At 43.7% G+C, this 72,089-nt stretch overlaps 1 protein-coding gene and 1 long non-coding RNA gene across 3 annotated transcripts in view; both read right to left on the bottom strand.

Annotated features, from left to right (window-relative positions):
• LOC136511391 (phosphatidylinositol 4-kinase gamma 4-like) overlaps positions 1–660 on the bottom strand; it is a 2,515-nt gene extending 1,855 nt beyond the window's left edge. The window contains exon 1 of the mRNA XM_066505464.1: positions 1–660. This exon is cut by the window's left edge and continues 1,378 nt beyond it. The gene's annotated coding sequence lies outside the window, so the exon portion shown is untranslated.
• Positions 661–26,614: 25,954 nt separating this feature from the next.
• On the bottom strand, positions 26,615–34,238 carry LOC136513425 (uncharacterized). 2 transcript variants are annotated; one of them, XR_010773364.1, is made up of 4 exons: positions 34,099–34,238; positions 33,099–33,149; positions 27,325–27,670; positions 26,615–27,064 (listed from the first exon to the last, which is right to left on the bottom strand). It is a non-coding gene; the product is annotated as an uncharacterized lncRNA (long non-coding RNA). The 2 variants fall into 2 exon arrangements; XR_010773365.1 differs by lacking the exons at positions 33,099–33,149; positions 34,099–34,238 and having other exon boundaries at positions 27,325–27,399; positions 27,518–28,325.
• Between the last annotated feature and the right edge of the window lie 37,851 nt (positions 34,239–72,089).

Genomic DNA, 72,089 nt, shown 5'->3' on the forward strand with positions numbered 1-72,089 from the left:
CGATCCTGTCGTCCCTCCGTCTCGATCTTGTACAGCACAAGGAGGGCGGTCGCGACGATCCGTCCGTGGCGCGATGGGATCGAATTGGTGGAACCCCAACAGGCGCCTTCTCCCTTGTGATGAATTGAAATGCAACGAACAAAACCTTTCTGCCGGCCGGCACCGCGCGCGCTCTCTGAAGAAAGTAACTACTTGGAATGACGTGGAGCTTCTTCCATGGCTACGATGTTTGATTTCTTTCTGCCCCGGAATGAAATAAACGCCCTAGCTCCGACCGACGATCCCCTTGCCTCGGTTGGGATGGATCGGCAGGCGCAGGACGTAGCAGTGGCAGGGATGAGGAAGAAGAAGGCAGGGCAGGCAGGCAGCAGAGGAGGCTACGGGGACGGGAAGGGACGGATGGTACTCCACATCACAAACACAATTGATCCAAGACGACGGTGTGGGCAAGGGCAACCTCACCCGGTGTCCCTGGCTCGGAGTTGGCGAGCGCAAGGGACACGCGAGGCGGGCGGACGATGGGTCCTTACCACCAAGGGGAAGAACCGAGGAGGAAGGGAGGCGCCGCAGCCGCTTATATCGATCGGCGGCCAGCCGGCCACGCACGGCAGCCTGTCGTCCCTGACTCCCTGTCGATCGCGAGCTAGTAACGGGCTAACGGCCGGCCTGGGGGCAGCCGAAATTAGGGCCTGGACTGCTGCCTGCTGTCTGTCTGTCTGTCTGTCGGCCTGGGGGGAGCCTCTGAATTGGTTTGGACGTTTGGCATGCACGCCGCGCCATGGCTGCCTCTCCCTTTTAACGTCCGGCGCGAGCCACACAGCCGCGCGCGGGCGCAGCAGTGTCCAGAGAGCCACTCTCTGTGTGAGGCCGTCCCTCCCCTGGTGCGCCGCGAATCGAGGGGCAGGGCAGAGGATGCATGGCGACACGTCAAAGCGCCCCTGCCGTGTCAGGTTGCGCGCCATGCGAGCGCGCGACGTCGCGCGCTCGCGCTGCCGTGGAAGAAAACAGCAATTCAAACGGCCAACGGGGCTCTGCTTGCTGGAGTTGGGCTGGACCTGGGCCACACATACGGGGTGATGTATATTTATTTGGTCTGTGGCCCAGGACTAGCTTCCTGTGAAAGGAACCAAAGATGGACTCTCGTTTGATGCTAACACCTTTCCCACGGTTTTGTTGCTCAAAAAAAAAACTATCTCACGGTTCATATAAAAAAAACTATCCCACGGTTTATCAAAAAAAGGTCATCCACTGCATAAATGTTTTTCCTTGCACGATACTAATAGAAAAATACATAATTTCCATTAACCTTTTATTTTAATTTTTAAATAATAAAATTCACAATAGTCCTTGAACTTGGTAATTCTAGTTTTCCAACTTAAGAAAAATATTTTTAGGTTTTCTAAACTTGACTCACGGTGTCATCTCGATCTATAACTTAGAAAATACTATTGCCGGGTCCTTATACTTGGTTCTAGGTGTCGTCATGTTAGCACATATAGGTGCAAACTCGCTCCCTGGGCTCATGTAGCAATGTGAACTGTACGTTGGCGTGGACTCGATATGTGTGGCCCACATTCAGGTTCACCTCTTCTCTACCCCTCTGGCGACGGATGAGGGTTGGGTCTTAAGCTGTCTCACAGGAGACCTATTGCGGAACCCAAATTCAAAATGGGGTCTCCAACATAATACATATAGCTTCCAACAGAGTACCTATATGAAAGACTCATTTTAGGTGCCAGGAGAGGCATAATCCAAATATGAGTATCCTCTCTCCTGGAGATCCATTTGCAGAAAGGATTATCTTTTGTGTCTTGTTGTTGGAGAAGGCCAAAAATAGGTATTGAACCATTTGTCTGTAGCGCTACGCAAAGGACGAATGAGTCTTGTATTTTGGATCACGGTTGTTAGAGAGAGTCTTAGTAGGAGCTACTACTACAAGGTGGACAGGGGCATGGAGGGAAAAGGAGAGCACGACAAAACAAGGAACGAACGAAAAAAAGAGTGCCATAATGGTTTTTATAACATTTTTTGATAACAGAGTGCCGGCCCAAACGTTGGATAACCATGGCAAGAGAGATGGTATAAAGAAAGAGGAGAGACGAAGAAGAGCATAGAACAGAAAATGGATGTAGAGTGTAGGCTCCTCACATGATGGATCTTGGATCTATGTCAAAGCACATCATGCCATGGCATTGTAGTACCTATTTGCATCCGGAATACGCAATACGCCGTCCGTCCGTATGTACTTATTTCTTTCCACACGTACCCTGTCATGCATGACCATGTACATAGGTGTATGTGTATATATGAAAAGGCTTCTTGCTTCTTGATTAGTACATGTGATCCGGCCGTTGAGTTAATTGGGCACTTCAAGTTTATCTCGAATCAAAACGCCGCATACTTCGGAGATGTATTACATGGCCATGTGCTGAATATATTTCATTTTAGATACGAACGGCATGTATATAATACTAAGTCTTGATTCCTGCTCACGCGTCCAAATCCAATACAAATCATCCTTTTCTTTGAGCTCATGTGTCCGTGTCCTATCCAGTTCCGATACGAATACTTAGAGCTGAGAGTTGGGTCATGCCATTTGAGCGCGGGTCATGACGAGCTCTTTTATCACGGCTCGAAGCACGACATGGCACAAAATATTCTAGGTTGTACCATCACGATAAGAACACGAGGGTCGTGTCGATCCTAGGATCTTGACACGTCGGGGCCATACCGTATATTTGGGCCGTGCTTGGGCCGGTACGGCATGAAAATGGCACGTAGACACATCTACAACTCTACAAGGCAATTTCCTTGCATTTACTATACTATCTCTCATCTAATTCTTAAATAGATCATGAAAATAGTTAAAACTTGCATGAAAATAGTACACATAAGATATATATTTTTTAATCACAAGCAGAAAAAAGAAAACTAATAGAGATATTTTGAGGGTCGTGATTGGGCTAGCTCGACCTGAAGGCATGCCACAGCCGTGCTTGAGCCAAAGAAAAGATTTACCGTACCGAATCAGCACGGCCCGACGTGTCCCTCATGCCTAGAGGACACGAACCAAAGCGACACAAATCACGAGAGAACCATGCCGTGCTGCCACCTTTACGAATACCGGATCTGATACGAAGTCCTCGAACCACCGCCCCACGCGCATGTCCATGTAACCAGCTGACACGTTGATAAATAACTAAAGAAAGAAAAAAAGAGGTCAGAATGAAATTGAAAATAGTTCAAGGTTCTCACTGCAAAATCATTTATTAGCTTTTTATTATTTTGTGAAATGATCAAAACCATCACTAAAAGTGATGAATACCAAAGATGTATAACTCATTAAGATCTATAACTTTTATTTTGGTTATTTTTTCATCTGATAAAGTGATAGTAAACATTGTTCACAAATCAACATGTCTCTCACATGGTTCATGAAACTAGGAGTGATATGTGAATTTATGAACAATGTTTACTAATACTTTGTCAAATAAAGAAGTGACCAAAATAAAAGTTATAGATAGTGATGAGTTCAACAACTTTTATGTTCATGACTTTTGTAGTTGAAATCATTTAAGGTTTCAAAATCTTGTTTGAAGTTGCCATTTATTAAAATTCAAAAATTAAACTATTCAAATTTTGTCAAATAAAAAGATGACCAAAATAAAAGTTGTAGATAGTGATGTGTTCAACAACTTTTATTTTGGTCATTTCTTAATTTGCCAAAGTGTTAGCAAACATTGGTCGCAAATTCATGAATCTCATATATAGTTTATGAAACTAGATGAGAGATGTGTCAATTTATGAACAATGTTTGCCATCACTTTCTCAAATGAAGAAATGATCAAAACAAAAGTTGTAGAACTTGATGAGTTCAACATATTTTATATTCATGACTTTTACATTTGAAATCATATACCCTTCCAAAATGTTGTTTGAAGTTGTCCTTTTTAAAATTCAATTTTTGAATCATTCAAAAAAGTCACATGAAAATATGACCAAAATGAAAGTTGTAGATTTTGATGAGTTCTACAACTTTGATGTTTACAATATTTTCATTTTTGATCATTTAATGTCCTAAAATACTATTCCAAGTTTTGAATTTCAATTTTTATTTTTTAAAAATATTTTCTTTATTTGTAGGGGCGGCTGACTCAGGAACCGTCCCTACAAATGTATTTGTAGGGGCGGCTGGAGTTTCAAGCCGCCCCCACAAATCAGCCGCGGTATATAAACAACACCTCGAGTGTGACCAAAAAATTCTAAGTCTTGGGCGTGTTTTTCTCCTCCACGACGCTGGCAGGCTGCCAAATTTTCCCGCGCCCGTCGCCGCTGCCTCTGTGCCCTACCTCCACCACCTTCGTGCCCTACCTCCGCCGCACCCTACCTCCCCTGATCCACCTCCAACCCCCGATCCGTCTCCTGCCCTACGCACCGCCGTTCCCCCGATGGCTAGGGTTTTCGCCGTTGTTTCCCTTCCCACGGCGGCTAGGGTTTCCCCTGTCGGTGCCCGTGCTCCCTCCCCCTGGTGGCCCTAGTGCCCTGGTGCCCATGCGCTCTCCCTCCATCGACGGCCCCGGTGCCGGTGCGCCTCGGCGTCCCTGCTCCCTTCCCGGCGACTCTGGTACCCGATGTGCGCTCTGGTGTCCGCGCTCCCTCCGCTGGCGGCCCCGGTGCTGGTGCGCCCCGGTGTCCTTGCTCCCTCCCCCGATGGCTCTGGTACCCATGCGCTCTGGTGTCCATGCTCCCTCCCCCAGGCCCTGGTGCCCGTGCGCTCTTCCTCCACCGACGGCCCCGGTGCCGGTGCGCCTCGGCGTCCCTTCTCCCTCCCCCTGCGGGCTTACCCTGGTGGCCGTGCGTCCAGCATGTGCGTGCCCTCCACCACCACCCTTTTTTGGTTTGTTCTTCTGCAAGTAAGCTCCAACTCCTTCTCCTCCATTCTTGCTCCACTATGTAGTCGATTCGTTGTAGTGGTCGAACATGGATTCATGGCGGTCTGATGTGTTGCTGTAATTTTCTGTGCTACATAGCTTCATGTGCAGCGTAGGGGATGGTCAATTTGTTTGTAGCTATGAACTATATTAAATATGCTATTAGCATTTTTTTAAATGACACGGGTTGAGTAATTGTGATGGAGATTTATGGTGTTTCTATAGGGTACTGTTAATAATGGTACATCTGAGTAATTTAGGCTAAAACTTAGGTTTAGTTCTTGGAACTTTGGTTACTTTTCATTATCATGGAAAATTGATTAATATAGATAACATTTTTAAGTGTAACTTTAGGTTAATGTTCATCATAATGGCTGAAGCAAGTGATTAATTAGCAAATCGAATCCAATGATTATTATTGCCAACAATGATAGAGAATAAAATGGATGGTTAGATATTGTATTTTGAAATTCTGATGCTTCTCCGTTTTCTAGTGTGTCTTGCGAGATAATCGACTATAGCTAGTTGTGACAAAGCTATACATAGTATATGACCAGGAACTCAGTCTATGACAAGTTGTGAGATGCTTCGTTTCCAAGGGTTGTTCTCTACAAAGCCATATGAAACACTCAAAAAATATATATTTACTTTATAATGTTATAAACTCAATTGGCTAGCTACATTACATGCCAGTTCCTTGGTGCAAGGTTTTCTCTAGTGTTACATTAAGCTTCATGAAAAAACTTATTTTTGCTACTATGCTTTTGCTCAAAGTTTGACAAATCTTTCCACAGCAATGGAATGACCCAAATAGTCTTTTAAAGTGTGAATGCTTGCAATTTATATAGCAATATAGTAACTATATTGCTGTGTTGTTACTTGCTATTAGTAGTATTTTTCTAAGGATAAATGGGTAAAGAAGTCCACTCCCTCTGTTTTAAATATATGGCACCTTTGATATTTTCAATTTGTTTGACTATTTGTCTTTTCTATACACTTTTGAGTAAAAGGACATCCAAGGTATGCTCAAAGTTATTTTGATGATAGTTTTAGCGGTATGCTTTCCACTTTAGTACTTATAAGTAAATAATTAAATAAATTTGTCGGTCAAAGTTTGAGAAAAAAAGATCAATGATACATGGAACTCTAAAAAACAATGATGCAATGAATCTTAAAACAAAAGGTGTAATCCTGAGTTGAGAGTATGATATCATCTTATTATTCTAATCTTGTTAAATGTACTAGAATGATTTATTTTCTGGCATGGAATTAACCTCTTGCTATCCTTGTCTTTAGAAGCTATTGGTTAGGACTTAAGAGAAGAGTAAAATAATAATCTAGGTACTTGATATTTCATATTTCAAACAATAAATTGAAATATCCTAATCTACTGGGCATAACCATATAGGAAGTGTTTGGGAGACTATAGAGACATTACCCCAGCCAGATGATTTATCTCTTACAAATCAGATGCATTTCATTCTAGTTGTAGTATATCTTTTGAAGAAATTGCTGCAATTTCCTTGAAAGATGATGATGTGTCAACTGCTTTAGTGAAGTCACCATGAGTAGGTTGGTTACTATTGACTATTCCCTTTTCATCATCTTGGGCAATCTCATTATCAGAGAACTTAAGGCTTTTCTTTTGGTGTATCTTGCTAATCATCAATCAAGAAAGAAATGTCTCACCTAAAAATTGTGATTGGTGTCTCCCTATGTATACATTGTTCGACCTTGCTTGTGAGCTACGACCTTTTCTTTGTTGTTGGAGTAGGACTTTAAAAGTTGAAATCCAACCATAGGTTGTATTTATCTACAAATTTGAATGCTTGAAAACATATCATTCATTTGATTTGAGCTTGCTGAAATTCATATATGTGCAGTAAATTGTGTTCTACACTGACCATAGTTTACAAGTTCAAATGAATCATCCAAGAAACTAGGATTGTTTCTTATGAGAAATATCATAACTCAACATGAAGTATATCCAAAAGGGGTTAACTCCCTTCAACGAGTTCGGCAACATAACTCCTAGTCAATGGAAGAAGCTCGTGGCTCAGAAGATTTCACTGAAGGCATTGGAGCTCAGTGCCCATAACACCGAGCTGGCGAAAAGAAACAAACACCACCATCATCTAGGCCCTGGTGGCTACTATGCCAAGGAAGAGTAGTTTAGGAAGATGGACGAAGAGGCCGCAACTTCTGGGAATATTGATGTGAAGAATTTAAAGGTACGCTCAAGGAATTGGATATATGCGAGGAGTACAAAATCATCCGGCAGTAATCTTAAGTTTGATAAGCCAAAGACCCAAGAGGCAGTATCAAGGATACTAAAATATGCTGAAGACAAGGAGAAGGGCTCATTCAATCCTTCCAGAGAGAGGGACGAGCTTAGCCTTGGCTTGGGAAAAACGAGCACATAGGCCGCACCAAGGGGCTAGGGAAAAGGATGACCTGGAAGCACTGATTCGAAGAGGACAGGCACATGTACAAGAAATATGGCAGAGACCGGGAGGCTAATCTTGAGCTCCAAGTGAAGGCTCTAGTTACGAAGGCGCTGGAGGAGCAAGGACTATCTACGGAGTCACAGACATTAATGGCGCCGCGAGGAGCATTGACATTAGTTGACAGCCCTCCGAAAGTTCCTAGAAGCCAAGGTTCCACTGCAGCCACAACCCCCATCGATCGCATATAGGAACCAACTAGTTACACCTTGGTGTTTCTAAGCGACCGATAGAACATTGTGATGGAGGTTGCAACAGGTGTGGCACATCCTCCCGGTGGCTTACACCACAATAATAAGATACCATCGGACTACACTAGGGTTGAGGTGCATACCGTGAAGCCTGAGTTCATACTGTGGAGGATAGACTACGTAACTCCTAAGGGGCTGGTGTTACTCGAAGACGTAATGGGACAGTTCATCCTCTGGCATAAATGGGACATTATATTGACTACTTCTTCGCCGCCTCCCCCTCTATCAAATTTGGAGCGGGTTGTTGAGAACAGGGAGATATTTTTACCGTCTCGTGACCACCACATTCATGAGATGACACATTCTTCCCTGCCTCCTAGCAAGCATGTGCCAATTTATGTTCTGATGAAAGATGTCTCATCGGTGCACAAGTGGTATGCCCATGACCAGTTCAAGTCTGAGAACCAAGTTAAAAAAAAGTCCCAACACGAGCTTCTAAGGAGGCCGTCACAAGCAAAGTCCACCAAACAACAAAGAAGTATCCAAATGTTGATGCTATCAAATGGTCAAAGGATTGTCCAAAAACAAATGAAAGAGGCAAGCCCTTCCTACCAAACTGGGACATCCAGTGTGGCAGAACCGCCCGAAATAACGCACTTACGGAGGCACTTGTCTTCCACTAGACACTAAGCACCCTAAGAGCGAGCTACATCGGGCAGATTCCGTCAAGCACACCCTAGGGGAGAGCCCAAATAATCCACATTTTTTCCTCAGGATCCAATAATGAGAACAAGTTTACATTAATTAGTCCATTTCATACATCCAGAGTTCTTTGAAATACATTATTACATGACCAAATTTAGAGTGTGGAAATTAAACAGCGCAATGAAAAGAAACATCTATTGATAATATACAAGGATCTGTCTATGCCCACCAGAAGAATCCTCCACACAACAGCTACTCCTCAAGCTGCACCTGCAACAAGGGTAAATAAACCCTGAGTACATAGTGTACTCGCAAGACTTATCCGACTAGCTGGAATAATTTCCCGACTCCAAGGGATATGATAAGCTTTATAGTTTACTGGGTTTCCTTTTTGTGGAAAGCAACACTAATAGTGAATCCTTATGTATGTTTATTATTAGCAGTCATTGCCTAACCATTCTATATAAGCACATGTTCTACTTTCATGCAAGAGTTGAGCAAGCAGTTCCATTTCACCACCTTTCTTCTTTCAGTTCGCCCGATTATTCGCGAATCAATGTGCCCAGCTGAGTACCCTGAAACACATGTCCTGCTTGTACCCTAGGCATAAGCAGGACCAACCTACCACTCTCTTGTCACAGGGTCTAGGTCCCCATCCAAACTTGGACTTCAAGCCCCTACTCCTGAGTCTCGGACTCAGTGCGGTGCTTAGACCTCCACCATCCCCGCCTCCAATCAATCGGTCCGGAAAGAGCCAAAACCCACGACAAGAGAGCAACAAGCCTTCCATGCGCCCATACACAAGTATGTGTTTGGGATAATAAGTCTGTGACCTTAGCATCAACACAGATATATATAAACTAATCCTACTATCGGGTAGACCACATTTTTAGGAACTCAACAGAATTTATTTTGTAATTTTTGGATACTTATATGAATTGATATTTATTTCCAAACTTCAACTTAGAATGTAAATTATAAAGCTATTTCTATCTTTTATAAAATGAAAAACGAAATCAGCCCGTGCAGCCAACGTGGGGCGCGGCCCAACTGCACGGCAATGGCCCACGATGGGGAGGCCCGTGCGCTCTAGTATTTTTGCAAAAACAACCATGAGCTACCTATGATTTCCCCCAGGGTTCGCAGCGATATTCCTACAGTCAGCGTTAAAGCAAACTAGCTCTCGGAACAATCCATCTTTACCACTGCCAGGTCCTCAAGCACCAGCGCACGCACCAGCGTGGTGGCGATGTCACTGGGTGGTCACGCTAGCCAACCTAGCCCCTCCCCGCCCCCTCTAAGGGGCCGATGCACACCTAGATGCAAACGTGAAGTGGTGGGTGGTGAAGAGATGAACAGGGACACGTTTAGGAGCTCCCTCCATGGTGGTGGACAACCTGCGATGGTGGCAACCTTGTTCAGTCGAGCTCCACCACCAGAGAAGAAATACGGACAGTGGATAAGCATTAGGGTCTCACCGTGATCCTACCCAAAGTGGTGGTGCGTTCGGAGACTGCCCTAGTCGAGCCGACCACATGCGCACGGCAAGGCGATGGTGAGATGCATAGGCACGGCCATGTCAGCGCCACGAGGGAAGTGGTGAGGGTACGGCTAAGGTGTGCACATCGAGGAGGACTGCGATGTGGGGCTGGGGGTGTAGCCAATTTGGCTCAGGATGACAGGGTGGGTAGTGCCCATGACAACGGCAGGCTTAGCCTTTAATGGTGCGACAGCAGAGACTTGGCTCCAAATTGGAGCTTGCCAAGGCGTGATTGGACACGGTGCAGGGTTGGTAGGCCAGCAGGGTCGAAGACATAGTTGGGAGCGCACCGAATTGAAGAGACATGACCCATCCATGCCGGACTGATGGTGCGGCCTGGCTGGCCTAGGCAGCAGAGAGGGAGGGAAAAAGGGGATGGGTCCGGCTGCTTGTCCAAGCTTTGGCGGGATGCGGCGGTTGCACATGTGCAAGCACTGTGAGTCAATGCAGCCAGGAGGGGGTGTCAATAGAATATCGTCGGCGACATAGAAGTTGATGTGATCGATGTGGTAGTTGCTTACCGTGTCGAACTGTACTGGTGGGTGATCTCTCCAAGTGGTTTGGATGCTCTGCCAGGTACCACACCCCATAAGGAGGAGTCTGAGGGTGTGAGATCTTACATCCTGAGGCCCAACTCCTTTAGCGCTCTGGCAAAGAGGAGATTTAGAGCGCTCCCACCGTCAACGAGCACTTTTCTGAAAAGCACCTTCTGGATGGTTGCGTCGAGGACAAGGGGGAAATGCCCTATGTAGGGGATGTCCGCCCACTGGTCAACCCTATTGAAGGTGATGGGGACCTCGAACCATGGGCGATAGCTAGGGTTGGTGGCGATGTCTTCCGTAGTGATGGCGAGCACCCGCCGTGCGGTGAGCTTCCGTTCTCTTCTGCTCTCGGTGGAGGCGAGGCCCCCAAAGATGGTGGCAACCACCTTATTATGGTCCTTGAAGGCATTGTTATTGCCCCTAGGTGGTCGGCGGCCTCCGGTTCTATCGTTGGTGTCGTCGTCTAGCTTTTTGTCCTAGAACACCTTAGCCAAGCCAAGGCAGTTTTTCATCTTATGTCTGGCGTTCTTGTGGAGAGGGCACGAGCCAACGAGGATCTTCTTGTATTGATCATCGTAGTTGCACTTGGCCTGAGGTTCATTGATGGCGGTGACGATGTGGTCTAGCCACCGCCGGCGATTTTGGCCAAACTTGGGTCCTTCAGACCGATCATGGTCGCTGTCACGATGGTAACTACGGTCGTCGTAGCGGCGGTCGTTGTGGCGTCGGTCATTGGGGTGGTCATCATAGCGGCGTGTTGGGTGATGTGTACCCGCGTCCTCATTGAAGCGCACCTCGACTTCCTCGGCATCGGCGTACTGGTTGGCGGTCGTGATCATCTCGCCAATCCCGATAGGCGGCTTGCGGTTGGACTTGGAGCGAAGCTCATGGTGGTGGAGTCCTCGGCTAAAGGCGCTGATGACATCAGCTTCCATGATATTGGGAATAGAATTCCTCATCTCAGAAAAGCGTCGGATATAGCTACAGAGGATCTCGGACGGCTTCTGGTTGATGCGGTTCAGATCATGTTTGGTGCCCGGCCGAGTACACGTAGCCATGTAATTGTTGGTGAAGACTTTTTTAGCTCTTCCCAGGATCTAATGGAGTTCAGGGCAAGGCTTGTAAACTAGCTCATGGCGGCTGTCATGAGCATGATAGGAAGATAATTCACCATAACACTGGTGTCTCCTCCGGCGGCACGGACAGCAGTGGCATAAGCCTATAGCCACTATGTTAGGTTCATCCTTCCTTTGTAGGGCTCAACCCCAGTGATTTTGAAACCACGGGGCCACTGAAGTGTTCAGAGTGCCCTTGTGAATGCTAGGGGACCCTCAGGGTTGTCAGTGCCATCATCTGTAGTGTTGTCGTCGACGAGCGGCTCGAGATCTGAGTCTGGGTTACCATACTCTTGCTCGTACTCCTGGTGATGGCATACTTTGTCTTCATGGTGACCGAAGTGGTGTTCGTTGATACGTCATCATGCATCTCGGAGATTGTTGAGGTCACTCGGACGTCCGGGTCGACCTCCTAGTCGGGTTGGTGGTGATGTTCAATGCGGTTGTCCCTAGCTCCACCCTAGAGGGGTTGCCTATCATCGCGATGCTGGTCGGTGAAGCAACTTGGGCGGTGGTCGGATCTTGTGGCGACTGATTGGTGAATCGAGGTTGTGGAGTAAGACGGTCTCTAATCCTGCCAGATCTCATTGACCTGGCAATGTGCCGCTTTAAGCATTACGCCGACCTTGGTGACCTCCGGTGTCTATGGGAGCCGAGGCGAGCTCATTGGTGGCTATGGCCAGGTTGGCGCTTGGAGTCTTGTGGAGATCATGGCCATCAACATGGAGAAACTCGTTGTCGAGGTTACACTAGAGTGGCCTTCCTTGCAAGTCAAGCTGCTACTCGGCCATCTCAAGGGTAATCTCATTTGCACAGCATTATGCATGGTTGACGTTCCGGTTCTTGCAAGCGGCGCGTTCCTCCTTGGTTTTGCCGTTCTGAGGGGGGCTGTCGACGCTAACGTTGAAGATTGCGCCGCCACAGAGCGGAGGGAGAGGAAGTTGCTCAGTTAAGGTTTTGACAAGGGTCTCCATAAAGCCCTAGGACTCGGAGTCCAGATTCTCCTCTGGGATGGTTTGGAGGGATGCTCCGGAGCGTCGGTCGACGTGGACCATGTTGACGGCCTGTGGAGGCTGGTCGGTGATCTGGTCGGTGAGTGGATGGACATCTCCCACCTGGTCGGCGAATTTGCCCCTTAGGGCGTCTTGGAAGGTGGCAATGATGTTGGTGAGCCCAAAGGGTAGAGCCACAACTCCTGGATCGGAGGGTGGTCGATGCTGGACCAGAGTGTCTAGAGCCGATTCGGCGATGGAGAGGCAATCGGTGAGCTTCTGACCAACTTGATCGATTGATGCGATCAGATTGTCGTTGTTGATCTGCCTCCTCTGGTAGCGAGGAAGCAGGCAATGAGTTGTTGATGAAGGCAACCTCGGAGGTGGTTCTAAAATCAGATCTATAGTCATAGGTGCAGGGATGATCGGTGTAGAATCGATCTGCACCGGCTCATGAAGGTCTCCGACTCCATCAGCGTTGATGATCCACGAGATCGATCCGACCGTGAAGATCTAGCTGGGCTGCAGGAGGGACGAAGAGCCTGTAGACAAAGCCATCTTGTTCGATAAGGAAACAGCACGCAAGCCCCTACCTGGCATACCAACTATCGACAGAATATCATCGACAGTCCTCCAAGGGGTATCCCACCAAGGTAGATTGATCGACAGAGAAGCGTGTGATCAAGAACAAGAAGGCAATAGAGACACACAAGTTAGATAGGTTTAGGCCGTTAGTATGACATAATACCCTACTCCTGTGGTCTATTGGTTTGTATTAGCTACCGTATAATATTGCATGAGTTTGGAGGGGGTCCCTGCCTGCCTTATATAGTCCAGGGGGCAGGGTTACAAGTCGGTTAGATCTAAGAGATAACCAGAAAGTAATAACAGATTACATGAATCTTGGGACTATACGTATCCTAACAGATCTCATAGTATCTTTAGGATTTCTTCCCGATGTCTTGCGGGAGGCGAGCAGAGTCGTGCCCTGCAAGGTTTCATCTTGTGGGTTGGGCCACCCCTAGGGGCACAGCCTATGTGGTCTACCATGGGTATCTGGAGTCATACCCCCCATAGGGGGGCATACCCACGTGCAGGCAGTGGTAGCGTAGCAAAGTGGCCGTGGGACCATTAATGGTGAAACGACACGCGTGTGACCTCGGCAAGCCCACATGCATGAAATCGTGACGACAATGACATAGAGGCGCAACCGGACGCGATGGCAGCATGCTATGGCACGGCGTTGACATTGTGATGCAGCACGATGATGGGACGGCGACAGTGACACAACGAGGCAGGCGGCAGTGGACCGGCCAGGCCATTGGGCCCGTGATGGCAGTGGCAGGCAGAGCGTCTAGGCCAATCGGCCCCCAGCGACCCGTCAAACGCGGCGGTGCGCAGCGCGGGCGTGTGCATGCTCTACTCGTGCAACACATGCCTAGGGGTGACAGTGGCGATGCAGAGCCTACGTGGTGGTGCATGTGTGCGCACGCTGGATGAGCCGGCACTATGACGCCGAGTGCCGAGGCACGGTGACCGCGCCCAATCGCTGAAACCAGCCAAGGGCATGCTGCGCATGATTTTTAAAGCATTAGAAAAATCTAACACGTTGATCTAATCGCCCAACCACCTATGCAATTCTTAAGAGGGCATATTAGGCTGCTAAAACAAGCCCTAAAATCACAGCACTCCTTAACCCAATTACTCTACAAAAATTGTCAAACACAGCTTTGTCAAACCATTTCTCAGACTTACGAAATCGACCAAGTCTTGATCGGATTCGCGTAAAATTCAATTTCGAACCTATTAGACCAGTTAGCTAGTGAATTCATTATTCGACCATAGGTATTTCATCATCATATACAAGGTTTGTACTTCTAACTTTATTAAAGTTCTATATATACATTATATAGTGTTTTTGTTCAATAAAAATTCACGAACATCCGTACTTGATAATTTCATACGTCACGAACAACCTTTCGTTATGCATTTCCGTTGGTCGTTTTAAGTTACATAAATTTATTTATGCTCTATATTACATACATTAACACATAAATATGATGCTCATATAGTGTTTTAGTAAATGAATTACAGTGTAATACCAAGGGTGTTATAAATCTACCCCCCATAAACAAAATCTCGTCCCGAGATTTCATGTGCCTAGTGTGGAAAAAGAGATAAGGAATACATTTCAATTTTAAACAACTACCTCAGTGACTAGAAAGAAGGTAGAGATAATGCTCTAGGATGTAACTTTGTTGCTCCCACGTTGCTTCATCTTCTGAGTGATTTTGCCACTGAACTTTGTAGAACTTTACCACATTGTTTCTAGTCACTCTCTCTTTCTCGTCTAAGATCTTGACAGGATGCTCAATATACGTCAAGTCAGGCTAGAGGGGAAGTCCTTCAATTTCCATGGCTTTATCAAGGACCCACAAACATTTCTTCAACTAAGATATGTGGAACACATCGTGTACCGACGATAAAATATTTGGAAGTTAGACACGATAAGCAATTGGGCCACACTGCTCCAAAACCTTGTAAGGGCCAACATATCGAGGGGCTAGCTTGCCATGGACACCAAATCAATGCACCCCTCTCATAGGAGACACCTTGAGGTACACATGATCCCTAACTACAAACTGCAAAGGCCTTCTTCGCTTGTTCGCATAAGCTTTCTATCAGCTCTAAGCTGCCTTCAAATGACCCTGAATAATACTAACTTGCTCTCGAGCTTCTTTGATGAAGTTAGGCCTAAAGTATCCACGGTCTCCCACTTTAACCCAGTTAAGTGGTGTCCTACATTTCTTTCCATACAGAGCTTCAAAGGGTGCCATACGAATGCTTTCTTGATAGCTATTGTTGTAGAAAAACTCAACTGAGTTCAAGCATTCGTCCCACTTCTCAGGAAAAGAAATGGCACAAGCTCTCAACATATCTTCAAGTACCTAGTTTATCCTTTCTATTTGGCCATCAGTCTATGGATGATAGGCTGAACTTTGGAGGAAGCTAGTATCAAGACACTCCTGGAGTTGCTCCCAAAATCGGGAGACAACAACGGACCCTCTATCAGAGATGATAGTGAGAGGAACTCCATGCAGGGTCACAATCTGGTCAAAATATAGCTTGGCATACTTTCTAGCTGAATATCTAGTATTCACTAGGAGAAAGTGAGCTGACTTGGTAAGGCGGTCCATAATGACCCAAATAGAGTTATAGCCCTTGGACGTGTGGGGTAAACCCACAATGAAATCAATAGAAATATCTTCCCATTTCCAAACAGAAATAGGCAAAGGCTACAAATATCCTAGGGTACGCATGTGGTCTGCCTTAACCCTCCCACAAGTGTCGCACTCCATGATGTACTTGGTGATATCCTGCTTCATATTGGACCACCAATACAAGTGGCATAAATCATGGTACATCTTGTTACTGCCAGGATGGATAGACAACTTGGAATGATGAGCTTCATCCAAAATCTTTCTTCTGACCTCCTCATTTGATGGAACCACCAATCTATTCTTGTACCTTACTAACCCTTGCTCATCAATACTAAACTAAGGACCACGCCCTTCGACAATTAATTTCTTGATGTGAGGAATTTCTGAAGTGTCTTGCCTTTGCTCCATAATAATCTGCTCAAGTAAATCTAAGACTAAGGCAATGTGAGCTAGCACCTCAGCATGGTTGACAGACAAAGGTGTTTCTTCAACCTGATATGACTTCCGTCTCAAAGCATCCGCTACCACATTAGCTTTTCCGGGATGGTAATGAACCTCCAAGTTATAATCCTTGATTAATTCCAACCATGTCAATTGCCTCATATTTAACTTAGACTGAGTAAAAATATATTTGAGGCTCTTGTGATCCATAAAAATGTGTACCTTATTTCCCAATAAATAATGCCTCCAATTTTTTAGAGCATGCACCACAGCAGCCAGCTCTAAATCATTGGTGGGATAATTCACCTCATGCCTTTTCAGTTGGCGTGAAGCATAAGCTATCACACGCCCATCCTGCATAAGTACACATCCCAACCCTGTCTTTGAGGCATCACAATATATATCAAAAGGTCTGTCAATATTTGGTTGGGCCAGAACAGAAGCAGTGGTAAGAAATTTCTTCAAAGCTTGGAAGGCTTCTTCACAAGGCGGGCTCCATACAAACTTAGCCTCTTTCTAGAGCAGCTTGGTCATCGGCTAAGCTATTTTGGAGAAATCAGGAATGAACCGACGATAGTATCCAGCAAGACCAAGGAACTAATGAATCTGGTGCACTAACTTGGGAGACTTCCAATTTAACACATCCTACACCTTGCTTAGATCTACAGAGATACCTTCAGGTGTTAGAACATGTCCCAAAAACTGTACTCGATCTAACCAAAATTCACACTTGCTGAATTTAGCATACAGCTTATGTTCCCTCAATCGAGTCAGTACTATCTGAAGGTGTTGGGCATGCTCTTCCTTGTTCTTAGAATATATCAAGATATCATCAATGAATACCACCACAAACTTATCCAACTCTGACATAAAGACTGAATTCATGAGATACATGAAAAATGTAGGAGCGTTGGTGAGACCAAAAGACATGACTAGGTATTCATATAGCCCATACCTAGTAGAAAAAGTTGTCTTTGGTATATCATGTGGTCTAATATTGATTTGATGATAGCCTGAATGGAGATCAATCTTGGAGAACACCTTGGCACCAGCTAGTTGATCGAATAAAGTATCAATACAAGGTAAAGGATACTTGTTCTTAATGGTTACCGCATTGAGAGGACGGTAATCCACACACATCCAAAGAGTGCCATCCTTCTTCTTCACAAAATGGCTGGACAACCCCATGGTGAAGAGCTAGGATAGATGAATCCCTTTTCCAACAACTCCTCTAACTGCTTCTTCATTTTAGCCAATTCCTTCGGAGCCATGCGGTACGAATGCTGGGAGATAGGAGCAGTGCTAGGTTCTAACTTAATGGAGAACTCCACATCTCTATCTAGTGGCAACCTAGGTAGATCTTCAGGAAAGACATCTAGAAACTCATATACCACAGGAAGAGACAAGATTAGGAGAAGCTTCAGCATGAGTAGCAACAGGTAAGGCTAGATCTGAGGGCATAAGAAGAGACATTCTATCCTTAGAAGAAGGAAGCCATAACTCAACAATTCTCTATTTTAGATCGAAGACTACCCCCATAAACACGCAACCAGTTCATTCCTAGAATTGCATCATTGTCTTTCCCCGGTAGTACCATAAACTGGAGGCAGTAAGTGTGAGTGGCTAACACTAATCCAACTATGTCTGTTCGAGTATTAACGCACAACTGCGCACCCAGAGTACTGATTTTATAGGCAAAAGATATAGCCATAAGAGGTATATTGTGTCTGTGTGCAAATCCCATACTCATGAATGAATGTGATGCACCAGAATCAAACAACACATAAGCTGGATGGAAATCAATGGTAAACATACCGACCATCACCGGTTCATTTTGCAATATTTCCTTAGCCTCTGTGAAATTAACTTGCCTAGAACGGCTTACTGACACTTTCTTCTTGATAATTGTCTACTTAATCAGATGAGAGTTAGCTGAGGGCTGAGCAGACTGAGTAGGCTGGTTTTGCGGACACTCTCGGGCATAATGGCCTTCCTTGCCACACTTGAAACAAGCACCAATCTTATTTCCTTATCCTTGATGAGGTGGGACCTACTGTCCCTAGGGCTGCTATTGTTGCACCTATTGAGTCGGTGCACGGTACTGAGTGAAAGGTGCCTGATAGGTCTGCTGAGGCTGTCGAAAGGAATGCCCACCCAAAGACTAATAGGGCACCCACCTAACAACTTGTACCTTTTGAACATGGGGGTGACTAGAGACCCAGTAGCCACCCACTTGCGCTTCCATTCTGCCTAAGAGTCATGCTGCAATCCCTCCATGGCAATAGTAGCATTCATCATAGCCCTAAAGGTCTTGTAGTTTCTAGTATATAACTCCTTCTATAGGCCACAAGAGAGGCCATGATAGAAATGGTCCCTCTTCTTCTCATCTGTATCAATGTGAGTCTTAGCATACTATGACAAGTGGTTGAACTTGTTGACATAGTCCATCACGGATATGCTCCCTTGCCTTAGGTTTAGGAACTCCATCAACTTCTTGTTTAGAACACTAGTAGGAATGTAATACTCTTTGAAGGTCACAGTAAACTCCTACAAGGTCACCCGGTGATCCACCTGCAACATGGCATTGAATGTGTCCCACCAAGCACTAGCAGATCCCAATAGCTATTGTGCTACAAAGCGCACCTTCTGCTCCTCAGTTACGGTGAGTAGCAGATACTTTTGCTCTAGAATACGAAGCTAATGCTCTGCATCCAGAGGCTCAGCCATCGGCATGAACATGGGTGGGAGCATCTTCAAGAAATCCTGATAAGAGCAAGGTCCCTTGGGACCGCGGGCACCACCCCTATTCCCACCATTGCCCCCGTGGCCTCCATGGGCGAAGCCACCGATAGCCTATGCCAGCAGCTCCATGGCACGGGTTGACTCGCGACGAGCAGCCAACATCTCCACCATCATCTCCGCATGAGTCATCGGAGGTGGCGGTGGTGGAGGAGGAGCCAGAAGTAGGGCCTCATGGCTCTCCCCATTTCCGTGCTCATTACCCTGACCACTTTCACCTTGGCCTTCGCCAAGACCATGGCCCGCTCCAGCACTGGTGCTCCCACGACCGGATCTCAAGTTCATCTGAAAACAGATAGGAACCAACCATTTAGGACAACCCTCTAGATCAGGAACAAGAGATTAGAGAAATGATAAGACATTTATTAAAGCATTCTTTTAGTTTATCATATCAATTCACTAATCCAAATTATACGTATAGGGGGAGTTTAGTTTAAGCAAGATTCTCTTATCAAGATGCATGCATCGGCCTATACGATCACTCAAACCGGAATATAGCGGCATTCGCAAGAATTTTCGGCACATCGCACACTCGCATTCCATATGCTAAATGATTCTTACACAACCTAAGTTAGTGTACCTACAGAAAAATAATTAGATAAAACTAGTGCCGCTATCTTAGATAGACCATATTGCTAGGGCTTATACTTATTTACATAATTTTATCACATACTACTTTTCGCAAAACTTTTGTTGGTTAAATTTTAGATTTTGGAAAAGAGTGATAAAACTCGTAGATTCATTATTGGCTCTGGTACGAACTATGGTAGAACCGCCTGAAATAACGCACTTACGGAGGCGCTTGTCTTCCACTAGACACTAAGCACCCCGAGAGCGAGCTACATCGGACGGATTCCATCGAGCACACCCCAAGGAAGAGCCCGAATAATCCATATTTTTTCCTCAGGATCCAATAATGAGAACGAGTTTACATTACTTAGTCCATTTCATACATCCAGAGTTCCTTGAAATACATTATTATAGGACCAAATTCAGAGTACAAAAATTAAACAGCGGAATAAAAAGAAACATCTATCGATAATATACAAGGATCTGCCTGTGCCCACTAGAAGAATCATTCACACAACAGCTACTCCTCAAGCTGCACCTGCAATAGGGGTAAATAAACCCTGAGTACACAGTGTACTCGCAAGACTTATCTGACTAGTAGAAATAATTTCTTGGCTCCAAGGGATATGATAAGCTTTATGGTTTACTGGGTTTCCTTTTTGCAGAAAGAAACACTAATAGTGAATCCTTATGTATGTTTATTATTAGCAGTCATGATTAGTTCATTGCCTAACCATAAGCACATGTTCTACTTTTAAGCAAGAGTTGAGCAAGCAGTTCCATTTCACCACCTTTCCTCTTTCAGTTCTTACTATGGTGCTAGACTGTAGACAAGCCGTACCAGATCGCCCGGTGATTCATGAATCAATGTGCCTAGCTGGGTACCCCAAAACACATGCCCCGCTTGTACCCCAAGCACAACCAGGACCAACCAACCACTCTCCTATCACGAGGTCTAGGTCCCTGTTCAAACTTGGACTCCAAGCCCCCGCTCCTGAGTTCCGGACTTAGTGCGGTGCTTAGACCTCCACCATCCCCGCCTCCAATTAGTCGGTCCAGAAAGAGCCAGAACCCACGACAATAGATCAACAAGCCTTCTCTGCGCCCATACACAAGTATGTATTCAGGATAATAAGTCTATGACTTGCCTAGAATCCAATGCAACGGCCGATCCTTAACGGACACAGATAGGGAATAGTGTAACCAAGCTATGCCATGTTGGCCACAGGACACAACCTCTTACACCCACCAATATCCAAACCATATCCCTGCCCGGTCTCCATTTTCCTTTCACCATTTTTATCATGAGTGATAATAATAATCACCTATTGTGAGTAACGGTAGGTTACTCACACTACCGAAATCTTGAGCATAGCAACTACTCGACCTATGCTAGTAGGACTCATAGGTAGGTATATCTATGCATGTAGTTTCCATAAAATGCCTGTAACGTAAATGCACATCATATATATATTCAGTGATCATTCAAAATAAGGGTTATGCACCAGGACTTGACTTGGGTAGGTGGGGTGTCAACAAAGTCAGCAACTGATGACTCCGGTGCTCCCTCCTATATGAGAATATCCTTCTTGTACTCCTAGATGATCTCCTTGTACTCCTGCTCACCTACAGGCACAAACTCTACCAACTCGTTATCTACATGCATGAAATGATGATGCAACACTTAATAATATGGCAATAACAACTCTTAAATAAGAATACATCTATCAAACTACTAAGCTAGCTCTACCAACTAAGACGCTAAGTTGCCTATAATTTTCACTAAACAGGTATGAAACATTTCATGTATTAACTTAGCAACTAAAGGCATTCTCACTCTTAATACCGATTTACTATATATATAATAAAATAAGGAGTACTAGCTACCATATTTATCAACATATTCTAAGGCTACAAAAATTATAGTGAGCACATAATAATCTAATGAACCTACTATAAAAATTTCATGGCTAGAGCTATTACCAACTTGCCATAAAAATTCTTATAATTATTAATCTAAATAACATTAACGCTTCCAAATGATTTAATGGACCTTAGCATCAACACAGATATATATAAACTAATCCTACTATCAGGTAGACCACATTTTTAGGAACTCAATAGAATTTATTTTGCAGTTTTCAGATACTTATATGAATTGATATTTATTTCCAAAGTTCAACTTAGAATGTAAATTATAAAGCTATTTCTATCTTCTATAAAATGAAAAACGAAATCAGCCCGCGCGGCCCACGCAGGGCGTGGCCCAACCGCACGGCAACGGCCCGCGATAGGGAGGCCCGCGCGCTCTGGTATTTTTGCGAAAAAGACCCTGAGCTACCTGTGATTTCCCCTAGGGTTCGCATCACTATTCCTATAGTCAGCGTTAAAACAAACTAGCCCTCAGAACAATCCATCTTTACCATGGCCAGGTCCTCGGGCACCCGTGCTCGCACTAGCGTGGTGTCGACGGCACTGGGCGGTCATGCCGGCCAACCTAGCCCCTCCCCGCCCCCTCTAAGGGGCCGATGCTCACCTAGATGCAAACACGAAGCGGTGGGCGGTGAAGAGATGAACGGGGACGTGATCAGGAGCTCCCTACACGGCGGTGAACAACCTATGATGGTGGCAACTCCTGTTCCGTCGAGCTCAGCCACTAGAGAAGAAATATGGACAGCGGATAAGCATTAGGGTCTCACCGCGATCCTACCCAAAGTGGTGGTGCATTCGGAGACTACCCCAGTCGAGCCGGCCACGTGCGCATGGCAAGGCGACGGTGAACCACATAGGCACGACCGCGTCAGCGCTGTGAGGGAAGGAGTGAGGGCACGACTAAGGTGCGCACGTCAAGGAGGACAGCGATGCGGGGCTAGGGGTGCATCCAATTTGGCTTGGGATGATAGGGTGGGTAGTGCCCACGGCAATGGTGGGCTTAGCCTTTAATGACGCGATGATAGAGACCCAGCTCCAAATTGGAGCTTGCCAAGGCGCGATTGGACATGGTGTGGGATTGGTCGACTAGCAGGCTCGAAGACAGAGTTGAGAGCGCACCGAATTGAAGAGACATGACCCATCCATGCTGGACTGATGGCGCAACCTTGCTGGCCCAGGCAGCAGAGGAGGGAGGGAAAAAGGGGATGGGTCCGGCTGCTTGTCCAAGCTTTGGCGAGACACAGCGGCCACACATGCGCAAGCACTGTGAGCCAACATAGCCAGGAGGGGGGCATACCCACGTGCGGGTGGTGGCAGCGCAACATCACGGCCGTGATGTCGTTAATGGCAAAACGACACGTGTGTGACCTCGACAAGCCCACGTGCACGAATTCATGATGACAACGACGTAGAGGCGCAGGCGGACGCGACGTCAACATGTTGTGGCGCGACGGTGACAGCACGGTGATGAGACGGCAACAGTGACACGGCGAGGCAGGCGGCAGTGGATCGGCCAGGGCATCGGGCCCACGACGACAATGGCAGTCAGAGCGGCCAGGCCAACCGACCCCTAGCAACCCGTCAAACGTGGCGGTGCATGGCGCAGGTGTGTGCGTGCTCTGCTCGTGCAACACGTGCCTGAGCACGGTAGCGGCGACGCGGAGCCTGCGCATTGGTGTGCGTGTGCGCACGTTGTATGAGCCGACGCTGCGACGCTGAGTGCCGAGGCACGGTGACCGTGCCCAGTCGCTGAAACCAGCCAAGAGCATGCTGCGCATGATTTTTAAAGCGTTCGAAAAATCTAACACGTTGATCTAATCGCCCAACCACCTATGCAATTCTTAAGAAGGCATATTAGGCTACTAAAACAAGCCCTAAAACCATAGCACTCCTTAACCCAATTACTCTACAAAAATTGTCAAACACAGCTTTGTCAAACCATTTCTCAGACTTACGAAATCGACCAAGTCTTGATCGAATTCGCATCAAATTCAATTTCCAACCTATTAGACCAGTTAGCTAGTGAATTCATTATTCGACCGTAGGTATTTCATTGTCATCTACAAGGTTTGTACTTCTAACTTTATTAAACTTCCATATATACGTTCTATAGTGTTTTCGTTTAATAAAAATTCACGAACATCCGTACTTGATAATTTTATACGTCATGAACAACCTTTCGTTATGCATTTCTGTTGGTCATTTTAAGTTACGTAAATTGATTTACACCCTATATTACATACATTAACATATAAATATGATGCTCATGCAGTGTTTTAGTAAATGATTTATAGTGTAACACTGAGGGTGTTACATCCAGCGTCTACCACTTGGAATGAGAAGGTTCGATGATTGGTACTTGCGTGTTCTCCTAACGAGCATAGACCTCGTACAAGCATGCTTTCTCGCAGGCACATTTGGAAGCCCAGCTGGAAAAATTAACTTTGACTTCAATGACATGCAGACATGCTTTCACCTCGGAGCAATGAAAATGAATCTAATTCGCACGTAGTGCCTGTAAGTCCTTGCCCTCCCGATATGATATGAATATAATATTTGGATTTTGTTGTAACTAACCCACACCATGATTTGTAGAATGCAAGTGTACATTGTAAAACAAATGCCATGTGTGAAAGCCGGGTATATACACCCTCAAGCTATAGCACAAACAAATTTTAATTACCCTAGACAGTGGAAACTGGATGCTAAAGAGCTAGCTACTGGAAAACCCCTTCGAAAGAAAGAGGACATCCGTACGAAGAAACTAAGGCAAGAGTCCCTTAAGGTTTCGACATACATTGCCCTGGCTTTTAAAAATCTCCAACAACACTCTACTACATGGCTATCATACAACTTCGAGTAAGTTCAACTCTATACTTAAAGCTTTGTTTGATATATTTTATTTGATGCAAAAGAGCTTATCTAGTTCTATGATTAAATTCATGCAGCAACCACTGGATTTGTATAGGCGTCGATGTCGGGAGGAGCATGGCATGGGTCTTTGATTCAATAGATGGGGACTCGATGACATATAAAGACTTCATATCGATTCTCAAGAAGTATACATATCGACAATCCTCATTAGCTTATATGTTTATATACATACTTGTAACATTCACTTTTGGATACTAACAACTTACATTTGCTAAAATAATTCGAACAGGGCATTCAGGTTCTATGTCAATAAACATCACGGAAGGCATGATCCAGTAAGGAAGGAAATGTTGGCTATAAAAACACTATGTGTGGTAAGTGTAACTTAATTTAGTACTCCATTACATGGCCGTCAAAAGCATTACTTAACATTTTCGTATGCAAAACACACAGTGCCCCAAGCAGAAGCCTAGGAGTGTACATTGTGGATACTATGTATGTTCTATGATGAGTAACACCGGTGCCTACAGGAGACACCCCTTAAGGGTAAGTTTGAACCTCTTCACCCGTAGTATAAAAACTTCGCACATGATATAAAATACTAAACTGAAACTTGTTCTTTTGTAGTGGAAAGAAGAGAAAGAAATAAAAAGAGACTCATACAAGGATGACCAACTCTTAGAGCTCGTCGACGACCTTTGCAACTTTATATTGGACCAGATTGTACATGTCAAAGGCACCTACCATGACCGAGATTCTGACTTAGGTAGAAATCCTCAGTACCAACACCTTCGTGAGACTGAAAGGCTAGCTCTAGGCCGCTGATAACAATATGTATGGAATTTGATATTGATCTTACCTTGTGGGACGGTTTGAATTTGTGGAACGAATTAGACTTATGAATTATGTCTATTTAATGATGGATTGTATATATTCTTGTGAATTAGATTTGTAATGATAGTTTATATAATGCTCTTGTGCTTGTGGTCATATCTGAATTATATATGTTTTGGTCAGATTTGAATTATATATATATATTCTGGTCGAATTTGAATTGTAAATTTAAATTTTTTTGATGGAAAAATATACTATAGGGGCGGTTCTAGACTGAACCGCCCCAACAAACATGTATTATAGGGGCAGCTGGTACGACAGCCGCTCCTACAAACCGATTTATAGGGGCGGCTGATAACACTAACCGCCTCTATAAATCGATTTGTAAGGGCGGTCTGAGAACCACTCATACAAATACATAATTTGTAGAGACAATATGGTAGGGACGGCTGACCAAGCCGCGTTTATAAAGCCTCACCACCCACCTCTAGAAATCATTCCTATAGTAGTGGCCACTGCTGCTGCTAGCCTACTTCTGTATACAAATAATAAATACACTGTCAAAATATATTTTAAAGCCAAATAAATACTTACCTAGTATTAATATCTATCACTCATATTGTCGATCGACACGTTGGTAAGCTGGCTGTGGCAAGCCAACGTACCGTACAACAGAATCAAGTGGAACTGCAGCATCACGTGCATGCATCTCCGAGATGCTCCCTCCGTCCAAGGAAAAAATGTAATTATATAATATGTGGTAGTTAAGTCAGTTTAAGTTTGATTAAATTTATAATAAATAGTATTAGTATTTATGTTTTTAAATAAATTTATTATGAAAATATATTCTATAACTATACTTGTTTTGTACCATGAATGTTAATAATTTTTTATATAAATTTAGTTAATGTTCATACAGTTTGACTTTTGAAAAAACGAGAATTGTATTATTTTGTGAACGGAGAAAGTATCCATGACAGCCTTTTCTTCTTCAGTTCTTTTGGTCCAAATGGACATCGCTGAAGCGTGGTTTTTTGTGCCATGCACATTTCACTGCTCATTTTAGGCCACTGGACACCTTTAAAACGAGGCTTTTGCAGGCTGCACACCACCACCATTAAAAAGTTACTCTCTCCCTCTCAAGTTACAAGATTTTTGAATTTTATAGATATATAATAGAAACAATGTATCTACAAAAACCAAAATATCTTACAGTTTGAAAAGGTGAGAGTATTTTCTAGCTTGGGAGGAGAGATAGTGTCACGTGGAAAAACTAAAATGGCCTCGCTTGAAACGAAGGGAGGGTGCAATCAGGGTGCCGACCCTACTATGAACATATCACACATTGAGTACAACACCAATCAGAGAATACAAAACAAAGATTAATTAAATCAGCAAAGCTTCACCCTGTTCGCTGGTTGGTTTCAGCCAGTCCAAACCAGTCAGCCAACAGTGTTTTCCTCTCACAACAAACCAGCACTAGCCAGCCCAAACCAGCCCAGAAACCAACTAGCGAACAGGCCGCTTAACAAGTGAATGGTCTCACACATCAAGGCACAATTCAATAACATGTCACAAAACAAAAAAAAAAAGTCTTCTTTATGTGAGCAGCATGTCAATAACATGTCACAAAACAAAAAAAAGTCTTCTTTATGTGAGCAGCGTGGCAACGACTTAACATGTTATTGGTCACATAGTCACACTAGCTAGTTGTAGAGACCGAAGTAACATCTTGCCCACGAGTGCTTGCCATTATCCTCAATCCATTTCATTGCTTTTGGCGATGATTCTTCGTGATATATCAAGTTCAGGTGGGGATCCAATTGTGATTGCTAGGTTGCTCATGAACCGTATCCCCAATTTTCCTTGGTCTCTGATCCGGTGGCAGATCAAAAAAAATTAGGAGGAGGGGGGTTGACATAACAGAGTAGTAGACGAGCTCTTTATGTCTACACACTGCTACATATATCAACACACATATCACTATCGTATGGATAAGGATACATGGATACGATATTTTCCCAAAAAAAAACAGTATGAACATATGTTTATGATTTATTAATAAATATTTATGCTTATTAAAATTATAAAAGCAATACTGCAATATCAACCAAGAAGGAGCATTGAAATTACCTGTAGTTGGAGTTTTGCTCTTTTTCAATTTTCCAAATAACCAGTATTCAAGCTAAGCCTCTCCATTCACCAATTCTTCAATCCCAACATGCACCCAAAAGCAAAATATGAAGAATCTACGAGTCTTAAATTTTTAATGTCTTTTAGTGTAAAACTTGAGGGATGAAGGAAGGATCCAAGTATAGAACGTCACCTTCCAGTTGGGAGATCCAGCCACTCTCCTTTTGGATTTTGTCCAACTTACAAATAAGAACACAAGAAACTAGATAGCAATGGTATGGAATCCACCTAGTAAAGGTTAACTTAAAAAATATGTGTGCACAGCTCTCTTTAGCATTCTAAGTTTCTGCACAAATAACATATCTCAAATTTCAATCTACCAATTAGCCATTTAATCAATCAATTCATAAGCAAATAATTCATCGAATCACAGAGAATAGAGACTATAGATCCTACCAAATTTCAATCTTCAGTCACTAATGCCATAATTTGTATACCTACAACCTACATTGGCAGGTGTCAGCCTGGCCCCTGTGGTGTGCGATGTTGCACGGTACCGGTGCACTAGTGTGCCTAGGCCCAGCCGGTAGGCGAGGTTGCTGCCCCTTGCAACCCCACGACCCACGTGAGTTGTGGGCTAAGGCGCTATGCCGCTGCTACTTCCGAAACGCTGCGTGCTCGAAGCCCTTGTCGTCGCGTGCCTACTGCTTGCTGCCACACGCTCGGAGCCCATGCCACCACCGCCTCCATGGACATGGTTTGGGAATTGGGAGTTCGGGACATGGTGGGCACTGCAGCACTGCCTATTATGCCGAGTCGAGGGACGAGATAGAGGCAAGGAGTCGCTGATTTAGTGATTAATTCTCCTATTGTGGGCTGACAAATGTGAGTGTGGCACCTAGGTCTTGTTGGGCCAGCCAACAAACAATGAGAATGAGTGAACCGCTAGACAAAGTGATAAATGTGGTCCTCTTCTACCTTTAGATACGAGCCCAGCGCCCCCCCCCCCCCCCCCCCCCCCCGGCACTGTAAGGCCTGAAAATCAGTGACTTATAAGTCATGCCTGTTTTGTTGTAGATGACTTATAAGCTCATGCCTGTTAAGTGAAAGGTGTGGGGCCTACGTGGAAAATTGTGGCTTATACCAGCTTATTTCTTATAAGTAGGAGTGACTTATAAGTTGGTGGTGTTTGGTAAAATCAGTCACTTATTTCACTTTTTAACTTATAAGTAGGTGACTTATTTGGAACCAAACAGGCCCTAATTCACAGTGAAACCTCCATTGAGGGGGGGGGGGGCACCACTAGATCCGCCTCTACTCTGATCTGGCCACAAGAAACATCCAATTGTGTCCATCAATATCTAATAGAAGCTAGCTGCTCCTTCCACCTTCTAGTAAGAGTTGTGGAGTCAATGCCTAGCTATGGTCGGCATTCATTTTTGAATCTATCTATACATGGCTTCGAAGTAACAAACATCATGATGAATCTAATTTGGACCCAGCCTCCTCATAAACTATCTCAATTGTGCTTCCAGGAAACCTCCTCTCCATCTCTTCCTTGAATGCAAAGGTGTAGTCAAAACAATCAACGCACTTGCCTAAAATCTCATCAATAGCTAGCTTCCTGCCATTGTACACAATCCAGTATGATAACTGGACCAAGTTCTCTTCCAGCTTGTAATAATTCTCTTCCGGCCAGCTCGCCTTCACTTCCATAGGATCTTGTGGGCCTGTTCCTCTACTACTCCTCTTCTTCCACTGCCCAATAAGACCAAGTGCGACCAAACAAGTACATCACAAACCAAACCCCAATCCCATCCCTAGCCGATTTATGCATGCCATTAGTCCGAGGAGCTCATGGATTAACCCCTGAAACGTTGGCCAAGCCCACAACCTCCTACAAGTTTGATAGTAGGCGTTGCTACCATGCCATAGCATCCCTTTCTGCCCAAACAACAACGCCAACTCCATGGCAAGCCCCCCGTTTGTCCTCCACCTCAATGATGTTGTGCACAACCTCCCTTCACAGGGTCCACCTTCGAGGCCGACAATGTCGTCTGTGCAACACTAGCTACTCTGAGGTCGTACATATGCAGGGCCATCATGTGGGCGGTGTAGAGTGGAATAGGATAGGGTTATCATCTCTATATATTGGTGCAGGGGTGTCATGTGGGCGATTCGCCAAAAAATCGGACATGGTGGGGAACTGGCCGGGGAGGATGAGGTGGCGACAAAGGACATACGTACGAGGGTTCATGCAGAGACAACTAAAGCGTCTCATCAGTGTTCCACCTTGACAAGCATGTGGCATGCCACCTATGGCGAAGCCACACTACAAAACCACGCCTTGGGGGAGGGGGTTGGTTGGTTGGTTTATCATTTAAATGATATATACTGCATAGTTATAGGTTGAGAGGTGAGATAAGCACCCACTGCTAAGCTAGCTTAGCTGCCCACTGCACTGCATGCTGCAGATCGATCAATGCAAGTCATGCTCATGCTCACACTCACGGGAGAAAATCACGTCCGTACGTACACATGCATGCAGGAACGGCCGGCACGGGTCCAAGCAATACGTACACACATGCAAACGTAACGCGGTCCATGCATCGCCGAGGATCGAGCTGGCTTTCGTCAGTGCTACTGTTCTTCTCGTGCATATCATTATCATGTCAGCTCGATCTCACATATGTATGCAACTTCAGTAAATCACCTGGTGACACAGTTACGCACTTATTATGCTACTACTAGCTAGCGGTTTTTATACGTACATATCCATGTCAAAATGTGAAACTACTAGACAACAGCCAATAAGGTCATCTTTGACCCATTGGTGCTCATCGGTGGTGGATCTCGAGCCCCCGCTACCGCGGCCGCGCCCATGGAGCAGCAGCGCAGCACAACGCCCGCACCAGCAAGCGGCAACGCAGCACGGTAGTAGCCAGCGGCCAGCACCCAGCACAACAGCTTGTTCATTTTGTCCTAGATCCGCCACTGGTGCTCGTGGTAGATATAACTCCTAGCTAATAGTAGTAGCTAGCTAATTATTAGCGGGGGATTTGCTGGATCCACCTGCTAACAGGTGATTGGATATATAGTTAGGTGGATGTGAAAAAAGTCAAGATATGAGGATAGAAAACCAAACTTGAGCTTCTCAACGAGTAATTTAATTTATGTGTATTATTAACAAGTAATTAAGACAATAGACAAATAACTACTCTTAGGTAACTTAAAAAATAGTACTAAGACAAGAGGAAAAAAAATTCCACTAAGGGAAATAATACCGAGATGGAAACCCAAGATATGGAATTTATCTGCTTTTCCCCAGGAATGCAGGGCTTGGCACACAGTGCAACTTGTTGCTTAATTCATACGTCTGACTAAGCAACTTCTTTGTATGGCCTGGCTCGATTAAAACAAGCAATGGAAAATTTCCGGTGTCAGCCTTCTTCTAGGAAGAAGAAGCGTCAGTCCAAATTTATTAAAGCAGCACACCCATAATTAAAACTTATTACAGGTTTAGAACTAAAGTTCAAAATGGTAAATGAAGGATCATCCGTTCGATGCGAAGAACTCCATGGCTCTCGATTCTAGTAGCTTGCAAGTGCTGCTGCTCGATCATTATGGTTCCATATATAGAATTATGTATCCGGCATAATTGTGTGTATTGAATAATGACTACTTTTATGGTTTAGGGTTTACATAAAACATATCTATCAAAACACAATTATTGATACTACCAAACACTAATATTTTGATTTGATAGATAATTATCCGTACTCTAAAACTCCATAATCTAAAACAGTAATTTCTAAAAATAATGTTCCCTAGCCAAAACCTTTTAGCTTCCTCTAAACAATTCTTAGTGTGGTATATGTCACAACTGTAATTTATTCATGCTACCAAAAACTTCTTGGAACAATAATACTTTGTATTAGGTCTAATTGATTGTCCTCCACAAACAAGCCGTGTTTGATAAAATTGTCTTTGGTTATCCACATTTTGTTACACATGTAACCAATCAAACCCATTACGGTTATTGTTGGTCCTGGGCAAGGTTTTTCTAATAGAAGATCCACCCTAGATTAGAATGAGAGAATGACATTATGGTCTACTACCCACATAAGTATTGATAATCTTTTATATAAACTTGGTGAAACATAAGATACTTTGGTATCAAGTCAAATAAACATCATTAGAGTTATTATGAAATATATTTTCATAGTAAATCTAGTTGGTGTGTCATAAATATTATATTGATAATCTTCTATATAAACATAAGATACTTTGCCTTAATAAAACCAAAACACGACACTTTTTGCAGGACGAAGGTAGTAGTCACCCGGGAATTTTGGGAAATATATAACTACAGATGTGTCCGAATAACAAATAAATATTTATTTGTTATAAAGAAAGAACTGGGCGTGTCTTAAATTTGTCCGAAATTCGGTATAATATCCCAGATGTGTCCTAAATTGTGAGACATCAGCACTCCGGCCGTATTCCTTGGGTGTCCATCCATCATTAATTAGAAAGAAACAAATCACAAAAGCTTCTCAGTTATTATAGGTATATGCATTATATTTGTGGTTCTGGATGAACGAACCTTCATGTTTTTCTGACTGCAGACACGCTGGATCGGAGCTTCAATTATTCGCGTCTCCTCCGTGTTGACAGCCGAATTAAGTACGGCGTAGTGTTAACTGATGTTGAAAATGGGCTGCTCCATGTGAATATATAGCTTGATTTGAGCTGCCTGCAGGGAGGCGACCGCTATTCTGAGGTAGCAGAGAGTACAGATATATAACTGCAGAATATGCAGTAGATCGATGTGTTGAGATGACACAACATCTCAACTAATGATGAGATTGGGAACATTTTGTAGATGAGCGAGCATATCTCTGCTGTTACCTCAATCAGATGATGATGCCGACGGGAGTACGTGCAGCGTTGTTGGCACATTAATTATATTGGGTTCGGAACAATAAAGTATATATATATAGATGCCAGAGAATGCATGATTGAGGAAACAGACCTCACTACTCTTAATTACCTATATGTAGATTAATTAATAGTGTCCTACTCCTACATATATATATGACTGTTTTTGTCCCTCTCTAGCTGGGATCGACTGAGCTAGCATATATATCTGTATATCAAAAATACATATGCACAGTTGCACACACACACACACAACAAACCAAATTAAAAATGAAAGTTGCGCATTGATAAGATGGATTATAGAAACACAAAATTAATAACTTGAACCTATAATAATAAGCTATATATGCACGCATAATAAAATCAAACTCAATATATATCCCCAGTAGTGCAGCCACGTACTTCTTGCAAAATGAAAAATATCCTCAAAATCAGCAAATCTGGAAATGATATGCATGCTAACGGAAGGTGATGAAATAAGACAAAGGAACCTGAAATTAAACTGATAATATATATATATATATATATATATATATATATATATATATATATATATATATATATATATATAGATATATATATATATATATATATATATATATATATATATATATATATACCATAAAATCATGGCGCGGCAGCCTTAATCATGTTGGGTTCAATCCAACCTAATTTCTGCAGATTTGCAAGATGAAAACCATGTGCAAACACATACACACACAACAGAGAGAGAGAGAGAACAGTAATTAAGTGAAAGCTCAATTAATATAACTAAGGTAATTAATATAACTAAGGTAATTAAAAGCAAATTAAAAGGAGAAGAAGAGTAGTACTCATTTGCACCGGCCGGATTCGTTGTCGTCTCTCACTGTCCAGGTGGGATGCTGCAGCGTGAAGAGCAAGCTAAGGACGCGCTCTCGACAATAAGCAAGAAATTAGAAGTTATTGCTCTAGAGATATCCAATAACGGATGGAAACAATTTTATTGTTTAAGTTAGCGTCTTGGTCATGTTATAAGACCTTGGCTTTCTTTTTGGTTTTATCATTTTCTGTAATTTTGGGCTGTGTACATCTACGGATGTAGAGGCCGGATGTTTATCCATTATCTAAAAAAACTGTCCAGGTGGGATGAGTGAGTGTTTGCTGATGCAGCATCATCAAGATTCTCATCTCATCACATATGCATATATGTATGTATATAGCAAGTGCATGCGAACCACCGCGCGCATCATCACTGAGGATGAGCTGGATGTGAATCTTGATGGTGCTGCACCTGCAAGCACCGACTGTTTGCTTGCTTATGTGCTTCATAATCTGTATCAGCTAACTTCAATTGTCCAAGTTCTTCTTCAGGAAAGATGAGGAAGCTAAGGTAGTGTGTATATCACAGATGGATCTTAGTAGCTACTATTTGAACAACCCCATGTGTATCCATCAATATAAAAGAAAAGGAGAGAGAGAGGAGAGGGATTATCTATCTATATCTTGTGCTTCTCACATGTGTGTGTACTCCCTCCGTCCCATTGAGTTTGTCGCTCGGGAAGCGGGATTGTGAGGGGGACACGGTTTTCAAACGACAAACTCAATGGGACGGAGGGAGTACATATTTGTCAGACATTAATGAGCCTACGAATCAAGAAGAAGAGGCAGGATAGATTTGAAGCATCTTGCATCAAATTAAAGCAGCTAGATGCAAGCATATGGATGAGCTAGCTGGATAGACAGATAGGTCGGGCATATATATATGCAAAAATAAGGGAAGATCGATCGGAGGAGATATATAGATGCAAGGAAAAGGAACCGAAGAACCAAGAACTGGATTACACTATATACCTTTCCACCTCAGTCGCCGCCGCCGCCCGGACAAAAAGAAGGGGATCGATGGAGAGAGGATTGTTGATGCATATATGTACATGTACACATCGATCAATGGATCTTATTGAGAAGGTAGCAGCTAGCAGGCGAAGATTTGCCACCACTGGCTTCCTTGGTTGAAGGGAGGAGCAGAGCGAGAGCGGGAGCAAGCTGATGAGGGGGCTTGCTGACTAGCTAGGTGGCTAATACATGGATCGATCTAGGCAAAGCAAGATATATAGCTAGGGTCTTGTTTAGATCCAGGCTGTAAAGTTTTGGAGTATCATATCGGATGTTACGGTCCCGTTCGGCTTACCCTATATTCGGCTTGTTTTTTCAGCCGGAATAATGTTTTTCTCTCATAACAATTCAGCCATAACGGTATTTTTCAGCCAGTTTCAGCCAAGATTCAACAAGCCGAACGGGGCTTACATGGTGGTGTCGTATGGGGTGTTTGGATACTAATAAAAAAGCAAATTACAGAATTCGTCAGTAAACTACGAGACAAATTTATTAAGCCTAATTAATCCATCATTAGCACATATGTATTGTATCACTTTATTATCAAATTATGGACTAATTAGGCTTAAAAGATTCGTCTCGTAAATTAGTCGCAAATTGTGCAATTAGTTATTTTTTAGCCTATATTTAATACTTCATGCATGTGTCAAACATTCGATGCGACACGATGTAAAGTTTTAGTGTGGGAACTAAACCAGGGCTAGGTGTATATATATGAAGAAGCAGCAGATCGACGGCAGACTGGGGAATGAATGAAGAACCGGCAGCTAAGCAAAACCCTAGGCGTAGCAGGAAGGGCCCGATGATGATATGAGTGGGACGGAGGAGTACTGGATCTTGTGCGGGAGCTAGCTAGCCTGCTTGTTGTGTAGCCAGCTAGCTAGCTAGCTGGTAGGAAAGGAAGCTGATGAAGCTCCGTCCATGGAGGAGGAGAGCGAGGAGGACGAGGTGAAGGACGTGGACGGACGGACAGGCTGACTAATGTGAAGAGAAGAAGAGGGGTAAATAAATAAAGAGAAATGATAAGATTTAGACGCACCGAAAGGGCGGTGGACGCGTCTCTCTCTCTATAGCAAGCAATGGCCAATGAGAGAGAGAGAGAGGAGAGAGAGAATCAGCGAGAATACGCTAGCTGGGGGCGATGGTCTCCATGTGGCCCACACCGCGCGTGACCACGCACCGCGGAGAACAGGCCCGTCCGTGTGCTGCATGCTCAACGTTGGCGCCGCCCTCGCCGAACCGCGGCCGGCCAGCCAGCGCACGCTCGCCGTGCCGCCCGGCCGGTCCGGCCGCTGCCTCTCCGCCAGATGCATGTGCGCGCGGCGGCGCCCCAACTGCGGCTCCCCACACGCATGCAGCTCGCCCTCGCCGGAGAAAGTAAAGACAACTGGAAGGAAGGCTGAGTCGTTGGGTATGAGTCACTCAGGGGAGAGGAGAGGGACCGGCCGCCGGCCGGGAGCTGCAGTGCAGGAGGCTGGTGGCCGGCCGGCTGCTTGCTGCCTCAGCCTGACTGCCAGCATTGGTCGCGTATATATAAGTAAAGGTGCATCTTTACATTGTTCATATTATTTATTTATTTACCGCGAGTAACGCAGGCGAGGTGGGACCTAACAAAAGCAGGTATTATTTTGTTGTTGAAAACCTTATAATATCTACATCAAAATCTTAGAGAGGGGAGCACTAGTGCATTTTCTATTTCTTAGACCTTTTTGGTAAAGCTTTGGACCCTCAGTCCACTTTGACTCTGGTTCCTCCGTGAAGGTGAAGTTGTTTGGAGTCATGCCAAACAGAGCTTTATTATTATTAGAGCACTCTCAGTAATAGAGTCAACTTGCTAGCTTATATAAACTTTAAAAATATATAAAATTAGAGTAGTATAAAAAACATATAAGCATAGATATATGAAACATAAAAAGTGTGTGAGCTTAGATCTTTACGAAGAGCTAACTTAACGTCCTCTCTCCTTTTTACTGAATAAATTATTTGAGCTAGCACTTTTTAAATTGTTGGAGCTGCCCTTATATACAGGTGGACACGCAGATGGAATAAAGAAAAAAGAGAAAAACAAAGGTAAGTGGAGCATCATCGGTCAGAAGAAAATGAAGGACGGAAGGACTTCCCTGGGCACACGGGGCAGTAAACATGCAGCAACCGGCATTGGTGCGTCGCTGCAGCAGCCTGAGGCTCTGAGCTGTTTGTTCGGTGGCACTGTACTGCTGGTGCTGGATGCTGCCATGGCCACCATCCAATGGTCCCCCGAGAACACATGCTTGCCTAGCTGAGCTCCTCGTCCTCCACACCATTGGAGGCCTCCCCTATAAACCACTGCTAGGTAGCTCCCATTAGTTCCAAACCACTCGCATCCATTCATGCATAATCATACATGTTCAGAAAGAATTACTCAATCTCTCCACCATTTTTCACATACACTAGTAGAGAATAGACCTTTGATCCTCGGCTAAAATGGACTCTAGTCCCGGAATTTTTTGCCCCCGGGACTAGAAATACCTTTAGTCCCGGTTGGTGGCTCCAACCGGGACTAAAGGTCCCTGCCCAACGGCTACTGCGCCAGACAGAGGTGGCAGGGACCTTTAGTGTCGGTTGGAGCTACCAACCGGGACTAAAGGTATACTTTTACTCCCGGTTGGTGGATCCAACCGGGAGTAAAGGTCTACTCCCGGGCCGTGGCTGCGCCCGGGGTTGGAAAGTTATCTTTAGTCCCGGTTGGAGCCACCAATCGGAACTAAATGTTCTCCCTTTATATATCGGCCGTCTCCTTCTTCCTCCCCGAGCCCGAGCTCAGCACATTTTGAAGCTCACTGCACTAGTGTTCTTGCTTCCTCCCTCCCTCCATTGTTCCTCCATCCATTCTTCGATTCCTCCGTTGATTTCTTCGATTCCTCCGTCGATTCTTCAGTTGTAAAGGTTATCAATCTCATACTCTCATTTTTCACCATTGTCTTATGACATTTTGTTCACTATATATATATGGTTCTTTATTGTGGTTTTTTTCATTTGTAAGCAATTTGAGCTCAAAATCACTTCAATCTTGCATATTTACATTAAAGAAGGTTAAAGTATATATAAATATAAACTTAGAAAATAGTTAGAAAATTATAGCAAATCCGTACTAGTTGAACTTGCGGACCGTGTTCAGCTCGGCGAGCATGTTCTCTGCCGAGCGGTAACGGACGTCAAGGAGGAGCTTTGATTCTACGAGGGAGAGCGGCAACGGTCGTGGAAGACCGTGTTCCCTTCCTCGTAGAATCGGAGCTCTTCCGTGGCCAAGTACGGTGCCGTCCGGTGGAGAAATGCTCGCCGAGATGATCACGTAAGCAAGTTCAACTAGTACGGATGATTATTTATTCACATGTCCCGATATCATCGCAGTAGTCTGTCAATCACCGTACCCAAACGTAGTATATATATAAATATAAACTTAGAAAATAGTTAGAAAATTATAGAAAATCCGTACTAGTTGAACTTGCGGACCGTGTTCATCTCGGCGAGCATGTTCTCTGCCGAGTGGTAACGGACGTCAAGGAGGAGCTTTGATTCTACGAGGGAGAGCGACAACGGTCGTGGAAGACCGTGTTCCCTTCCTCGTAGAATCGGAGCTCTTCCTTGACCAAGTACGGTGCCGTCCGGTGGAGAAATGCTCGCCGAGATGATCACGTAAGCAAGGTCAACTAGTACGGATGGTTATTTATTCACATGTCCCGATATCGTCGCAGTAGTCTGTCAATCACCGTACCTAAACGTAGTATATATAAATATAAACTTAGAAAATAGTTAGAAAATTATAGAAAATCCGTACTAGTTGAACTTGCGGACCGTGTTCATCTCGACGAGCATGTTCTCTACCGAGCAGTAACGGATATCAAGGAGGAGCTTTGATTCTACGAGGGAGAGCGACAACGGTCGTGGAAGACCGTGTTCCCTTCCTCGTAGAATCAGAGCTCTTCCTTGACCAAGTACGGTGCCATCCGGTGGAGAAATGCTCGCCGAGATGATCACGTAAGCAAGGTCAACTAGTACGGATGGTTATTTATTAAAACATGTTTTTGAGCTATAATGTATTAAAAAATGAGTATAGAGATCTAGATAATTTTATAGTTTCTTAATTTTATTTGTTTATAAAAGGAGAAATTTATAGTGTATTAAAAATGAGTATAGAGAGTAGATGGCAACTGCTTCATTGTTTAGAGATATAGATAATTTTATAGTTTCTTAATTTTATTTGTTTATAAAATGAGAAATTTATAGTGTATTAAAAAATAAGTATAGAGAGTAGATGGCAACTGCTTCCGCGTCCTCGGCCTCTCATGGGTTTCCAAAGCGACTTAGGCCGGGCCTCCCTCTCATTCCATGCGGCAAGTGTCGTGATGAGACGAAGATTGTGATGGAGTACCGAGTGAAGAAGGAGGGTCCCAACAAGGATCGTATCTTCTACAAGTGTCCAGATCGCAATGTGAGTTATTTTATCGTATTTAATGATTATGGTTAGTTTATACCTATTTTCATGATGGTTGTGATTAAAGTTCTAATTTTTTGTTTTAATTTCAGTGGGATGGTAGTGGACGATGTTCAGGCTTCTACTGGGAGGAAGAGTATGTTGAACTCGTGCAAAAATATTTTGCACAACAGGCAGATACGGCGGCTAATGAGGCAGTGATCCAGCCGAAGAAGCCTAAAGATGTTGCACAATCGGGGGATCTGTCTGTTTTAGTTGAGTTTGGTCGCGAAATCCTTGTGCTCCTGAAATGTATTTTAGCTTTAGTTCTTTTAGTGGTAGTTGAGATTGTCTACATTGTAGCGATGCTTTCATAAATTTGTATCTTTTGTGGTGGCACGCATGTTGTATAAATAATTAATTATGATCTAGGTTTTAATATGGTATTTATATCATGTAATGCAGATGAGCCGTCATTGGATGTATAATGCTGATCGCCGCTCCCAAGAGTTCATTGACGGCGTGCATTCTTTGTTACGTGCGGCCGAGGCAAACAAACGTGATGGTTTCATGTGCTGCCCATGTGCCATATGTAAGAATACGGTGGAATATCCTTGCTCAAGGACTCTTCATTCACACTTGTTCAAGTCGGGTTTCATGTCAAACTATATTTGTTGGACAAAGCACGGAGAAACCGGTGTTGTAATGGAAGAAGGTGAAGAAGAACAATGGGACGACAATGATATTATTCCCGATGGTGCGTGCTTCAATGATACTGCAATGGGAGAAGCTGAAGAAGAGGTAGCCGTAGAAGATGAGCCGGCTGATGATCTTTCTCAGGTCATTCGTGACGCATAAAGAGAATGTGAAAGTGAAAAAGAGAAGATCAAGTTCGAGCAGATGCTAGAAGATCACAAGAAATTGTTGTACCCAACTTGTGATGCAGGACAGAAAAAGTTGGGAACCACACTAGAATTGCTGCAATGGAAGGCAAAGAATGGTGTATCTGACAAGGGATTTAGAGAGTTACTAAAAATTCAAAAGAAGATGCTTCCGAAGGACAATGAATTGCCCGCCACTACCTACGAAGCAAAACAAGTTGTCTGTCCTATGGGGCTAGAAATAGAGAAGATACATGCATGTCCTAATGACTGCATCCTATACCGTGGCAAAGAGTACGAGAAATTGGATGCATGCCCGATATGCCATGCGTCGCGGTATAAGATCAGGCGAGATGACCCTGGTGATGTTGAGGGCGAACGTCCGCGGAAGAAAATCCCTGCCAAGGTTATGTGGTATGCTCCTATAATACCACGCTTGAAACGTCTGTTCAAAAACAAAGAACATGCAAAATTGTTGCGATGGCACAAAGAAGACCGTAAGGTAGACAACATGTTGAGACACCCTACTGATGGGTTCTAGTGGAGAGCAATCGACAGAGAATTCCCGGAGTTTGCAAATGACGCAAGAAACTTAAGGTTTGCTTTAAGTACAGATGGTATCAATCCTTTTGGAGAGCAGAACAGTAGTCATAGCACTTGGCCTGTTACTCTAAGTATCTACAACATTCCTCCTTGGTTATGCATGAAGCAGAAGTTCATTATGATGCCTGTGCTCATCCAAGGCCTGAAGCAACCTGGCAATGACATCGATGTGTACCTGAGACCACTTATTGATGAACTTCTCATTTTGTGGAATAAAGAAGGTGTACGTGTGTGGGATGAGTACAAACAGGAACACTTTGATCTGCGAGCATTGTTGTTCGTAACAATCAATGATTGGCCTGCTCTAAGTAATCTTTCAGGACAGTCAAACAATGGATATAATGCATGCACACACTGCTTCGGTGATATTAGAGGTGTATTCTTGAAAAAATGTCGAAAGGTCGTGTACCTTGGCCATCGTCGATTTCTTCCTGCAAATCACCCCGTAAGAAAGAAAGGCAAGCATTTTAAAGGGAAGGCAGACCACCTGACCAAGCCTCGCAACCAAACCGGTGAGGATGTACTCGATATGGTCAATGATGTGAAAGTCGTCTTTGGAAAAGGACATGGAAGCCAACCTCTTCCGAACGACGCTAACGGTCATGCACCCATGTGGAAGAAGAAGTCCATATTTTGGGACCTACCCTATTGGCAAGTCCTAGAGGTCCGCAGCTCGATCGACGTGATGCACCTGATGAAGAATCTTTGTGTGAACCTGCTAGGCTTTATGGGTGTGTATGGAAAGCCTAAGGACACATTTGAAGCACGACAGGACCTGCGTTGTTTGAGAGAAAGAGACAACCTGCATCCAGAGAAGACAGATGATGGACGCCATTACTTACGTCCTGCTAGCTACACTCTAAGCAAAGAGGAGAAGGAAATCATGTTTGAATGCTTAAACAACATCAAGGTACCATCTAGATTCTCCTCGAATATAAAGGGTATTATAAATGTGCTAGAGAAGAAATTCTATAACTTAAAGTCCCATGACTGTCACGTTCTCATGATGCAATTACTTCCAGTTGCATTAAGAGGAATTCTACCTCCAAATGTATGTCTAGCCACCATGAAGCTATGTGCATTCCTCAATGCAATTTCTCAGAAGGCAATTGATTCAACTGATCTAGCTAAACTACAGAATGATGTGGTTCAATGTCTCGTCAGCTTTGAGTTGGTGTTCCCTCCTTTCTTCTTTGATATTATGACACACCTCCTAGTTCACCTAGTCAAGGAGATTTTCACTCTCGGTCCTGTGTTCCTACACAACATGTTCCCCTTAGAGAGATTCATGGGAGTCCTAAAGAAATATGTTCACAACTGTGCTCGCCCAGAAGGAAGCATCGCCAAGGGCTATGGAACAGAAGAGGTCATTGAGTTCTGTGTTGACTTTATTCCCGACCTTGACTCGATTGATGTTCCTAAATCGAGACATGAGGGGAGACTAAGCGGAAAGGGGACACTAGGGAGGAAAACATATATTGGTATGGATGATGATTATTTCAATAAAGCTCACTACACAGTTCTATAGAACTCCTCTTTGGTAGATCCGTATATTGAGACACACAAGGATCTCTTACGATCCGAGTTTCTAGGGAAGACTGAAGCTTGGATTACGCGTAAGCACATGGAAACTTTCGGCGGTTGGTTGTGAAAAAAATGTCAAGGTGATGAGAGCATCCATGAGCAACTGTATTTATTGGCTATGCAACCATCATGGCATATCGTCACATACAAAGGGTACGAGATAAATGGGAACATATTCTACACAGTAGCCCAAGATAAATAGGAGTACCAACCAAAACAGTGGTGTCCACATAGATGCCACAGACCCGAATGGGAATAAGCAGACGTATTATGGACGCATAGATGAAATATGGGAACTAGAATATGCACCTACTTTGAAGATCCCATTGTTCAAGTGCCAATGGGTCAAGGTGACCGGAGGCGGGGTAACAGTAGACAACGAGTATGGAATGACAACAGTAGACCTTAGTAATATTGGGTACAAAGACGAACCATTCATCCTTGCCACGGATGTGAATCAGGTGTTCTATGTCAATGATATGTCTACCAAACCAAAAAGAGGGAAAAACGATAATGACTCAACCAAAGAGCCAAAGCGCCACATAGTTCTTTCAGGGAAAAGAGTCATCGTGGGAATTGAGGACAAGTCGGACATGTCAGAAGATTATGAAAAGGATGACCGAATTCCGCCATTCAAAGTGAACAAAGACCCTAGCATCTTGGTAAATGATGAGGACACTCCATGGTTACGACGCGATCATAACCAAGGGACATACGTAAAGAAGAAGTTCACTATTGTGCCCACTTGATGATATAGTGATTTAATGTAGTGTGTGTTTGAGATATTATGTAATAATTGTGAATTCAGATGTTTATTATGTCATGTTTCAAATTAAATCAATGTTTGATTTGGTGGGATTTCTCTCTCAAAAAGGTAAATTAGGATATTGAGTGATGAAAAATTAAAATATTAACGTTAAAATGATGTGAAAACAAATTTCCTGTCCAAAACCAATAGTTTTAATAATTTTAATTAAACACTACATTTTTGCATTAACAAAATAATAAATATTAGTTACATTATGTTTTATAATTGTAACAAAAAATAAAAAAAGTTAGGTTATAGATTTTTCCTATGTGCAATAAAGAAAAAGAAAATCCATATTTTTAACAAAAAAATTTTATGTCTTTTATTTAATTTACTATGTATTTAACAAAAACTATTGCATTCTATTGTATTTAACAAGACTATTGCTTAAAACAGGCGGGAAACGAAACTGCAGGCCACCTTTACTCCCGGGTGGGAAGCCCACCCGGGAGTAAAGGTGGGCTGCAGTTTCGTGGCCCGCCAAAAAAAACCCTTTACTCCCGGTGCGTGTTACCAACCGGGAGTAAAGGTATACTTTTACTCTCGGTTGGTAACACGCACCGGGAGTAAAGGTACCTTTACTCCTGGTTGGTAACTAGCACCGGGAGTAAAGACCCTTTACTCCCGGCTGGTGGCTGGCACCAGGAGTAATTCTCTCTGGTATATAACCGCCAGCGCCTGGCGCAGATCGATCCGATCGTCTTCTTCCTCGTCGAACACCGCCGCCCTCTTCTTCCTCGCGCCACCGTCCGTTCGCCTTCCGTGACACCGCCGCCCTCTTCTTCCTCGTGCGGCCTCCACCACGCGCGCCCGTGCCCCTCCTCCGCGCGCGCCCGTGCCCCTCCTCTGCGCGCGCCCGTGGCCCTCCTCCGCGCGTGTCTGAGGCCCTCCACTGCCGAGCTCGAGGTGATCAGTTCGTCTCTCTGTACATTCTCAGACGGTGGCCGGAAAACTTCAAAAAATGTTATATTTTGCTGTGATACCGAATAGATCTAAAACGTAGAAATTTGTTCTCCTAAACTGAAAACATTTCTCTTTTGAAAGTAGAACATTGTTTCATGAATCTAGAACATTGCCTTTGCTCAATACAAGAATTTTTTCTATCTTCATAGATCAATGTTTGTTAACGAAATTTTATCCAAATATATTCATGTAGGGTCTTTTTTTTGAAGGATTTGTTCTAGGATATATAATGGTCAAATAGGAACTCAATTTGGATACCCAGTTTGTAAACTAAGCGTTTTTTAGTTTATAAAAAATATCATATGTGATGATGTAAGCAGTTTTGGTTGGACTTGCATGCATGGCTACAGACAATTTGGGCCACAAGAAAGAAAAGTCCAAAAAGAAGATAAATTCTTATCATTTCGGAAATAGTAATGGTTATATTAGCAATAAGACACATATACTTACATTTCATAATGACTTATACTTACATTATCAGCACAGAATTTTCTCATATGATGAATGACTACATGGTTCACATGGTACATAGGATCACAACATCACGCATCGACACCGCCCCGGCCCGCCTCATGTCGTCGTCGTCAGCATGCCGGCCCGCCTCACGTCGTCGTCGTCAGCACACCGGCCACCGCGCTGACACGTATATATACGTCATTTGTATTCATATGCATGTATATATACATCGCGGAGCACCACCGCCCTCGTTCGCCCATGCGTTTCTATGTATACGACGGAGCACCGCCGCCGTCATTCACCCATGTGTACAGACATATATACGGCGGAGTGGAGCACCACCACTCTTGTCACACCGCCCTCTCTTGCGGCCTAGTCGATCAACATTCGTATTATCGTTATTGTTAACGCTAAACAATCACACCAGGGCGAACCGCGCTGTTGATGTCACCGACGTGGTTCGCCCTAGTCACCGACGTAATTCGCCCTCGGCCGTTTATGTATAGCCCTAATTCGCCCTAGTACCGACGTAGTTCGCCCTAGTGTGGCGAATTACGTCCGTGACCGAGGGGCAAGATTTAATAATGCATATTGTTCGTAGATTTTACGCATGTAAGCAAAGATTTGACGTACTATATATTGGTTTTGTTTTTTGAAGCTAGATGGCCGACCCAAGAAACATGGATGAGGAGGAGTTGATGATGAATTTGATCAACACTGGCACTCAAGTTGCTGGCGATGATGGTGCTAAAAATAACGTGCAAGAGGATGCAGATGACGGGAGTTAGTACTTAGCTCTTGAACAAAATGAGCAACAACATATTGGCCAAGTATATATTTTTTATTATTAGCTATATATATTATCATATGTCTTATGTGTGCTCATGATATTAAAAATAATGTTTATGTTTTGTAGCCCTCTGGATCGACATCAACAACTACAACGAAGAGTAAAAATGTTCGAGGTCCCAAAAAGCCATTGGAGGGCCGCTTCATCATCTCGGAGTTCAATGTGGATACAGGAGAACCGGGGGGCCAAATAAAATGAAATTTGTGCACCACTGTGGTTACCTTGTACAGGACTGGCTCCCGATTAGTACCCGTGAATGGAAGAAGAAGACCAATGCTCCTCATATCAGTTTTGTCTCTGATCGTGACAAGACGTTAATTTGGAAAGATGTCTTGGTATATTTCACGCTCCAAACAGATGGTTATGATGATATAATAGATGGTGATGAATTGAAGGAGCGAGTTAGGAATTGGGCAATGAAGAAGATGGCCACCCAGTTTCAGACTTGGAAGAAACACCTATACACGACGTATGTCAAGAAGAACATAGCACCAGATTTTACTGTTCCAGGCCCGATCTCAAAGCAGAGGCCCTATTGGGATGAGTTTGTACAGTACAAGACTTCGGAAGAGGGTGTGAGTCGGGTGATAAAGAACCAACGTAATACCCAACAGAAGACATACCACCATAACTTGGGATCAGGTGGCTACCCGACTGCCATTAAGAAGTGGAACAAAATGGAAGCAGACCTTCTTACCAAGGGTATCAGACCAGAATCACTCGAGCGGGGAGAACGTGCAAAGAATTGGTTTTTCACTCATGGGGGAACACTAGACCAGGAGACAGGGAAGTGCGTTTATGGCGCAAGACTGCAAGAAGCAGCAGAAAGATTGTTTTATGCTCAGAAAGCTACTGCTAGTGGTGCATTCAGGCCCAACAGAGAGAAGGATGAGCTGACATACGCCATCAGGACTATTGAACATAGTGGCCGAACTAGAGGCAAAGGAAGTGTCTCGTGGGAGCATGGATTCCCTCAGGACAGACCTTCCTACAGAAGCCGCCAGAGAAAGAAGGAAGAAGAGGCATAGCGGCTCCAGAGGTTGGAGGAAGCGGTGCGTGAAGCACATGAGCGGGAAAAAAACCTTGAAGCGAGAATGCAGGAGGAAATCAGAAGGCAAGTGCAAATAGCAGTGAGTGCAAGCAAGCAGGCATCAGAGCCAGGAATCAACATTAGCCAATCTGTTCAGTTGAAAAGCAGCTGCGCTTCCACGGAGATACCAAATCAAGGGGACACAGGACTGCGCTTCCCTGTGGATGACGTCATTGAACCTTGTACAACGTGTGAGCTACACATTCTGAAGGGGAATTCCACAATCAAGGTGGCTATCGGTCTTGTTAATCCTATCGACCGAACCAAGACACCAAGGATTCATAGGAATATAATCCAAGAAGGATATGCTACCATCTCGGTAGATAAAGCTAAAAAAGGTTTTAGTGATTTGCCTCTTGACATTCCTGGAGGTGATGGCGAGAAGACTCTAGGAGAAGCGGAGAAGACATTCATTCTATGGAACAAGCGCTACATCATCATTCCAGGGATGTCGGCTCCACCTCCTCCTAAACTACCTCACCATAGGTACGTGCGGATGAAAACACTACATCATTAATTTGTATTGGCTTAAATAATTAACAATCTGCTCATAATAATATGTCATTCCTTTTTTTGTAGCAGATCCTCCCCCAACCTAAATCCAATTGTTCAATCACTAGATCATCATAGTGCTCTGTACGATGATATTGTGTTGGAAGGCAAGGCTGCATTCACACCATCTCCAAGGAGGTCTCCAACGCCACAGCCGCCACCTCCAAGGAGGTCTCCAATGCCGCTGCCAACACCTCCAAGGAGGTCTCCAACGCCTCCCCCGCCCCCGCCTACCAAGAAGCCTAGCAAGAGGCCAGCCCCTCAAACGAAGAACCAGTCCCCGCCTGCAAAGAAAGCCACCGTGAAACCAAGGGCTATTCCTAAAATAATATCTAAAGAGAAGGAAGAAGGAACTGATGCATATAAAAAAGATATGTCTAGATTCTATGACAAACTTAAAAAGAATCAAGAAGCAAGGAGAAACCCGAAGAAACCGTACTTCTTCGTAGCTCTAGATATTCTAAGAAAAAGGGTGGCTTCTTACCAGCAACAACAGTGGGAATCTCGTAAGCCGTCCAAATCAACGTTATCGGACTATGACCGTACTCTCACCAAGTCAATTGAGACGGCATAGAAAAAGAAGCGGGCAGGGAAAGGAGTTGCCCAACTCGGACAACAAGCGCACCAATCAGTCCCCCCCGCTAGTTGTTGGTAATGAATATGGTTCGAATTTAGGATTAATGCATCAGGCAAACATACCTCTGGATGTCGATTTGGATCACCTTGGTGAATTTATTGATGAGACTGGTCTCGACCTTTACCAGATGTTTGGTGATGGAAACATTGAGAGTGCGGCAAAGGTTGATATTTGGAAGAAAAAATTTGTACTAGGCCAGAGTCTATACAACCCTCAAGCCTTATCTGATTTGGGGACGCAAATGTACCTGCTAAACAAGTGGTACATGCAGGCGTCTACCGGTGGAGACTTCTGCGTTGGTGTCAGAATTAGAGACGAACATTGGTTCCGTGGCGATGATGTTATGTATGTTAACTTTGCAGAATTTCATCAACTATGCCACCTGACCTCTCTGGACAAAGTTATCATTAGATGCTATTGCCTGTAAGTAATAATTCTTTCGATCTATTATTAAACTCATCATATGTGTGTATATGTATATAAATTATCTTAACAAGTACTATATATATGTAGATTTACAATGATAGAGCTCAGAAAGGAAGGCTGCAATGAAATTGGTTTTGTTGATCCCCATATAGTATTCAAAGACCCAATTACTCCAAAGACTAATTGGAAGTCTGAGTTAGAGAGTAACCTCATGAACTTCTTAGTGAACCAACGCCACAAGAAGGATATACTCTTTCCCTATAACTTCAAGTGAGTGTTAATAATGTTGATCATCCTTAATGGCTCATATGTTGATTCTAGTTAATTAATGAGTGTTATGCGTTATATCCTATAAACACATGCAGCAATCACTGGATATTGATGGACATCGATCTGGTGAAAAGTCACTTGATAATCTATGACTCGATGAGAAAACCACAACAAGACTACCAAGATATGATAGATATTATCCAGAGGTAATTTCGGGATCTCTAGCAACTATATATACACACAAACATGATGATTAATTATATCTGATGATGTGGCAAATTTTTTATTGGACAGTGTTTGGAAAACCTTTATTGAGAAGCAACACATGGAAAAATGCAAAGCGCCACTGAATGTAATCCCTTTGAAAGTAAGTCCCCTAAATCGCATCATCTTTATTAATTAAACATATAGCTTTCACCGGATCACCAGATTGGATGACAAATCTTTTTCTCGTAAAGTGGTGTCTGAGGCAGGAACAGGGGAACAACTACTGTGGTTACTATGTTTGCAAGTTTATCAAGGTGGTCTCCCAAAGAACTCCTACAGAGAGACTCAAAGTACGTTAAAAATACACTATATATTCATTTAATTATTATTATTGATTGTGTTACTATGTCTTTATATATATATATATATATATATATATATATATATATATATATATATATATATATATATATATATATATATATATATATATATATATATATATTCTATGCTTGAATTGTGTGATTTAATACGTTCATTGTGCTTGAACCGAAACATACTATACGCGCGTATAAATGTATAATTAGCAGCGTACAATACAACTTCGAAAACCTATTTTGAAAAGAAAAGAAAAAAGGAATAAAACCTTTAGTCCTGGTTCGTATTACCAACCGGGACTAAAGGTGCTGGCCATCGTGGCATGTCAGGAGGCACCTTTAGTCCCGGTTGGTAATACGAACCGGGACTAAAGGTCCTCCTTTAGTCCCGGTTCCTGACTCGGGACTAAAGGACCCCCTTTAGTCCCGGATGCTTGCTCCCGGGTGGGGAACCGGGACTAGAGGGGGTTCCCCACCAGGAGTAAAGCTCTGTTCTCTACCAGTGATAGCATGAAGTGCAATCTACACCTTCAAACTTAACCCACGTCAGGCGGTGTTGCACTCTTATCCACCTTAATCAATGTGTTGAGGAGGATTGGAGTGCCCCAATTCACCCCAACTCACCGGATTGAGGTGGATATCAATACATACAAACAACCTGATCATACACTATCGGGCTCTAATATCAAAGCACGCAGCCAAGCTGGCCGCAACATTATTATTATTGTGTGCGTGACAACCGGTACGGAGTAGCCCTGCAAAGTGTACTTGTTAATTAGGGGTTAAGTGCTATTGATGGATGGCTGATGGGAGGGACAATGCTAAGTTAACTGTGTTAAGCACGCTGCTGGTTTTCATGAAAAGTGTGTTGTGCTTGCATCATTGCATTGTGTTGGTTCTTCAATAGTATATACTACTACTAGTACGATGCAGCTGCCAGCTAGTAGCATGCATGGATGGGATGTCGACATCGCCACACTCCCCAAGTCAACCCCTGTCAGAGATGGATCACTTATTAGTTGACTGACTGTCTACGACTTAATATGATTATTAGTTACTTAGTACTAGTCCTACGCATACTCCTACTAGGGGCCGTTTAGATCCAAATTTTTTTTGGATTTTGGCTACTGTAGCACTTTCGTTTTTATTTGGCAATTAATGTCTAATTATGGACTAATTAGGTTCGAAAGTTTCGTCTCGCGATTTCTCACCCAACTGTATAATTAGTTTTTTTTCGTCTACATTCAGTACTCCATGCATACGCCGCAAGATTCGATGTGACGAGTACTGTGCAAAATTTTTTGGATTTTGGGACATCTAAACGGGGCCTAGATAGTACACACTTGAGATTCGTCATCAGATCCACCAGATATTCCATGCGCATAGTGGTTGGTAATATACTACATATATCTTCTGATACTGCTAGCCCGGCCATTAACTGTACAGCTGTGTGCTAATCACCTAGATTAATTGCGAATAATAGATATTACTCCAACAACAACAACTAGGAGTACTACATCAGGCCTTCATCATCACTGACAAATGTAGGTGCTGTCATGTGAGTACCGTACTCTTGTACCGGCCCTCTTATCACGCAGCAAGTAAAAAAGAGCACTTACTAGGAATTTTAATTTACAGGGAAGAATTAACTTGATGCTCTGTAGATAAAGATGTGAACTTTGTAGATATTACAATTAATTAAAATCTCTTGTACTGTAAGATATATATCACTCAATCAGTAATGCAAATGCTACTGATGTGCTATCATCAGCTCAAGATGATTTTTTTTTCCTCTCAAAATAGGGGGCAAGTTAAAAGCTCCCTCCTCTAATTGATTTTTGGTGCGCGGCACGAATCTTACAGCGACCGGTGTCATCGCGTATAAGGCGACAAATGTCATGATACACAAGATAAACACAATGCAAATTAAAGTGTAGTACGAACTGTTCTCTTAACAATAATATACTACTCCTCACCGTCTCGACTATGGTATACTGATCATTACGTTCCATCATTGCCTATTAATTACTTTAATGATCCGATGAAAACTGCGATTTAATTAAATACATTACGTGTAGGCATCTAACCAGCCAGCTAGTATAGGCAGCATCTGAATAATGTACGTATTTAACAATTCTTATATTGCAGTGCTTATTGCAAATTTATAAACAAGGGAAGACTGAGGAAGGACCCCAGTTTGGTCAATTTCTTTACCTTTTCGATTTTGGCGTGTTCCAAGATTTTTAGAACGAACAGCATTATTATTATTATATATATGGCCCACTAATTTCTAGTCGATCGTCAGTTCGCCACCAGTATTATATATGCTATTAATTTATATTTCTGTCATCAGTCATTATATTTTGAGTATATTATTAGTAGTATTCTATCAGTCACTGACGACGACGGCTCTTTCTTGCAATGGAAGGGTTAAACGCTTAAACAAGCACTACTAGAGAACAGACTTTAGAACGATGTCCCAATTTGGCATTAGCCTCGGCATTTTGTGCCCCCGGGACTAAAGGTTCCTTTACTCCCGGTTGGAGCCACCAACCGGGACTAAAAGTCCTCCAACCTAGTCCCGGTTGGTAACACCAACCGGGACTAATGGTCCCCCGATGGGTTAGTTCAAAAGGAAAGCATCACATCCATTGTTAGATGTGTTGTGTAGGTAGGGTGGTAAGCTCCGCGCGAGGCAGTGCATGAGGTCTTGGGTTTGAATCTCACAGGACGCAGCGATGGGAGGCATTATTTTTTTTAAAGCTGGGAGGATCTTTAGTCCCGGTTGTGGCAAACCGGGACTAAAGAACACCACCTTTAGTCCCGGAACGCTACCAGTTCCCAACCGGGACTAGATGTCAGTTCTGTAGTAGTGAAGGGAGCAGCTGGAGCCTGCGTACATATGCATGACGTACGTGTGTATATGTGCATTCATCCCATGAGAACAAGGCTAATAATACCGCTGGTTGCTGGCTATAAGGATCTTTGCATACCATGTCTCAGGGGTCCTATTCTGCTGCACTACTTCACATAAGGATATAAATCTGACATTATTGTCCAATTTTAGAGATTAAAAGGCCATCCATGGAAGACGACAAACTGCATTGCTATATGCTAGCTCCAAATTGCAGCAAGCAAAAACCATCAGCTTCCTTTATTCCTCATGTTAACTATTACGACAGTATCTAAGACCAGAGCCAATATGTCCCTTGAATAAGATATGCAGAAACATTTTCATATACTAGGTTCTGCTAGTTTTTTTTTTCAAACGTGTCTAAGCACGCTTTTCATTAAGAAAAATCTAGGCCCGGCCTACTAGCTTAATAGCCGCATATTGTGGTCTATTATTATTACAACATACATATTGATCTTATCCTTGTGAAAGGGATAGGGAAGAAAGGGGCAGGGCTTGCTGATGGGAGAGCCACCTGTAAGATGCTTTGCATTCTAAAATGCAGAGATTCTTCTTCTGAGCTAAGCAATGCAAAATAAGCATAGTCAATTGGCTAGACACATATAGATGGAGGGATAAAGGGGCTTGTATACTCATCAGCTGTTAGCTTTAGCCGAATGGAAGCAATGAAGCATGCAAGAAAGCTGGCATGTTCCTAGCTAGCTAGGCAAAAAGGAGTGTTGGTGCTTCATTTGTTCGTTCCAAACTAAACTGGAGTAGCAAATAAAGTTAGGATATATGCATAGGGTTAGTTGCAGGAAAAAGCAACAATATAAAATAGCTACAAGCTTTTATGGACCAGTGGATCAAGTCAGTGGCGATGATGGAGAAGAAAAAAAACCTTAAAAGCTGCAAACCCTAATGAAGGACCCTGGATTCTAGTAGTATGGAAGTTATCTAGCCCTAATAATAAATTAAGAAATCATCGGTCATGACGCCCACCCACGCACTGGAATCACCAGCTACACTCCGTTTTGTTTATTGCAACAGAACAAAGGGGCGTACGAGGAGAAGGTGCATCAGCCATGATTATTGCATATATTGCTTCCATCTTCACTCCGCTCTAGCTAGAGCCTCTCTACCCACAAAAGGTAAAAACTAGGACAGGTTTCAGCATAGGACTAGCTAAATATGGATCTCCCCATTTTTTATGAGTGGTTAATTACCAAGACAATATTTTATTTGGGCTTGTTTTCTTTTAAAAAAATACATTGTCTATTTTGAAGTAGTATATAGCATAATAGAAGAGATAAATTTCTAGACATCGGGTACAATTAATGCATGGTGGAGCAAAAGGACTAGAGTTCTGGATCTAGTCGTACACGATGTCATTATCGATCCTGCAATCGCTCACGGGATGGCTACCTGCAATACTGCCCAGCTTAATTATGTGGGCTAGCTCGAACACCAATCACGTACAGTGAGATGCTCTGCTAGCTGAACTGTTGGCGCACGTGAGTTAGCAGATGCGGTTGTCGTGTCATGTTTATCTTAGAGTCCATCGGTACATGTGTTAGGTAGCTTTCTCTTCTCTTATCAAAGAGAATGACGTGGTGTGGCTATTGTCAAGACTGTATAGGTGAACGATTATATGTCGTAGGTAGATGTTAATTTATTTGAGAAGGCGAGGGACAGTGACAGACTCTAATATGCCATCCTGATGAACAATATGTGGTGTTCAATATAGTGTATTTTGAGTTTCTAGTGAGGAGAAAGCAGTGGGTTTTTCAATGAAGCGGCAAGAGAGAAAAAAGACGAAAGGGGTAGGAAAAAACCGTTTCAGCAGGAAAGGGAAGAGAAGGGGAAAAAAAGGATGATGGTGATAGCGTGGTGGCGGGCCCGCGGTGCCTGTGATGTGGGCAACAACTTCGTACCGCCCACTTTGAGCCCAATCAGGCGGGGCCCAGCAGCCCAAACTTTCACGCATCAGCCACCATCATTTCGCTGCCGGCTGCCGCGTCGTCGTCGGCCCCTCACCAAAGCGTGCATCTATTTCTCAAAAAAAAAAAAAAAAGAGAGAGAGAAAAATCCAAAGCGTGCAGCCAATCACTCTCTCTCTATTGTCTCTCTCCTCCTGGCCATAGTAATATACTCCCTCGCTCCCAAAATATTTATGGTCTTCATTTCTCGAGAAATAACTTTGATAAAATATATATTAAAAAATATTAATATTTATGGTACATAATTGGTATCATTAGAAAGATCTTTGAATCTAATTTTTTAATAAATTTATTTAGAGATACAAATATTACACGTTTTTTCTATAAATCGAGTCATACTTGTGGCACACAAACAAAAAAAACAATAGTTTGGGACAGAGGAAGTACCTCTCAAAAGCTTACCGCTATGGGCCCACCATATACCCCGGCCCCACCTTTCCCAGTCCATTCTGAAAACAACACAGCTGGGTTTCTTTTTTTCTCTTTTCTTTTTCTTTTGTAGCAATTTCTCCTCCTGGCCTAACGATACTTTTTTCCATATATATATATATGTGTGTGTGTGTGTGTGTGTCTGTGATGAATGCCACTTTTTTTAACACAATGGAATTAGATTTCAGGACACGTACGCTGTATATATAATAATCCATGACTATTTGATACTCCTAGATAGCTAGATGTTTATTCTTTGAAAATATAAATGTTGATACTATTTTCTATAGACTTTTTAAAAAATGAGACTGTGCATTCTTTTTAAATGGAGAGAATAATTGGAAACAGAGGGAGCAGAAGTATGACCGATGGCAGGGTAGACGCTTTGATGATGTGAAGAGTGATGGGGCCATGGACTATGCTGTGTGTGTCGGTGTGTCTCCTGCAAACTCATGTAGCATTTCACGCTCTCAAGTAAAAAAATATCAAAATAGTATTAACATTTCCACCTTTAAATTAGTTACTATAAAAAAATATAGCATGATTAATCTAATAATGTTTATTTACTAATATAAATATTAGTATTTTTTTACATATCTAATCAAACTTAAGATGGATTGACTTCTCGAAGTATGAGATTAGCACTTATTTTAGGACATAGTAAGTACACTCCTGAGCCTGCCATCCATCTATGGATCGGATACCCTTGCAAACTCATGTAGTACACCCTGTTGAGCCTGCCATCCTTGGCATGAGTGGTGCTAAAGTGGCCTGCCACAAAAAATCACTCTTTCGAAATTAAAAAACGTCATTGAAAATAGTAATTTTTTAGAAAAAAAAATCCAACAAGAGCCAACTAGGTGAATATCATGGGATTTCTTACGCAAAATAGGTGTGCGGGCAGTTCTAAAAGTGAATCCCGTGACTTGTTGTCTCGCGCGAGCCCCATACGGGCGCACCACCATAAATGACATTCACTTGTAACCAAGTGTAGGTCCCGTATGGGCGGTTTCTTTTTTTGCGAGGAAAAGAGAGGCTTTATTATTGCTCAGACGGAGTGTAACATTCTTGAGCAATAATTTGCTCAATACAAACTAGCACTACATGGCGCCAAATGGCCGAGTGATTCGATCTAAGAGCCAGTTGTGTGAGCTCATGGACAGCGCGATTACCCTCTCTTCTCGTGTGGATATTTTTTCCACTCACCTCCTCCACTGTGAAACGCACGGCTCCCCGGTCCATTACCGGCCTTTGCATCAGACAGACGATCAAGCAGCTATCTGATTCAAACACCACGGGCACTCCCCTTTCTTCCGGAGCCAGCCGAAAGCCTTCTCTGATCGCCATGGCATCCACTTCTTCAGCATCTCTTCCCTGCGGCACCGTGCGCCAAGCAGCAAGAAGCACCACACCATTTTGATCTCTGACGACCTCCCCGTACGTTCATCGTACATCACACACAGTCATTAGAACAATTGACCTAATAAAATTGCATTTGCTTGCCTGTAATAGCAAGGCATTAGGCATGCATATACATATTATATATGATATGATCAGGGTGGTGGCTGGCCCATCACACACTGTGGGTCTCTGTGGCGATCTAATTTGCAGGCTTTTTATAGATACATGTATGCTACAGAGACCTGCAGTTTGCAGCTTGCAAAAAAGGCATAAGTAATAAGTAAAGTGAGTTGAATTTTTTTTTCACCTTTTTACCTTGCAACAGCAGTACGTAGTACATTGTGCCACCACAGTCCCTCAGTTCTTGTGTCGTGTGCTTGACACATACTCCCAAGGGTCCTAGAAAAGAAGACGTTACGAGACACATGTAAGTCAATTTTTTTTAACTTTGACTAGATTTATAGAAAATAAATATAAATCTCTAAATAAATTTATTATGAAAGTACATTCAACGATTTGTCTAATGATACTAATTATGTATTATAAATATTAATATTTTTTATACATAATTGGTCAAAGTTTTAAAAAAAAGTCTTCTCGAGAGAAACGATAATGTCTTCTATTTTGGAACAGAGGGAGTATATATATATATATATATGGGTCCCATTCCTCTCCTTTGGCACAATAATAGCAATGTACTAGGTAGATCCCAGCCCCGGCCCACTCAAATCGTCGATCGTTCGATCGATCTCTATGTCTGTAGTAGTATGCATGGTCCACTCCAAGTTGAATCATCTACCCAGGCACTGACTTCTTCATCGTGAACTACCACTGCTCCTCGTCATGCTTGACATGTGAGATGCTGCTCTGCATTATATTCATGCCTTTGCTTGCAGCCATTCTAGTATTCCTTCCCCATATCATGGCTAGCTGATGCATATATACCATAACAAGTTACCATAACTGCATGTTTCAATGATCTGATGAACACTACGTATATATCATCAGAAGATATCATCCATTTATCTTATCTTATATTATATTATATATCACACAAATAAATCTTGCATTGGTTGGAGAAACTTAACTTATTATTAACCACAGACCCACAATGCATATATGCATTACTTGCGGGGACCAATTAATTAAACCTCTGATGATTACACAAATTAAGAAAAAAAAAGTAGGTGCTGATGAGGGAGATAAGATGCCTCCTGCATGCGCTTGCAGTTAGTTGTGTATGCATGAGAGATGGGAAACACAAACGGGTTTGTTAGTGTCCGGACGTACGGACGGACAGGGCGTCCGGTCTTCGCCTGCAATAATTTTTTCGCGCCGTTTCGCACGCCCACGTGGGGCCCATGCCATCCTGAACGTCACCAACATTGAGAAGAGAGAGAGGAGGTGGCGGATGCCCAGCCGGCGTCACGAAGAGGAGGAGACACAGAGGCGAAGCAGCAGAAGGCAAGGAGGAAGATGCAACACCCGATCTACTTTTGAAACATTGAAATACAATAATTGCAACATACATCTGAAGGCAGATGAAATGCTTGAAACATGTATCTAAAATTGTTGGGGGCCAAATACTGGGGTACCCAAAGAGGAGGAGCTAATAACCATTAAACGTTGATGCTCCCGAACAGGCAAGAACGCGACTACACCTCTTGTCCAACGACCGAGGGTTAACTCCGTCCCGTCCAACCCCCAAAGGCTGGCTCCGCCCCGCCCGACGTCCGGGGGCTGGCTCTGCCTCGCCCGATGTTCGAGGGCAGACTCCGCCTCGCCCGACGTCTAGGGGCAGAGTCCGAATCACCCGGCGTCCGGGGGCAGACCCCGCCTCGCCCGACGTCCGAGGGCAGACCCCGCCTCGCTCGACGTCTGGGGGCAGACTCCGCCTCGCCCGACGTTTGGGGGCAGGCTCCGACTCTGCCTCGCCCAACGTCCGGGGGCCCGCTCTGCCTCGATCGACATCCGAGGATAGGCTTCGCCTCGCCCGACGTCCGGGGGCAGACTTCACCTCGTTCGATGTCCGGGGGCAGACTCCGACTCTGCCTCGCCCGACGTCCGGAGGCCGGCTTCGCCTCGCTCGACATCCGAGGATAGACTCCGCCTCGCCCGACGTCCGGGGGCCAGCTCCGCCTCGCCTGACGTCCGGGGGCAGACTCCGCCTCGTCCGACGTCCGGAGGCAGACTCCACCTTGCTCGACGTTCGAGGGCTGGCTCCGCCTCGCCCGACGTCTGCGCGCTGCTCCTTCTTAACTACACGCGTAGATAAGGCAGGACACTCAAGTCAACCGTAATACCAAGGACCATACCTTGCACGTCTGCAAGAAAGTACCGATAGGATATGACAAGACGGGTGTTTTAAGGCCCTTCCAGGCATGTCAGAGCCCGAACAGTGTTGTGGGCGTCGATATTTATTTTACAGTGTTGTGGGCGCCGCCATTGGCCCTCGGCGCGCGGATACTGACGGAACCATACGACAACCACTACGGTCCAAGAGGAGACTCGTGTCTTCTACAGTGACGGGCGTGCAGTCACTGCGCCACCCGCTCCTTGTGGGGTTACGGATCGATACCCTGGTCCGTCGTGCCGCCCGCCGGGGCGGGACGGGACGTGACCACTTGCTGATCAAGCCAGAGCATGGCATCATCAACGGACATACGCTCAGCATGGAGCTATCCCTGGCACCATCTGTTGTGTCAGCAGGACTGGCTCAGAGGGAAAGGAAGACCCGGCACCTTCGAAGGACTTTCTTGGCCTCTGATTTTTCTCCTTTCTCCCATCTGTAATCCTTGCTTTCCCTTGGTCTATAAAAGGAAAGACATGACACCCCACTAGAGGGGGACGGATCAATTTCCACAGACACCACATAGCTAAGCAGCATCCAAGCTCTCAGCACCCGTTCGACATTTCCATCAGAGACTTGAACATGTCCTTCTCTCGCCCGTTTGTACCCCATACTACGAAACTTTCAGTGCAAATAACACGAGCAGCAACCACGAACGGGACGTAGGGATATTCTGCCCAAACCAGTATAAACCTTGTGTCTTTTTAGCACATCATCCGAGCCTAACGCGTAATAATACAAATTTACTGATCAGTGTTTACTCGAAACACCAACAAAAAATACTTGTAAAAACACCTGAAAAACATTTGAAACCATTAAAAAACATACGCAACATCTAGATAAAACACTTGTAAATATACGTGTAAAATATATACAACATATAGATAATTAAACACACTTACAGTATACATATGCAATATAATTAATATGCTCTGGTTGCAACCTCGGACTGGTCCGACGGACGACCAAACAGGAGCGTTACCAAAAAAGGCATATGCATATGCTCTAGCTAGCTGTTTGGATATAACATTAATTATAACTACTACTCAAATAGAATATGGCGTTCGTCTGGCTAAAAAGCTACGACTAAAAATACTATTCACTAATTTATTATAAAAAATATTATTTATTTATTAAAATAATATAATTTATAAGACAAGCCAACAACACCTATGCATGCATGTACTCAAACAGGGTGCGCATGCACTAGCTAGCTGCTACTCGATCGCGGTGTAGTATCACGATTCACCTGCAGCCGAGCAATAACGTAATGGTCCCGTTCGAACTTATAATTCACACTATTTAGCTTATTTTTTTAATTAAAATAGTATTTTTTTCACAACAACAGTATTTTTCAGCTAATTCAGTTAAATTTCAATCAGCCGAACGAGGCCAACGCGTGGATGGTGTGAACGATGATGTGCCGGCGTGTCTCCTGCAACAAAGTGTAAACTCATGTGCTCAGACATGTAGCGCAGTACACTCCTGTTGAGCCTGCCATCCTTGTCCGTCCATCCATTGGATCGGAGACACATCATCAATTCTTTAGCCGGGGCCTGTACGGCAGGCTAGAAAAAACAGATAAAGTTAGGTTAAACCTGATTTATTATGAGAAAAAAATATTATAAAAAAAATTATTATTCCAATAAAAGGTACTGTTGATGAGTTCAAACAAACTAAGACCCGGATCGATGGCCTGTTACGGCTAAGCTAGATGCATGTGTAGTAAGTTATTAACAGTGACATGGTACCGGTGGTCCACTGTACACTTATATATTTACTGTACATGGATCTGGCCCTAGTTTAATTTTGGTGCGGGTCATGGGAAAGCACTGCTCATGCAAGTCCTCTGCATGCTGAGCCAGTACTGATATGAATTTGTGCTCCAATCATTTGTACAACCTGCCTCCTAGCTAGCTACGTATACATACGCTTGTTAGCTACTTAATTAGTTGCAGCTTGCAGTGCCGTGAGTGGCATGGCAGTATATCAGTCTGTTCGCTTGGTTGTGGCTTATCAGCCAACGAATAGTGTTTTTATTTCACACCAAATCAGTCAATAGTACTTTTAGCCATGGCTTATTAGTCAAACAAGTCCAAACGAACAGGGTCTATATGCATGGCGCGCAACATTAAGGTCCCGTTCGATAAAGTTCAGATCAGCTTCGCTTTAATTTGGCTCCTTCATGCACTATGCACTATAGTAAAAGATTGTTTTTATAGCTTTTTTTCAAATAAAAATAGAAGCTGATGAAACCACTATTTTCTTGCATTATTGACTCTGGCTCATCTGCACACTGTAGCTAACAAGGATCCAGAGCTATTTAGAGTGGTGCTACACCAAATTTAACTCAGCCTAAAAATTGATACAATTCTACAAATTAGTGAGCAAACAAAATTACACATATGCCCTACTTTATTTTTCTACCAACGTGCACGACAGGCATGCATCTAGGTTGGCGCGCCCTTCGATCCGGCCACCGTCGTCCAACTGCCGCACACGCTCCATCTTCTCGATGTCGCCGCCTCCATGCCCCTTCGATCTGGCAGCCACACACTCTTGGTCGACAGCGGCAAGCCAACAAAAGCGAGGGGGGCGGGGGAAGATGGGGTGCAGTGTGGCGACTAAAGTCGGGCAAGACAGAAGAGGCTTGGTGAGGGGAAGCCAGACGATGAGGTGCAATGTAGTGGTGGAAGTTAGAAATGGGGGGAGGATGAGACCGCACCCCGGAAATAGAAGTAGGAGAGCATGCCGCAGCAAGGGAGATCGACGTGTCGGGCATCATATATGAGGTGGACTAGCTAAGGTGGGAAGAGATGGGGGGAAGGATTTGTGGACACGAAATAGATAGGCATAGTTTTTTTAATAACGAGATTCATCTTAGGGGTCGCTTGGATCCTTTCATTTTGGAGGAATTGGAATCAACTTAATGGATTAGGCTATTTGGCTTGGAATTTGACAACCCACGACTTTCTCAAGTTCACATGTAAGCCTATCTCAAACTCTTAGGATGGGAGATGGAAATTGATTTTATAGATCACCATGCTATTTTTCTACTCTCCAACTTATAGCACGCTCTTCAACTCGTTTTCCTATACAGTGAAAATACAACATATAAATATCTTTCTTGCATGGTTAACAATAATATATAAATATATTAAAAAATCATATTAGCTTAATTAATCTGTGTCTAAATTATAATTATTATAATAAATTCAATTCCAAAGATCAAAACGGGCATAGGCTACTTTATAAAGATAGAATTGCATCTTTAACGGAACAATGGCAAGATATTAAAATTATACAGTATATATGCTTTACGGACGTAACTGTCGCAGCCATAGTATGCTTCTCTGTGTGTGTGCAACCTAGGGAACAGGGGTAGTAGTAGGTACCATCTGTACCATGTGCTTGGACTCCGAGGAATCGTGGTCATGTCTGAAAAATAATGGTGGTTGTTTGCATCACAGAGTTCATCAACAACCGGATTGGAAATGAAAAGACAACAGTGCAAGTGCAGCTGATCGATGACCGATACAACCCGTAGTACTAGGAGCAACTTCAGCGGGGCACTCATCAGGGTCCCTATTTTAGATTCTGAGTGCTCACCTCTATTTTTATTGGTTCAACAAATTTCTTTCACTCCAGCCGTAGTTCCAAAACAAAGCCCCCAAACTTCGGGGGTGTTTGGTTCTTTAGTCGCTCCTAAAATTCATGTCACATCGAATGTTTAGATACTAATAAGGAGCATTAAATGTAGATTAATTATAAAACCAATTACATAGATGGAAGCTAATTTGCGAGACGAATTTTTTAAGCCTAATTAATTCGTTATTAGCATATGTTTACTGTAGCACCACGTTGTGAAATCATAGACTAATTAGGCTTAAAAGATTCGTCTCGCAAATTAGTCGTAAGTTGTGCAATTAGTTTCGTAATTAGTCTATATTTAATACTCCATACATGTGTCCAAACATTCGATGTGATAGGAATTTTATGAGCTCCTGTAGAAACCAAACATGCCCTTCATATCAGCGGACAATGACATGGGGTCTCACACATCATTGAGTTAAAACTTTCTTCCCCTTGTCCTCTCTCCACACATAGGCTGGGCAGGGGCGAGCGGAGCGGGCAAATCGTCCGTGAGCAGGCGCCGCCGTCGTCCATCCGCGTCCGCGAACAGGCGTCACCGCCACTACACCACAGCCCCAGACTAGGGACGTACCGTCAGTCGGTATAGGTCGATATAGCGACGCTCTGTCGGTCGGTATAGATCTATGCCGACACTTACTTGCAGCCGCTGAAAGTGGCGTCGGTATAGCCTACGCCGACCGACACGTTTTTAGCGACCGACAGTCTGACGCCTTAGGGGCTACATATACCGACACATAGTTTGAAGCTATAAATACTTTTAGCAACTAACAATCCAACGCGAATCATTCACATAGAGACAATATATATGTTGCTAATCAGCTATCTAACGCTAGGCTTACATTAACCATATAACATCATTTATTTATATTTTAACCATACAATCAACATTAACCATGTCAGACATTAAGACACACACACATGAAACACATAAATTGGAACAAAGCTCACAATTGACAAAACATGTCATCATTGTCATTGAAACCATCAACATTTGTACTTGTACATTTTTTCACATGAAATACAAAGGCAATAACCAAGCTAGCTCACTGAACTACCTACTCAATTAAGATGTCGGCCTGTACAGCTCACAACTCATATGTTTTGCTCACGCAACAGAATCTTTTGTCACTAGGAAGTCATGAACAAAAATAGCCACCATGAGCACCTTGATCCTCTTGCTGCAATTTAGAGATAGCCTCATCAAACACTTGCAAAGAGCCAAAGAATACTTGATCAGGAATAAAACTCACATGTGCAAAGGTGTTGTCTATGAAAAAAAATGCAAGATTCTTTTGGCCAGGTTTTTAAGCTTCTATAGAACAACTGTTATCTATTTGAAGATTGTCAACTTATTTGAAAGAAAGACCGGAGCATATTGAGAGCCCAGATAGTCTAGTACACTATCAAGTATGCACACTTGTTACTTAATTATAGGCAGCTTCACCTATATGTGTAACATAACTCACCTCTACTATTAGTAGAGAGAGAGACTCCACTTGTGGTTGCATTCATAGGATATGAAAAACTCCATAGCAATATATGAAAAACTCCCTCTAAGCTTTATGAAATTTTATATCACTAGTAACGCAGACTAAACTAGGCAAGCAGCAACACAATCAGAATCAATTATTGTAGATACTTAATGATGAACTCTATTTTTAGCCCTACACCGAAAGATGAACTGTCCCAGCAATACTTACACTACTATGTTTCGACCGAGCTCGTACCAATGATTATTGGAATAGTGAATGCAATAGTGAAAGTTGTCTTAAATGGATATTGTCATTTAGAATAAGGGGAACCACCAAAATCACTCAAAGTTACTTCTACTATACTTCATTAACTTTATGTCATCTATGGTGCAGTGAGAGGCATCCACACTAAGAGACCTTCAGGTCCACTAAAGCTAGTGACACCGACAAATGAAATACCCACCTAGAATTGGAAAGTAAGATGGTCCAGCTTTATGCTGCTTTCATGTTTGTTGGCTGCAAAAAAACTAAATTGCCAAACTGAAACTCTTATGCATAACATGACCGGAAAAAATGTGTCTGATATAGCATGCGCACAATAAACAGGGGTACGGAAGTGACCTGCATAGCAGAAGTTGATTAGAATAATGGGTCCTCCCAAACTGCTATATTGCACGATCTGCACTCCAAGGGAGTTCAAGAGTTACTAGGTAGGTAGGCGCACTTCGCTGCGCCTGTATGCTTCTATTTGCTTGAGCATCTTGTGTAGGGCTACAGTGACGTGTGGGCATGCCGTAGTTTTTTTATTGTCTTCTAAAACATTAAGATGGAGGTACTCCTAACAAACAGAAATTGGCAGGAATATGGTGCAAGGAACGCGTATAAGGAGCAGCAGGCATACTAACTGAGAAATTCGGATGCATGACATAACATATACAATTAGTGGCAAGTTTAGCCAGGTAGCACACTGAGGGACAGAATGCTCCATCAATGAATATACAGTAAGTAGTCTAAACCAACTGGATGCAAGAAACGGGTGGTCCAAGTCAATGGTAAAGCTGATCAAGAGTGGACAGTAGCATCATTAAAGCCGACCTAGCTAAAGCTGATCAGGAGTGGCCATGGTAATTTGTTTGATGGCAAATGAGCAGAAATATTCAAGAAAAAAATTAAGTAGAGTTTTGTCATGCCTAGTTATGTTTGGGAGAAACTGTATAAATGGGCTTTTTCTAGGTGAGATTCACCATGGCCATGTAATCCCTGCAAGGATTGGCATGCAAATGTGAATCCGTGATTAAAAAGGATGACATTTTGAATGTAGCCATTATCAGTTTAATTCAAGAATATGTAATGCCAATAGAAGGGGGCTATGAGAATATTTGATAGCCACAATCAGTTTAATTCAAGAGTATGTAATGCCTATAGGAAGCTAAGAGAAACGATAGAGGCTATAAAATGAGCACATACGGTGCAAGTAGTAGTGATCAGTATGGATCCCCAAAGAAACAATTATAGCAAGAAAAGTGAGAATCAATATATTGGAAAGTAGGATGGTCTGGTTTGTTTAGAGATAGGTTGCATGAAGAACACGTACGTAAAGTCACAAAAAATAAAAACAGATGACAATGTCTGAGTATAAAGCAAAGTGGGTAATTATAGCACAACTTTTTTAAGTTTCAAATGTAAAGTTGTCATGCAAAGTAGAAGGTGATAGTGGAGGGCAATTCTCTTTATGGCTGAGCTACTTGAACAGTCCGGTGGAAATGAGACATATATAGTAAAGTATAATCATCTTCTTCGTTGTGCAATATGCTTAGTGTATGCCTGTTATCTTAGCTCTACAGATGACAAATTTGGGAATAACACGGTAGCAACAGGGGGCATGGGTTCAGTGGCATACCAGAGGCTTAGGTAGCCCTGAGCTGGTGATCATTGCATTGAAAAGAAACTGAAGCTTGACTCTGAACTGGAGGCAACATTGAGGAATCTGACATTGTGTTCATATTTAAGGCTGTTCTCAAAAATTTGGGTTGTACAGAGTACAAAAAAAATTAATTTCAGACCAGGTTATCATTTAGTACCATATATTGCAAAAGTAAAAAAAAACTTTTTAACACACTGCATGCATGCCTTGGCATATGTACTTTGGCATTTGGACCTGTAAAGGTGCATGGATCATGTTAATTCTGTTTTCAGTATTTTGTAAGCAACTGTGCATGTATGCAGATAAGCTGGCCTAGAACATTCTATAATGGAAAAGGATCATTTGCAACAAAAGCAATTAAGGTCTAAGTAATATAATATCGCTAGAGGCTAAATAAATTAACTGCAGAATTTTGCTGCAGGAAATTTTCAGTAAGACTGCATCGTTTTCTTTTAAGATTTTCTTGAACAAAGTTTCCTTGTCAACATTAACATGGAATCTATTAAGCGAATGAAGGCAAAATTAACAGCTTGTAGCTTCAAATTGTACGGACAAAAAAGGAGGCATGAACATTATGTAGCATTGTAGCGTGATAAGTAAATAGAACAGCTCAAGTCGAAAGCAGGTGCAAATAAGCAATACTACATTCATTAGAACATCAGCAATCCTTAACATTCCATAATGCCTTATTAGGCTTCTGTATTGATACAGCAGAACATATTTTTCATCTATATATTAAAGAACAAATTAGCAGCAACAGCAGCTCCTAAACTAATGTGATAGCCTGAAAAATCAAAGATGTACCGAACAAAGTAATAAGGAAACTGCGAGAAAAATGTAAGGGGACTAATTTTACAAAAAGGGACGATAATAGCTGTGATTAATATAGAAGACACACAATTTGAGGGCAGAATATATATTCGGAGTCCTACAATTACAAAGGTTTCAGACAATTATTTACATATATGAATCGCATCTGATTAGAAACCACTATCCCTATGGTAATACAAAGTGGTCAGACTTCTCCAAATTATAGTTTATGATATTAATCAGTTGATCTTTCTAGGGTCAAGAATACTAATTTCACTGAAGCCAACAACTAAATTGAATACCAAGCTGAATAGGTAAAGAATAGAAGAATGGAGTGAGCAGGATACACATGCGGGAGTCTTCCCCTTTACTACTTGAATTCCTATAACTGTCAATGTACATGAATCAGGGAAGAGCAGGATGCACTTGACAGATAAGAACATATTTAAGATGGAACAAATTAATGATGCTACTTCCCTTGCAATGCAATGATAGAACCGGCAGGAGCCAGGCCTGTAGCCTGCAGATCGTGGCGGCGCGCACCTGCAGGTCCGGTCAGCGGACGGTTTCAGCCTACCAGCAGGTCGGGGGCGGCATGTGCCTGCACGTTCGGCGACGGACGGTACAAGCTCGCAAGCCGGTCGGGCGTCGCGTGCTTGTAGATCGGGGGCGGCGCACCCCTGCAGGTTGAAGGGCGGAGGAGTGCTGCGGGTGGACTGGTGGAGGGGCGGCAAGAGGCTGCAGGTGGAGGGGCGGCGGGAGGGCTACAGGTTCTGGAGGAGGGGCTATCGAGATGTGGTGGAGGAGGGCGGCAAGCGGCTGAGAGAGGAACCAGCGCGCCGTGTGCGGCGATTTGGGGGAGACGAGCGAGGGGGATGAGATTGCGGATGGCGGCGGGTGAATCAGAGAGGGAGAAAAGCAGATAGGGTTTGGGAGTTGGGGCTGCTGGCGTGAAGGCCCATCTTTATCTTTCCACGAACGGGCCTTTTTTTCTTTTTCAGAGCGCGCACCACTCTATACCGACCGAAGGTTCGTCCTTCTTTGTGTATCTATCCCGACCGATGGTTCGACTGTACAGCCAAATATCTATACCGACTGATAGTTCAACGCAAAAGGTACATTTACCGACACTTGATCTATGGGCCAGCTATACCGACCAACAGTTCAACGGTATTAGTGAACTTATAACGACACACGTGTGACGCTATATTAGTGTTGTGGTGTGGTGCGCCGGCCATCCACGTTCGCGAGCCGTCCTTGCGCGACGAAGGGGCCGCAAGCAGGGCCACAACGGCCATGGGAGGGAGAGAGAGAGGGAGCCACAACCGGAGGGAGGGAGGAAGCCGCGAGATCTGTCAGCCATGCCGGAGGAGCAAGGGAAGCCACCGGAAGGAGGGAAGGTTGCCCTAGTTGGAAGCATCCTCGCTGGGGAGGAGGGGGCTGCGCTCCCTGTCGGGGTCTATGGCGGGGACGGCGAACTCGCACGAGCGCACGACGACGCGAGCGGTGCGGTTTGGTACGAGCGCGGGGGAGGAAACAGGAATGGGGGCTGGGGTGTTGGGCCAACAGGAATTGAGTCTGAGGGGAAGATTTGGGTACCCACCCTAATTTCAGGGCTCTAGTAGAGGCCCTCTGGAGCTCTTTTTTTTTTTTTTTGCCTGAGCCCCCATATTTAGCTATGAGGGTTTAAGTAGGGGCTCTGCTGGAGTTACTCTGACCGTACAATGTGTAGGTTCCATTCCAAAAGCAATCAATTCCTGGTTTTGTCAGGTACGGAATACTAGTTTTATCTTAAGTCAAATATTTCTATCTTTAACCATTAATTTTTTTTAAAAAAAAACTGCATACATTAACAAGATAAATTAAAGTTTATGTTTTTAGACTCAATGCAAGGAATTCTTTCGTAATTTATATCTCACATGTTTTGTGCAACTATATGGATTTTTGAAATTGATGGTTAAATTAAAGCAAGAGGTGTTTAAACCTAAATACAACATGTGGTTACTTTTAATGACGTAGACGCCGGCTCTGTGCATTACTATATGTTTAGCGAGCTGACACCTAGCTACTTACTGGAGTAGCTCTCTAGCTTTCGTGACCTGGCTAGCTAAGCTAGTCGGCTGCTATAAGAGTGTTATTAGTATCTGACATCGTGTTAGTACGTCGATGATGCAGGACCACATGCAGTTGGGTCATCTGCAACAAGATTTCTCTTTTGCTCCTCCCAATACACGCTATCCTATCAACGTCCATGCAGAATCTAAGCAAGCAACTTAGGGTACGGAGTATTCTTCAGCGCCCCCACCCCCCTGTTGCTACTAGCACCGTTGTTGGATTTGGTCCCAACAATTTGTAATTCCCTTTTTTTTCTAGAAACAAATTATAATCCCACACTTGTATCTATCTTCTTTTTTTGAGAGAGAGAGAGAGAGAGAGAGAGAGAGAGAGAGAGAGAGAGAGAGAGAGGGTCACTTCTATGCTAGAATTCATGGTTAAAGCTCGCAAACGGCCCGTTAAAAGTCGCATGGCCAATTTAGCCCATACTAGTTGGGGCCCAAGGGCACGAGCCCAATTAGTACACACTCGCAGCCCATGAATTTGTATGTGTACGTGAATTAACGGGCACCGGCCAGCGACGGCCGTTCTGGCGCTCGTCTACTACGCTACGCTACGCCACGGCCCATGGTGTTCTTCCGCGACCACCGCCTTCGTCCCCGACGCCGACGCCGCCGCGCAGGCCCGTACGTGTCCCATGTCCGGCAGGCGGCAGGAGGTCGTCGGTGGCGACGGAGAGGCGAGGTGGTCATCATGATGACGTACGGGCACATGAGGTGTGGCTGTCTGCACTGCCACCGCCCACCGTACCTGCATACATTTTATTTTTCATGTGGCTAGCTCCATCTCCGGGCTCCGGCCGACGACGACCATGCATGGATTGCCTTTCTTTTCTTTTCTTGGACAGCGCCGGAGATCCGGCGGCCCGTGTCCACCGGAAAGGATCGTGCATGGCGGGGGTCACACCGGAGCTGCCGGCGTGACCTCCGCGGGCTGCGGCCGGAACGAGTAGCTTTCGTTGCTAGTAGCCGCCCAGCAGCTGGCATGGCAAGGTGGTCGCACATCATTCAACTCACATTGACTTTGACTAAAACAAAAGACATATTTTAATCAAAATTGTTTTCTACAATAAACCCAGCAATGACAATCATGTCATATATCAACCTGCATATATAGATTTTCGTACATTCACTAAGAATAGTCTAAATTTGGAAAGAAAAAAAAAAGTGTCGGCAAGAGCTCTGTCGTGCTTGCATTAATAATAGAGAAGGAGGTAAAATGGAATGCCATGTAGGTACCAGCTGAAGCACTGCAAGTGACGGGCATGCAGGCTGTGTGGCCCGTCCGATACAGACGTAGATGGTGTTCGGCCCAACATACCAGTAGTAGTGGGTCAGTCAATGCATGACTGTATTGTCCGATCGAGTCTGCGATCATGCTGTTATGATTCTCCCGAGAAGGCAGCCTCTCAGAAGTTATCCCTTCACATGACAACCATGGATCAATGGATAACAAGAGTTTCCACTCTCATTTATGTCTGGAATGCGCTCTGTCTCTCTCTTCTTTCGAAAGGGGACGAACAGAAACCTTCGCAAAGAAGGAGACTTCTCCATCCACGACGAACAAGGAAAGAGAAGAAACAGAATCTCTCTGATGCTCCCTTGAACAAGATCAGAAGGAGAAGAACGGAGGATGAACAATAGGATTTGTTGATTTCCTTCGGTGTCTCATTTCTGCGACGATCAAGAACTACAGTAAGCCATCCATTGATGTTAGTCTTACCTTGATTGTTGTAGCGACATATTCATCCTTCGTCAATTCCATGGCAACAAAGCCGCGGACACCGTGTTCTCCACGGCCATGATCATTGTGGTCCGTTCGGACCCGTGCACCAACGCTGTGAGATCGAGCATGGTCGCTGCCTCATTGTCAACGCCATGAGCACCAGCGGCCAACAATCACAACCCCGCGGGATGCACGTACAGCCGATTACGGTTGTGCGGTGTCGGCGGTGGTTGGCACCAGACCTTGCGCCCACATCGGCATGGAGGCGACCGGCAGCGGTGCTGTCTGTTGTGCACGCCCGCGTGCCTGGCCTACTACGCCAGCGGTTGCACGCAATGCCAGCGCTCACAGCCGGTGGTCGACGGCCTCGCTGCCTGCGCGGCCTCCACGCCCGCGGCCTGTGCCTGCGGTTGCCGGTGCCCGCGGCCCGTGTGCGGCCACGCGCCCCAACTGGTGCCCCAACTGCCGGCCTCTGCGTGGCTCCGAGCCTGCCCTCGACGGCGGCCTCCGCGCCCGTGGCGCCTGCAGCCGGCTCCAGGCCGGCGAGCCCGCGCCTTGCCTGTGGTTCCCACGCACCTCCGGGGCCCGACTAGCAGCGCTCGCGAGCCAGTCCGGCCACAGCGCCCCTGCGCCGGACCAGTGGCGGTGGCACCTGCGTAGCCCCTAGGCAACTGCCCGGGAGACGAACTTTATCTTTCCCCGGATCGGGCGGATCCAGCGCTTGGCTTCCCATTCGCGGCGGCAGAAGGTCCCATGACCAGCCCGAAGCACGGCGAGGCGACCGGCGAGGCCGCCCAACAGCGATGAAAACCGTCGGTGCCTCCGTGGGGAATCCTGGGAAAGGACAAGGCTGTGCATTTTGCACAAAACCCCCCTATTTTATGTGAATTCCATGATAGTCCAAATGGATTATTAATATATTCCAGATTTATGTTTTAACCCTCAGATTTTAACAGAACTTCAGTGTACTATATTGACCTCGTGTAAATATTCATTTTAAACCTATATTTAAAATGAATTATGATGCACAATATTTACCTCATGTAAATAAATATTTTGAGACCATACCTCATCAAAAATTGCATCATAATATGTACAGATGAGTTTACCACAGTAAATTCATACATTCCAGTTCCTTTATTTGCTGAAAATTTCTGGTAGTGTTCAAAGAGTTTGTCCAGTAACATTCCCAATCACATATACCATCATAGTTACATTGTTCAAAGTGTTTGCCCGTGCCAATTCCCAATAACATGTAACCGATGGGTTGAATATATTGTTCAAAGTGTTGTCATATGACATTTCCAATAACAATATATTTCACTTTATTCTTCTCTATAATTTATTTTATATATGCAATTTATTTTGCCCTTTTTAATTAAGCCCACTAGCTTATATCCTAAGCTCCAGGTGCTTAATTCATTTTCATGCAAATATTTTATGTGATTATCTTATCATTTGTGTATAATGTTCTGAAACTTTGCATATTGGCTATACACAAGGTAGTACCATAGTACTACTACAGGATCTATACTGTGTTATACATAGTGATTATCCTCAACATGTGTACCCAGTATCAAATTTTAGAACAAATGACCTTCACCTTCACGGTGACTACTTTTGTTTATTTTTTAAAATTGGCCATATACAAGGTAGTACCATAGTGCTACTGTGGGATTTGATCCTCAGTGTGCGTACCCAATTTTGAATGTGAACTGCAAAAGGGGTCTCCACCTACATGTGATTGCCATAATTCATGTTTTGGATTGGTCAGACACAAGCTAGTATCCCAATACTACAGCAGGAACTACACTATATTCATCACATAGTGACTATCTACATGTGCTTATCCAATCTAAATATAAATTGCATAAGGTTTACACCATTTGGGTGTTTACTTTCAAAGCAATGGTCTCATAATTTAAGGTCTACGCCATGTTTTTATAAATATAGTGACTACCTCCAAGTTGAATCACACAATAAAGTCTATGTCATGTTTCTAACATATGACTACCTTCAAAGTGTGATCGACTCATACTATTAGCATAAACACAAGGTAGTCGGATAACATGTACCGCATATATTTGCATATTATGCTCCCCTACCACAAGGTCACCAATTTTGTTTGCACCTTCAATGTGTTAATTCGCTAATATATAATTATTGAGACCATATCTTGGCAATGATTATCGTTCACAGTGATAGTAGTGTTTTTCTATCACCTATCCAACATGACGTAAACACTACATGGGATTCGAGATTTATCTTGACTTCACAATATTTTGCATATGCCAATTCAAAACTCATCTTGAATTTGAAGATATTTAAGTAATCATTTTCTTAAATAAATAGCAATCTATAGTGCATAATTTGGGGACTCCTTTCTATCATATACAGAGCCTATGTTTTGGAAATGATTTTACATCATCTTATCCAGTCCCACAGGAATGGATTCCAAAATATTAGCGGCGACTTTTGTCGTCTGTTTTTATATAATGGTCAGCCTATAATCAAGCATTACCTTAAACAATTTTTTGCCTTTATTGTTGTACTATTTACTATCAAAAAGTAAATCCATACATGATAAACTCATGTAGGACATGGCTAATATTTCCAATTTGGAATATTTCCAACCTCGCACTAGATGGAATTTATTTTCCTATCTTGAGCGTTAAGATATCTATTAATAATATCATTGGGGGCATATGACATCACTGCTATTGTTGCTCAACCCTAACAAAATGCTTAGTCCATTATGGATATCACCACACTTGTGTTTTTGCATTTTTTATGCAACTTTAATACTTGGATTTCTACAAATCTATGTATTCAAGGGTTTCATCAATTAATCAAAACTAAACTAGAGCTTTCAGCAGTGTAGGTCAGAAGGTTAGAGAGCACGAGTAGAGGCCTTCCTTGGGCGTGAGGTTGGCGAGCAAGGGGCTCGCACTTCTAGAGTTCTAATCTCCTAGCTCCGATAAAAGTTCGCACAGTGTCCTGAGGAGGTAGATGAGGAGAC

The sequence above is a fragment of the Miscanthus floridulus genome, chromosome 16, assembly GCF_019320115.1.
Source record: "Miscanthus floridulus cultivar M001 chromosome 16, ASM1932011v1, whole genome shotgun sequence".
Lineage (NCBI taxonomy): Eukaryota > Viridiplantae > Streptophyta > Magnoliopsida > Poales > Poaceae > Miscanthus > Miscanthus floridulus.